We start from the raw sequence: 72,089 nt of genomic DNA on the forward strand, positions 1-72,089 counted from the left end.
AAATATTTTCTTAGGTCAGTCTTCCAAGGCAGCAGAAATAAAAGCAAAAATAAACCAATGGGACCTAATCAAACTGACAAGCTTTTGCAATGCAAAGATAACCATAAAAAACCAAAAAGACAATTTATAGAATGGGAGAAAATGGTTTTAAATGATGCAACCGACAAGGGCTTAATCTCTAAGATATATAAACAACTTACACATCTTAGCAGCAAAAAACCCAACAACCCAATGCAAAAACAGGCAAAAGACCTGAATAGACATTTCTCCAAAGGAGATATACAGGCAGCCAACAAGCACATGAAAAAATGCTCAACATCACTAATTATTAAAGAAATTCTAATCAAAACTACTATGAGATACCACCTCACTCCTTTCAGAATGGCCATCTAATATTCTTTAATTAATGATCCTCACCAACTGCACCAAGATAAACACTCATGATTTTTTTGAGTTAAAAATTTGAATGCTTCAAAGAAATTTGTATTCATGAAATCTGAGTCCTTGGATGCCTCTGGATACTAAGCAAGGAGTTCAACCTCTAGTCATTCAGGATAGATCTAGAAACTCTGGAGACGTGTTGTTTTATATCCAGCTGCTTTTCACAAGGATTCACCTATAGGAGTACTTGTGGAGTACATGAATAAAAAATGGTAAGTGAATTGCACAGTATATTTAAGTCAATAAATATTTTTTTCTTTTTTTTAGGCCCACACCTGTGACATATGAAAGTTCCCAGGCTAGGGGTTGAATTGGAGCTGTAGCTGCTGACCTAAACCACAGCTACAGCAATGCAGGATCTGAGCCACATCTGCAAACTACACCACAGTTCATGGCAACACCAGATCTTTAACCCACTGAGTGAGGCCAAGGATTGAACCCGTGACCTCATGGATACTAGTCAGGTTCATTTCCACAGATCCACACCAGGAACTCCTAAGTCAATAAAAATTGAATGCTCACTTCTTGCTTTTTTCAGTGACATAGACATAATTTTAAGTTTCTACCTATGTTGGGTATTGTTCTCCACTTTGAATCATGGACTTTGGGTTTTTTTTCCTTAATATTGGGTAAAACCAATGAATACTTTCTTTTTTGACTAATGGGCATGAGCTAACTAAACCTGGTGGGAAAGATGGCAGTTTCACCTAAACATATGTAATCCCCCTTGCAAGACTGACCCTGAGAAGGAAATTTAGCCTGTCGCAGAAAGAGCTACTGAAGGGGGTGATAACATGGAAACAACCCTCAAATAAAAATCAGGTGACTTGCATTTGGGTCATAAATCTGTCATTTCCTAGACTTATAGCCTTGGACAAGTGCCTTTTCATGCTAAACCTCTGTTTTAATCTGTAAATTGATAGTAATAATATTTAGTTCATAGAATTATTTTAATGATTATGCTAGGTAATGTATGTAAAAGGCCACTGAACTAGAGACCAGTCAGTGAATGGTAATTGATTCTGAACCTATTGGAGAAGGTCTAGGCAAATATATCGGCATATAAAATTTTCAAAAATTATAATGTCACAGCAAGTTTTATTTCTACATCTGTAGTTAATTTTGTGGTGTATGAGTGGGTGGACTTCTAGCTGCCTAAACGATATTAATTTCCCCTTTTCTTTTGACTAATAAAATCTTTATATTATAGATATTGGTGATGCACCCAGAAAATTTTGTGTTTTACACCCTCACTTGAAGATAAGGGTGACAAATAAAATAAAAAATGGTAGCTGGTGGTAGGGATTCTTAAAAAATAGCTGAGTGAGACAACTGACTCTGGATGAAGGAGCAACAGTACATGAAATAGACAAGAGCTGGAAGAGAAGATTTTAAAACTTCCTCAAAGATCTAAGAAAACCTAATTTTTTAATATAGGCTGCTATAATGTAATTCAGGTGTGATGCAAATACAATTCCAATGTATTCAAAATCTCAGAACTTTTAGTACTGTCGGGTCACTTTAAGAATATTTTTAACATAAAGATCAAATATATTTCATGTAACTAAATAAAATCACCCACTTACAGTGTTTTTAATGTTGTGATATTTATTTTACCATTTAGTGTTTTGTTTTTCTTATAGTTTCTAAATTACATTATTACTTTTTTGAAAAGAATATGTCTTTATAATATCTTCAAGTAAATGTTAGCTTTTAATCATACAGGATATCCAAATATTAGAGACTCTTTCTCTCTCTCTCTCTCCTTTTGTCTTTCAATCTCCCTTCTTTTCTTCATTTTCTTTTTCTTTCTTCTTTAAAAAATTATTTTTAGATCTGCTCAGAGATTTCATCATGTTACCTCCTTTCTCACCAGGATTGTTTAAAATATCCTTGTTCTGATCTCACATTCAATTGACAATAAGGTTGGCTGTAGAATTACAGGTAAGAGTGGATTTGCTTGGGGCTTGAAGGCATTACTTCACTCTTTTTTATTACTCAGGATGTTTATTTCTGTTATGGGTGATCTGGGTATTTTTTTCCTACTAGGAAGTTTTAGGGTCTTCTTTTTTTCATTGATGTGCTAAAATTTCTTGAAGAAAGACCTCAGGGCTTGTTGTGTGGGGTTTTGCTCATTTATTTTTTTTTTGTGGGGGTGGGGGGTGCTCAGTGGAATCTCTTAATCTTCCAATATTTTCAACCCAGGAGGTTTTCCTTTTGCTTATTTGAAATTTCCTTTTACCATTTTCTCTGTTCTATCCCTGTGGAACTCCATAGTTGACCATTGGACTACTACATTTCATTTCTTTTCACTCATAACTTACATTTTTCTTTTGCTCTTCATTCTTTGAAATTTTCTCAACCTTATCTTCAACTTCTTCTGTTCTTCCTATTATTTATTTATTTATTTTGTCTTTTTAGGGCTGCACCCATGGCATAGGGAAGTTCACAGGCTAGGGTTGAATTGGAGCCACCAGCCTACACCACAGCCACAGCAATGCCAGGTCCAAGCCACATCTGTGTACTACATTGCAGCTCATGGCAACACTGGATCCTTAACCCAATGAATGAGGCCAGGGGTAGAACCTGCATCCTCATGGATAATAGTCGGGTTCTTTACCACTACGCCACCATGGGAACTCCATGTAGTTCCTATTTTTTAGGGTCGCAGTTTTATTCCCAAGTCTTCTTTGCTCTTTGATGGTTCCTTCTTCATAGAGTTTTGATTTTATGTTTTGTCTGAACCATCTCTCTATAAACATCAAATGTTTTTGATAAATGGATTCTGTATTTGTGGTTTCTCTGGGATCCCTTGACAAAGGGGCTTCCATTTCCATGTAACCCCTTCATAACTGTATGTGCCACTTTAATTATAGTAAAATAGCCATGACATAAAATGCACCATCTTAATCATCTTTAAATATACAACTCAGTAGTGTCAAGTGAATTCACATTATTGTGAATTCCAGAATTTCTACATGAATTCCATATGAATTTTGGAGTGAATTTTCTGCTTCTGGAACCAATTTCCAGAACTTCTTCATCTTGCAAAACTGAAACTGTAAGCTCATTAAACAACTCCCCATTTCGCCTCCCCCAAATCCCTGGAAACCACTATTCTACTTTCTGTTTCTATGAATTTGATTACTACCACATATACATGAACTCACAGAATATTTGTCTTTTTGTGTCTGATTTATTGCACTTAATATAATGTCATCAAATTTCATCTATATTGAAATCAGGAAGTATATCAGGAAGTAGGATCTCCTTCTTTTTAAAGACTGAATAATATTTCATTGTATGTGTTGATGAAGACTTGAGTTGTTTTGGCTGTTGTGAATAATTCTGGTATAAATATGAATATGCAAATATCTCTTTGAGACTTTCTTTGAATTCTTTTGAATATATACCCAGAGGTGGACTTGCTGAATCATATGTTAATTCCATTTTTATTTTCTTGTGGAAATGTCACACTTTTCTATAGCTCTTGTACCATTTAATATTCCCACCAATAGCGTATGAGGCTTCCAATTTTTCCACATCCTTGTCAACATTTTTACCCTTCTCTTCCTTCTCCTCCCTTTTCCTTGCCCTCTACTTTCATCCTTCCTTCTTTCCTTCCCCTGCTTTGCTCTCTCTCTTTTTGCTATCTTAATATATGTGAAGTAATATCCCATTGAGGTTTTGATTTACATTTGAAATTTACATTTACATCAAATTTACATTTGAAATTCACATTTACATTTCATGATTAGTGATGTCGAGCATTTTTTTGTTTGCTTGTTAGCCCTATGCACATCATCTTTTAAGAAATGTCTATTCAATGCGATGCATTAGGAGTTTGGGGTTAGTAGATGCAAACTACTAGGATGAATAAGTAATGAGGCTCTACTGTATAGCACAGGAAACTGTATCAGATATCTTGGAATAGGCCATGATGGAGGATAATACAATAAAAGCATGTATTTCCTGGGTCACTTAGCTGAACAGTAGAAATTGGCACACATTGTAAATCAATTATATTTGAATTTAAAAAAATTAAAAAAAAGTCTATTCAAGTCCTTTGCCCATTTAAAAAATAGCTATTTTATTTTTTGTTGTTCAGGTGTAGAGTTCTTTACATATTCTGTATACTACTTCCTTATCAGATATATGATTTGCAAATATTTTCCCCATTTTGTAGGTTGCTTTTCATTCTGTTGATCATGCCACTTTATGCACAGAAGTTTTAAATTTTAGTGTAATCCAATTTATCTATTTCTACTTTTGTTCCCTGTGCTTTTGGAGTCATGTCTAAGAAATTTTTGCAAAATCCAGTGTGATAAAGTATTTACCCTGTGTTTTCTTCTAAGATTTCGATAGTTTTATGCTTTACCTATAGGTTCTTAATCTGAGTTAATTTTTGTATACGGTATAAAGTAAGGGTCCAACTTTATTCTTTTTTTCTGTGTATATCCAGTTTTCCCAATAATATTTGTTGAAGTGACTGTTCTTTCTTCATTGAAAAATCTTGGAGCCCTGGTCAAAAATCATATAACATATATATGATTGTTTATATCTGGGATTTCTTTTCTGTTTCACTGTCTATATTTGTCTTTTAGCCAATACCACACTGCTTTGTACTGTAAACTCTTTTTAAAATTTTTTTTTTGTCTTTTTGCCATTTCTAGGGCCACTCCCACGGCTTATGGAGGTTCACAGGCTAGGGGTCTAATTGGAGCTGTAGCCGCTGGCCTATACCACAGCCACAGCAACGTGGGATCCAAGCTGCATCTGCAACCTACACCACAGCTCACGGCAATGCTGGATCCTTAACCCACTGAGCAAGGCCAGGGATTGAACACGCAACCTCATGGTTTCTAGTTGGATTCATTAACCACTGAGCCACGACGGGAACTCCTCTTTTTTTTTTTAATTTTTAGATCAAATTACTGTTGATTTACAGTGTTGTGCCAATGTCTGCTGTACAGCACAGTGACCCTCAGAAAACTAAATATAGAACTACTCTAGATTCTTAATAAGTTTTGAAATCAGGAAAAGTGATACCTGTATTTTGTTACCTTTTTTCAAGACTATTGTGGCTATTTAGTGTCTCTTGAGATTCCACATGCATTTTGGGGCAAATTTTCTGTTTCTGTAAAAATGCCATCAGAAGTTTGAAAAGAATTGCATTAAATCTGTAGTTCACTTTGGGTAGTATTGATGTCTTCACAATATTAAACCTTTCAATTCATGAACACAGGAGGCCTTTTCATTTAGCTGTGTCTTCTTTCAGCAGTGTTTTGTAGATTTTAGGGTATAAATTTTTTAACTTCCTTTGTTAAGTTTCCCCCATTCTAATTTGTCTTAAACTTGTTTTCATCTGCTTTTCTTCCAAAAATTTGATGAAATCTATCCTTCAGTAACTGCTCCCCTGACATTTTCTCCATTTATCCTTATTGTTTTAGATTTGTTCTACATTACATGTCTACATTGCTGTTTCCCTGGAGAATTGGGAGTGATGAGAGGTAAATATGTATACCCAGTCTGTCATCACAGCAGAATATGGTATGGCAGGGTAAATAGCTGTGCAGTTGACCTTTGAACAACATGGGTTTGAGTTGCATGAGTCCACTTACACACATGGATTGTTTCCCACTAAATAGGTATTACAATACTACATGATCTGCAGCTGGTTGCAGATCTGTGGATACAAAACCACAGATATGGAGGGCTGACTGTAAAGTCATAACCAGATTTTTGACGGTGTGGAGGGTCAACACCTCTAACTTTTGAGTTGTTCAAGAGTCAACTGTATTTACAGATTTACATACAGAATACATTCTATCAATTAAGTGAGATATGTACATATATACCTATATCTGTAGCATGCATTTACACCCATCATATATATATGTGAGATATATATATATAAATTCATCATTTTATGTGCCGCATATGTATCATATGTCATCACATATTTGATGTACATATAAAAACATACATGAATCATCATAAAGTATGCATATACATGCATCAACAAAGAGTGAGATATATGAATTCATATATACAACATGGATAAATCTTGAAAACATCATGTTAAAAGAAAGAAGCCAGTCACAAAATACCACATATTGCATGAGTCCATGTATATTGAAAGTCCAGAATAGACAAATCAATAGAGACAGAAATTTGATTGGTGTTATGTTGCCAGAGGCTTGGGAAGGGGGTTTGGGGAGTTACTGCCAATGAGTATGGGGTTTCTTTTTCGGAATGAAGAAGTATTCTAAAATTAGATTGTGCTAATATTTGCACAACTGTATGCATATACTAAAAATATTTAATTATATAATTTAAAAGGCTGATTTTTATGGTATGTGAATTATATCTCAAAGCTGTTAAGAGGAAAAATATAGACTAGAGGAAAAATGTAGGGGGATGAGATGTGATCCAGAGGACGGAGGGTTTATTCTTGGTCAAGAACAGACACATTTCTTTCTCTATAATCAGATAAAAGATGTCTCTCAGGCTTTGCATTACTCCTTTTTTTCCTATAAAGACCATCACTGCTGTTGATTTGAACTGGATTTTATTTGTATAAAAATATCCTGTGAATCCCACACCATATAATTTGCCCTTCTGCCCTATTCCCCTGAGTGATAACTTATGATGGTTGTCATCAGCATTTTGGACATGAAGTTTTTAGACCCAATCTCCTAGATGACCATACTGTTTCCCAGTCTACAGACATATCCTACCATCTGCTGCATTATCTTTTCCATCCTTTCTTTCTGCCTGAAATAATTTTGAGTCATTCCTGCCCACGGTCTACAGTGTCCAGCTGCATGGACTCTTAGATAAACCTGTCTTATTTTCTTGGAGCTGCACGCACGCTGTTTCCATTATCCAGCAGCTGGAGGTTAAGATGAGCTGGACCTGGGTCTATAGGAACAGCCATGACATCTTCCTGAGTTATAAATGTGCTATACAATTATTTTCTCATCAGTAAGAACATACGAAAACTTGGAGAAATGCTAGGTCACTCATTGCATAGTCCTCTCTTATTTAAAGAAGGTAGATGCGAACTATTACCTTTGGAATAAATAAGCAGTGGGGTCCTACTGTACAGCCCAGGGAACTATGTCCAATTTCTTGAGACATGCCTTTCAGAGAGACATCAAAATCTACACAAAGGAATGAAGAGCATCACAAATGGTACCTGCATAGGTAAATACATAAGAATTTCTTTATTACTAGTGGCTCCCTATTTGCTTTACTCTTGTTACCATACCAATGGACTACTGATGAAATCAACTATTAATGTGAAAGAAACACAAAGGAGGAAAAACCTCCTTAACTATTGCCATGAATAGAAGTCACTTTTTGAAATGAACCTAGGTTCATTGCAACAAAATATCAAATATTTACCTTAAATATTCATTTTAAAGTAATCCTTTCTATTGAAATACTACAAAAATGCAAAAATAATAGTAATGATAAACACAGCTCAATGAATTTTTTTTTTCTTTTTTTCTTTTTTTTTTTTTGTCTTTTTGCCATTTCTTGGGCTGCTCCCTCGGCATATGGGAGGTTCCCAGGCTAGGAGTCTAATCAGAGCTGTAGCCGCCACCCTACACCAGAGCCACAGCAACACGGGATCCGAGCTGCATCTGCGACCTACACCACAGCTCATGGCAATGCTGGATCATTAACCCACTGAGCAAAGGCAGGGATAGAACCCGCAACCTCATGGTTCCTAGTCGGATTCGTTAACCACTGCGCCATGACGGGAACTCCCCAGCTCAATGAATTTTTACAAAGAGAGTACACTAGTGTAACCAGCACCCAGATCAAGAAACAGAATATTATTAATATTCCAGAAGTTCCTCTTGAACTTTCTTTCAGGAACTACCTCCTCCCAAAGGGCACCCTGACTTTTATCACTATAAATTAGTTTTGCCTGTTTGGGCATTTTATATAATTGGAGTCATATAGTATGTACTTAAAAAAACATGACCTTCAGTCTTATGCATATAAGATTCATCCATGCTGTCCTGTGTAGCAATTGTTTGTTCATTTTCATTTCTCTATGTATTCCATGGTATATAATTTGTATATCTATTCTACTATGACAGGTATTTGGCTATTTTCATATTTTGGCTATTGTGAATGGTATGTCTTATATTTATTTATTTATTTATTTATTTATTTATTTATTTGCTTTTTAGGACTGCACTTGCAGCATATGGAGATTCCCAGGCTAGGAGTCAAATCACAGCTACAGGTGGCCTACACCACAGCCACAGCAATGCAGAATCCGTGCTACATCTGCAACTATCACGGCTCAACAGCAGCAACACAAAATCCTTGACTCACTGAGCAAGGCCAGGGATCAAACCCACATCCTCATGAATCCTAGTCGGATTCATTACTGCTGAGCCACAATGGGAACTGCTATAAATATTCTTATATGTGTCCTTTGATGAACATTTGTATGCATTTTTTTTTTCTGCAATTCCCACAGCATGCAGAAATTCCTGGGCCAGGGACCAAAGCTAAAGTGGTGACAATGCCAGATCCTTAGCTGCTAGGTCACCAGGGAACTCCATTTATGTGCATTATTGTTGAATATATACCTTGCAGTGGAGTTGCTAGATAATATACATATATTTTTTTGAGTTTTTCAAATGATTGTACTATGACCCATATCAACAATATATAAAATTTACATATATATGGTATACATATAATTTTATATATACATTATATATATATGTATGTACACACACATAATTTATATTTTGCCCCATTCTGTTATTTGCTTTTTCATTTTCTTAATAAGGTCTTTTGACAAGCAGATGTTTTAAATTTTAAAGCAGTCTCACTTTATTAATTTTTCTTTTACTCAAATTTCATGAGCCAAATATGAGTAAATATTTTGCTGTGGTTGCTAAAATAGCTAATGCTATTCAGAACATCCATACAAAAAGTATCATTACAAAGTGAGTACAGGCCCACTCCTCTCTATGATGTATGTTTATACCTTACAGAGAGAAATAATGTCTTTTTGAGCAGCACATCATATCGGAGGTTTAGAATGACTAGAGTGTGTTCTGGAAAGGACATCCAGGATGCTAAAAAATTTTCAAAGTTTGTCCTCTGAGGAAGAGTTAAATGGTGTGGAAAGATTTAGATTGAAAACCCTACATAATAGGTGTGAGGAAGTCTAGTTTTGGAAGCAAAATTTGACTTGTTCTTTATCACTGTGAGAAGAAAAGGTCTAGAAAAGGTCTATAACGGCTGTAAATGTCAGGGATGTCAATTTCAACTTGCCCGGCAGCATGCTGTCTCATCACTGCGGTCCAAACATGGAAGGTAAATGGAGATATTCCACCTAAGAGTGGTGTTAAAAGGGAACCTGGTGTTGGTTGGAAAATGACCTAAAGGAAATGCTCTTTCCCTGAGTGCTATATCTTCTTAGGTTCTGCCATAGGTTGGGTTTCTCAAGAAGCAGACAATGTGATTGGAAAGGAAGGAAGCAGGAGTGGGCAGAGGGAAGAGTTAAGAGTAGGGCAGACCCAAAACAGCCTTGGCCAACACTTCAAGGAACTCTGGAACTAGAGAGGCCACTCAGAGCTGCACCAAATTAAACTGAAGATGGCCAGGCCTTTATTCTCTCATGTTGATTATTCACTGAATGTGAGCTGCACTGAGTAGGGCTATGACCTTAGACAGGGAAGTTCTTTGTAACTGAGGCAATTCCTGAAGGTCTTGACAGCTAAAGACCCTCCGACAATCACATTCCCAGGAGCTGCACAAGTCCTTCCTTGAAGGGAGATCACATTGTTATCTAGAGCAGCAGGTTAAAGATCTTATAAGTTCTCTTTTTAGCACATCTTTTAAAATTTACAATATTCATTTGCCTTGTCATATACATTCTCTTTTTTTTTTTCTTTTTGCCATTTCTTGGGCCGCTCCCGCGGCATATGGAGGTTCCCAGGCTAGGGTCTAATTGGAGCTATAGCTGCCAGCCTACGCCAGAGCCACAGCAGCGCAGGATCCAAGCCGCATCTGCGACCTACACCACAGCTCACGGCAATGCCAGGTTGTTAACCCACTGAGCAAGGGCAGGGATCGAACTGCAACCTCATGGTTCCTAGTCGGATTCGTTAACCACTGCGCCACCACGGGAACTCCACACATTCTTTTTTTATATGCTATACACTTCCAAAAATAAATGGATGTGGCTTATGATTTGACCGTAATACATGGCAAAGACAATTTTTTCTAAAGGAAAAAATGCAAAAGACAAATATCATATGATATCACTAAAATGTTGAATCTAATAAAAATGGTGCAAAAGAACTTATTTATGGAACAGAAACGAACTCAGATTTTAAAACTAAGCTTGTGGTTCCCATAGGGGAAACCATTGGGGTCGGGGGGAAACCTGGGAGTGTGGGAGTACACATTACTGTATAGAATGATAATTAACAAGAACCTACTGTAATGAGTTTGTAATTACCTATATGGGAAAGAAGAATGTGTATGTGTATGTATATATACATGACTGATTAACTTTGCTGTACACTTGAAACTAACACAACATTGTAAGTCAACTACACACAGATAAAATTAACCAAAAATAAAGGAAACAAAATTTCAAGAGGCAAAAGCACAGTTTAGTTATTTCAGGTACCTGAAATGAAAACTCACTTTCTCTCATCTGATTAGTAAAGTATACAATTCTCTGGAAAAATTAATTTTTTTCCTCAGATTTAATCTGAGGAAAAATTCATCATGTGTGTTATTTCATATCTTTAAGATGTTACAAAATACCTACAGCAGGAATATTGTTTGGCTGGATGTTTCTATTTACTCTCCACTAAACCTGAGGATATAAAATTGTGTATTTATTCTCTAAGGGCATTTTTATGTGAATCTTAGGAAATATGGTCCATTTACATAGCTTAAGCTTACACTGCTAACATAACTAAGGGATAATGTTTAGAGAATATAGAGCAGTGATTCTCAACCCTGGCTGTACATTAGAATCATTGGGGAGCTTTAAAATTCCTGATGCCCACACCACATCCTGAACCAATTAAATCAGGATTTCTGCCGGGAGACATTTTCTTAAAGCTCCCTGGGTGATTCCAGCGAGAAGTCAAGGTGGAAAACTACTGATATAAGGACCAAGTAGTTACTGTGTTCATTTGTTTGCCCTCTTTCAATATCATTTCTTTTCTCAGTGAACTTCTGATATGTGCAGAGTTGCAATCAAATAATATGCGAATAAATATTTAAAGTGATAGTATTATGGGAAATTGACTAAATAACTGAAGTTAGTAAAGGTGGCCTATGAGTGACAGAAACCATTGGGCTGTTTGATAAATTAGTAGGGGATTTAATTATTATCTCTAGGTTTACAAAGAAGTCAATCAATTGCTCTTATTTCAGGGGTCAAAGACTGTGACCAAGTTACTTTCCTCAGTAGTTGCCTCAGAACTGCAGGTTGGCGAAGGGTGAAAAAATGTCCACGGGGTTGATGGCCTTAAATATCTGGGAACACTAGGCTGATTCAGGAGATGTTCTGGTATACAATACTGCAGTTCCCTCAGATGACTGGAGACTTGCTTGAAGTTCCCAGAAATTAACATGAAATGTGACTTCATGAATTGAAATGTGTTTGTAAATGATTTGTCAATAATAGCTTCATTCTTCACTAGTGCAAGGTGGTGGCCTTACTTCTTATCATAAGATCTAAGACCCAGATGGAATTGCAAGTCTTTCCAAGGGCTTTCATTCTTTTTCCCTTTGGACAAGAGTCCTGAAAGGCTTAGAGCTCTGCCCCTTTATTTCCAGGCCTTTCTGAATCATTGTAGGTCCCATAATTCACCTTGGCTATAAGCCACTACTCCTTTGACTCCTGTGCTATTTGGGGTGATGCACAGGAAAACTTAGCTGAGAAAAAGACAAAGGTTTTGACTCTCAAGCAACTTTCTGGCTCTGAGACCCTAAGCAAGTTGCCACATTTTTCTGAACCCATTTATCGGTGTTTAATGTGTGGATAATATATTGTTAAAATGTTTAATAAAGTGCTATATATTCAAGATGTTATATGTGAAATAATGGATAAAATGTTCAGCAAACACAGTTTAGGGAAAGAGAAAGAGAATCCACAGTACCAAATAGGATAGTGAGAGTTTTTCTAATCTGTGTTCAACTAAAAATGTAATACTGTTTAGTAAAATATGCACAGAGAGAAGGCTCTGAACAGATCCAGCGACCACAGAATAAAAGGGTACTTATTTTCCAGTTCTGTGCAGTATGGAATTCCCTCTCTCCTTGATACATACACTGGTTTTCAAAGAGTGTGGAAACGAGAATGTGAAATATTTTGTTAATAATTTTATGTTGATTACATAATTTATTTTGAACATATAAGATTAAATGAAATATATTGCTGAAACTAATTTTACCTCTTTATACTTTTTAAAAATAAAATGTGACTCATAGAAAACTTAAAATTGTGTATATATCTCATATTTGTGCAATGTGTTACTTCTGTTTCACAGTTCTGTTCCGTAGCTTCATCTTCCTCTTGGATGAATACAATAAGAAAAATTAAACCCCCAAATGATTACATTTTCTGGAAACCACCTTATCTTTTGCTTTTTCATACATTTGTCATGGTGACACGGTGACATGACATCCTGCTCTTGGACTTCTTCCATCTTATAACCATGTTGGTTTGGAGCTTTAGAAATTAACTATCATTGAATAAAGACCATCATGGGTCTTTTATCAAGTAAAACTCCTCTATATTGTGAACATATAATTGCAATATTTTACAAAGGAGATTCTTCTTTTTTAGCTTCTTTCACTGAAGACACTTTTTAAAGACCCTTGATTGCTCTCTGGATCACTTGAGATATTACGTATAATTTAATGAATGTTTGAGGGAGAGTGAATGGGTCTATGTCAGTGTGGGGGTCAGAAGACTGCATCCAGGATGGCAACAACCTAATTTTACAAGGAAAAAATGACACTGAGTACAAAGAGCTTCCTGGAAATGGAAGTCTGAAGTGCATCTGGATTTTTGCTAACATTGTGTTTTTTGTTTTTTGCTCCATACCTGCCACATATGGTGGTTCCCAGGCTCAGGGTCAAATTGGAGCTGTAGCTGCCAGCCACAGCATCACAGGATCCAAGTGGTGACTGCAAACTATACCACTGCTCATGACAACATTGGACCTTTAACCACTGAGTGAAGCCAGGGATTGAACCCACATCCTCATGGATACTAGTTGGGTTTGTAACCATTGAGCCACAATGGGAACTTCCTGACGTTGAGTTTTTTTGATGATAGCTTTACACCCAAGAGTGCTTCAAGGCTACAGAATGATAAAGGCAGATGTCATAGAAGGCCATGGATACACAGCCAACTTACAAATAACTGTTGGAACTGCTGCGAAATAATTAGCATACACTAGTTGGGCTAACGGTTTGAATCATGCTAACTAATATGTGTGGATAAAAAAAAAAAAAAATCCATGTGTCAGCTATGCCCAAATCTATAAAATCCATCAGCTGAAACAATTTGTCTCCATCTGTGATCTTCCATGATATATTTATAAAATAACCATGCTACATGGTCATTTGTCCAGAGAGGAAATCGTAAGACCTATAAGGATATTTAGAGTTTTGTATCCCACATTTCATGTTCTCATGTAGAACAGCATTGTCCGATAGAAATATAATGTAAGCCATGTGTAATTAAAAGTTTTCTCATAACCACATTGAGAAAGAAAAATGATATTGATTTTATAATATCTTTTAATTAATTGATCCAAAATGTTGTCATTTTAACATGTGTATTTTCCACTTACAGCATATGTCAATTTAATCTTGAACATTTTAAGTGTGCAATAGCACATGTAGTGTTGATCTAGAAGCATCCTTGTGTCCATGGGTGATCTGTCTACACTGTATCACAGGAGGGTCTAGCCTGGCTGCTTTTGATGTGGAGCAGGTTGTACCAGTGAGAGGTTCTGAACCTTGATAAGGGGCTTATTGGCTCAGAAACTCAAGAATGGTAATTCTTGGGACAGGGCTTAGGATGACTCTAGGAGCATAGGTTGGTGGCTTTTGCAGAGACTTATGGGCTTCTGGAGAACTGTATGCATTAATGGGCTCTAGAATAAGGAGGATGCCATGGAATTGGGAGAAGATGTGGCATCCTGTGCAATAAAGGGTTAATTCAGCAAGCTTGAATTACCCAAACCCTACATCTTCCAAGGGTCTTCATTATTGGACCTTGACAAGCTCCTGGGGAATGACCTCTGAGCCCCTGGAATGTCCTGCTTGATAAGAATGTCTGTGAATATCTGAGGCTTTGGGCCATGCCAGAGAGTTTATGCTAATGATATGATTTACTGTGAATGGTTTTCATATGCCTGGAGATTTGATCATACTGTATCAGTTTGACCTCTTGGGGGATGTAGTTTGGAGGAGCTAAGTTTAACTCCATGCCTATATGCAATTGACTCCCCTGCCCCAAAACCTAGCTCACCAAGGTCTGGGTGAGCTTCCCTGGCTTGCAATATCTCACACCCTGTTGCCATGCGTCTCTGCTGGGAGAATTAAGTGCTGTCTATATGACTCCACTAGGAGAGGATGACTGGAAGCTTGTGGCTGGTTTCTTTTCTTTTCTTTTTCTTTTTAGGGCTGCACCTGTGGCATATGGAGGTTCCCAGCTAGGGAATCAGAGCTGTAGACTCTGGCCTATGCTACAGCCACAGCAACGTCAGATATGAGCCCCATCTGTGACCTACACCACAGCTCAGGGCAACACCAGATCCTTAATGCACTGAGTGAGGCCAGGGATCAAATCTGTGTCCTCATGGATGCTAGTCAGATTCATTTCCACTGTGCCATTACAGGAACTCCAAGGTTTCTTCTGGACTCTGCCCTGTTTTGCTTCTTCCTGTGCCCGTCTTAATCCACATTCTTTGTCCACAATAAACCACAACCATGAGTATAATAGATTTTCTGAGTTCTGTGAATCATTCTAGTGAATTTATCAAACTTGGAAGTGGTTGGGGGCCTAAGACACACATCCATAATTCCCAAATAGATTCATTGTCTATAATGCATCAACAATGCTGCTGATAAAGGAAAGGGGACACAGAAATAGGAGTGGGGGGGATGGAACAGGGCCCTAAAATCTGTGGTGTGTCGATTATAAGCCAGGCATTTTCTAGACGCTTTTCAGTCAGCCATTATTTGATTTAATTCTGTAATTAATCTCTCACATCTCTCTTACAGAAGAGAAAATGGATATCCAGGCTCCAGTCCCCAAGAAGTCAAACCGGCCCAAAGCTCCAGGCATATTAAAATCATTTACCATTAATGAATGCTAGAATGAAGTCCCAAACTCTAGTTCCAGCATATGACGGCAAAGATATAGGCTGTCATGGGGCCACATTGGTCTGTGGGTTCCCTGCCCATGTCTCCTCAAGCCATACTGGATTTACTGCTATGAGTTCCTAGACAGTCCTGTGTCTTTGTGCATTTCTCAGCTGACTGACAAAAGCTTGGCTGTGTTTGGATTACATGTGGGGAGGTGAGGCCCTGGGACCAGCCCTCAACCAATGAGGGAAAATGATTGGTGACTAAATCCCTCCCTTTCCTTATATCTCTTTGAAGACTTTGGAGGCACAGAGACTTTCACATGATCCCTAGTGAACTTGAGCCCCAGTTGCCCCCAGCTGTGTCCATCTACTCCATCACACACCTTTACTGGCATTCTTACCCATGTATGTTCCTACTCCTTCCACTATGTGACCTGTGATCCCCTCCCACATCAACTACCTGAACCGAATTCCTACACTGAGCGTCTGTTTTGGTGGGGACTCAGACTAAGAAAAGAAGTAGGATCACACCCAAATGAGAAGATACAAAGCACAAGGTTTGAAGGACAGTGGCACTATAGTTACACCCTGTATTCTGTATTGGTAAGTGTAACTTTCACAGCACACATATAGTCCTTTGTACCATATTTCAATTAAGTTGAATCACTGTATACAATTCGAGCATGAAATATGTACGTGCTGCAAGTTGCCATGTGTGGTTCTGCATTATAACATGTTCTTTGTACTTTAGTTACCTGGCTAATTCTTCTTGTTTTCCACCCTTAATACCATTAAAGTATGTGACTAAATGAACCATCATTTGTAAAGCTGAAAGCCGATATGTACTTAATCAAAACTAGACTTCCTAATTCCTATTAAAGGGCAAACCCACTGGGGGAAAAATAGAAGATAATGCTCATATTATTTTTCAGAGAGTAAACAACGTTGTATAATCCTATTATGAACATTAGCATACATTTCACAGCCCCATCTGGCAAACAATAGAGGTTGTGACTCTGTGCATTTGAAATGCTATCCAGGGCACTGTAGTGAGGAAAATGGCAAAAGCTACAGCTGTGTCAATGGGTCAAAGAAAGGTCATAGGACATTTCTCAGACACTGCGGATTACTCAAATAGACTTTTGTGAAGACAAGCTGTGTGTTGGGAAACATGTTTTTTTTCACAGCTAAACAGGTCTGAAGGAATAGTTGAATAGTTTATGTGACAGGCAGGGTGGAAGCCGAGGAGAACATTAGCCTGTTTTTAGTGATTCATGGTTAAGTTAAACTGTGACAAAACTCCAGTGTCTTATGAAATGCAAATTACCATTATAAAAACATTCCTTCACAGGATGCAGAAAATACAGTATCTGCTTCCAGTTAAAGAACTCTTTTTTAGAACTTCAAAAGAAATCACTCTAATTAGTTTTACCGAGAATTTCTGACTTGGAAGACTGAAAGAGTTTAGACTTTTTTCCTAACTCATATTTGGTGATACTGTTGACCCTTGAGCATCATGAGTTTGAATGGCATAGGTCCCCTTATATGTAGATTTTTTTCGGGAATAAATACTATGGTGCTATACAATTCTTGTGTGGTTATCTGTGGATGCATAAACCGAATTATGGAGGGAGTTTCCACTGTAAAATTGTGTGGATTTTGACTGGATGAAAAATTAGAGTCCCAATCCCTGCATTTCAAAGATCAACTGTAGTAATTTATTTTACTGATAAATTTTAGAACCCAATAAAAATATTAAAAATAATGTAGGTATTGGAAATTCATTGGGTTGAGGATCTCTAATTTTTCGTGTGCATATTTCATACTTCAGCTGTATGGATTGGCCTGCTTTAATTTATTTCTTTTCTCTGTACATGTTTCTTTCTGGATGAAATATTAAATTTGCATGAGAACTGAATATAAAATATAAAATTATATCTCCAAGAATTATGTGTTACATAGTGTTAGTTTTTACTACATTTCTGTCTGAGCTAAAAAGAATACCAGCTCCATTAAATGTTGTTTTATTAGAATGAGCATATATGAAAAGTATAGTCTATCCTTGAAAATTAGTATTTATGGATTTGTTTACATTATCGTTTAATTAAAAACTTCATAAATATGAAAGATTTTGTCATTCTAAGCTATTTAAGTTATTTTTCATACATGCAGTTTACATAACTGGTACCTGAGCTTAAAGGCAATTTTATTTGTCACATTCCTTTCTCTGACAATAGCGATGAATTGTTGTGAATTTGAAAGGAACTTTAAAAAACTCTGTATCAAGTCTGACAGATTGATAGTATCCACTACTTGTCAACATGGTCAATGCAACTTTGAGTGTGAAATTGATAAACTGTCAAATCCCTAAGCTACTTCTTTCTCAGCAACTGTCATGGACCTAATGCATCTCTCTAAGTGGGCATGCATTTTTAGTAGGATCCACAAATAGGAAGTGACACTTCTTACCAAAGCGCTAGAGGATAACACTCTCCCTCCCTTTAACAGTCTCCAAATACCCTCCCCTTACTTGAGAACTTGCAGTCAGAATGTAAAAGCCACTATCTTTATATCACAAAGCCCTACAAGTCTACACAAAGAGAGTGATGCATACCTGGCTAAACACAATGCAAGCAATAAGAATTTGTAGGTTATTAGAGAAAGTGAAGACTTCTTAACGTGCCGTAGATGTAGCCATCATTTTTATCATAAAGTGTGTACAATGGTACATGAAATAGAATTTTCTGCAACTTAAAATATGTCCTGATACAAGGAAGTGACCAGTCCATGGAAAAACTATGCTTGCACAGAAGAAAGTGAGCAAAATCCAATATCCTACTTGAAAAGAAATGCTTATTGCATCAAAAAGAGAAACTTTTCTAGTCTCATCTGGCAAAAGGATTTTCATTAATTTCATAGTAATGAGGAATATTAGTTAAGACTATTGGTGTGACAAATAAAGGCTTTAATTCAGTAGAAGTACAATGGCTCACGTCTAAGGTTCTGATAGCAGATGATTCTCCTCAACACAGAGAATGAAGAACCAGGCTGCCTCTACTCTGTTGGGCTGAATTTCCATAGGGCAGTTTATGGAAACGGCAATTTAGAGACAAAGGTGGAAGAGGCACATTTGTTTCTAACTGCTTTTGCCTGGAATGTCCCTCATCCCTACCATTTATTCTCATTGATGAGAATTCATCACGTATCCCATACCCAGTGGCAAGAAGGATGAAGGATGTGGGCTCTGGCTGGGCAGCATCCTCCAGCTACATAGAACAACTGTGTTCTATGGAAAAGGAGAAAAGTTGGAAGTGGGCAATTACCTAGTGCCACAGGAGGAATTGCAAATACCAGAATTTCATGTGTCATGTCTGTAGGATTCACCATGTAACCTCAAAAGAACAAGGAAGAAACTTTCCAAAGAGATCTCTGCCTATTGAAGTTTTACTTATTCTTCAAGACTCAGGTTTAAGTGGTCCTTTTCCCAGGGAGCCTTCCCTAGCCTCCATCAAGTACTTCCTATCTTGCCCACTGGGGAACAGTGAATGTGTGGTTGCTATGTATTCCTCACTCAAATAATCCTCACTGGGCCATGCCCATCCCCCAGCGGCTGAGAATATCAGTGGCCAAAAGCTCACTGCTGCTCCCTTCTACGGAACTGCCCTTCGCCATGTTGAGACACATTGGCTTGAAGGTTACAGGAACTTCCTCCGAACCTGGGGACAGCTGACAGCCAATGACTGACAGACATGCACATAAAGAGGCCCTTCTCAAGGTGGCACCAACTCTGTGATTCCGTTCATACTCCAGAGCTCCCCATTGGCTTAGGCTGAAGCTAAACTCCAGCTCATCTCCGTCCTTGCCCAGCCCTGCTTCTCTCATTCCTCTTCTCTTAGTACATTCTCCCAGCCCTGAAAGAAGCCCTGTGCACTGGCATCCGTGGTTTAGGTTCTGCTTCTCAAGCACCAAGCTTAAGAGCCTGAGTTATCCTACTTCCTCAAGATGAGAGATGGTCTGTAATCTGCAAGCCTTTAGAAAATAGGGCTGCTATTGCAATTTCATCAAAAAAAATTTTTTTTCAAATTCCAGAGTTTTTCCCACATAGTAAATATTCTCTTTAATTTACTAACTCTTCCACATTTCAGGGCTTTACACTGAGAATGACTTGGGGGCCTTTCATGATCTTCCATTTTTCAGCGAAAGGTTCTTTTCTTTCCATATACCAAGCAGGAATGAGGTGGACAAATATTTTTATGCTTTTTAACCATCAAGGAAGCTTCCTTAACTAAAAAATACAAATGAACCATAGTGTCCCATTCACGAGCAGTTAGTACAAGAACTGAGCATTAAATACAACATGAATTGATGCAGCAGCTTAGCAGTGTCTGGGACATAGCAAAGGGATCAGAACCGTGTCCTTGTTCTCATTCCTTTCATTCTAAAGTATTCCCACTATGATGTTGTTGTTTCCTTATAACTCCTGAGACAGGACGGGAGAGCCATAATTGGCCCCATTTCTCGGAAGTAAGATTTAAAACATCAGAGTCAGTATCCAATCATGACTCCCTACAGCAGCAATTTAGGGTGCTATTGATTTGGTTTGAATGTCCTCCCAAATTTGTTGTAGGAACCTCTAGATTGCAGTCAGCAAGAGAACCTCTATTTGTTTTGTTAAATTTTTTATTGAAGTATAGTTGATTTACAATGTTGTATTAATTTCTGCTACACAGCACAGTGATTCGGTTGTACCTGTATACACATTTAAAAAAAATATCCTTTTCCATTATGGTTTATCAGAAGATGTTGAATACAGTTCCCTGTATTATAGTAGGAACTTCTTGTTTATCTCTTCCATATAAAATAACATACATCTAACATTGTTCTTTACAATGTACATTCTTTGCTGATTGTGAGAACACCTTATGTTCTGGAATGAATTGCTGCTTCATTAATATATTTAATAAGAATCAGACACGACCTCATTGGTGTGTTCTAATTAATTCCTGTGAATGTATCCACATGGAAATATTTCTTGAGGTGAAACGTTTGGAAACATATTTTAGAACTACCCTGATGGTGAAGGATAATGAGTCCTTTGCTTCAACTGCAGAGTAAATTCTCATAATTTTCTAGATTAATGTGTAAATGTGGGAGCTTAGTTTCTCATGGAGACATTTAAATGCCCCTACAATCTCTCCATCAGCATGCAAATAGATTTCTCTGTCTTTATCAGATTATACTAATTTTTGCATATCTAACTTTACTTCAGCTATTTTTTCTCTTCAAATGACTCCTCCATTTTGCAAATCCACATATTTTTCTGTCTTTCCAGCCAAACTTTCACCATAAAGACTTTCCCAAAAACCATAAGCTGTGATTCCATTAGCATTTCTGACAACCCAAATTGTATCTTGATTGTGTAGTTTGTTACTGGATTATTCCCAAGTTATCACTTAATTTCTGTCTATTAGAAGTTGACAAATTAACAGCAAACTGTATGAGGATACAGGTCATGTTTCAAATACTACAGTGTAACCCTCTTTGTGCCTGGCACACAGCAGAACATACAGTTGGTGCTCCATGTATGCAGGAATGTGTGAATAAATGCATATCTCATGTTCTCATTACTGGGTCTCTGAGATGAAAGGGGGTCAGAAAAGTCACACGCTTCCTCAGTTCACTTCCTTGACCCCATATGACCCAAGGGTGTTGTACAGCCAAGTGTGGAAAGGAATTCTCTCTCTTGCCCCCCTCTCCCAGCACATCCTGCCTGGAGCCAGCTTTAGACATTGTCAGCAAGAGAATATCTATAATCATGTCAGATGAAAAGGTCATTCCTACCTTAGAAAGGGTATGTGATGTCTTTTGCTCAGCAAGGAGCAAGACCCCATTGAGTGTCAATTTAAGCACAGATAGTGTGTGGGTGTGGAAGAAGTTACACACAAAGAGGGTTGCATGGTTTTACAGGTGGAAAATGTGAATATTTGATATATTTCTCCTGTGGTTAGTTTCTATAACTATAATGTGTATACATAACACATACTGTAAGGTGGTAAACAAATACGTATGTGACTGTAGAGATCTGACTATAAATCACTGTAGATATTTGGAGTTTGTGCAGCATGGCAGTGAGAACCAGTGAGAGACATCTGCTTCCTTTATGCTAAGTGTGGAGGGCTGTGATTCACGTTCCTTAGGCTCACATACTTCTCTAAAAATGTGTTTCATTTGGCCATGATTCATGTGTCACCCTGTTTGTGAGGACAGACTTGACCTTCAGCCTTTCAGTGCAAAGAAGGGTGAAGAGACTTGAAGAATGTAGGCCATGGTGTCGTCTCTGGCTTTTGTTGGCTGAGTGATTTGGGAATGCTATTTGATTTCTCCGTTCTTCAGTTTCCCCTTCTATACAATGAAGATGACAGAATTATTTTTAGCATTAAATAAAATGTGTATAGGCCACCTAGCAATATTTGGAAAAAAAGATCCAGTCATTTATTCATTCATTTAACAAATATTTACTGTGTACCTACTATGTATCCACTTATATTATAGTAGAAAGAGACAATTTAAATAAAGTATATAGTATGTCCTATGGTAAAGACTAAAGCTAGGGAAGGAATGGGAAATTCTGGAATGAGATTTTTTTTTTTGTTCAGGACTCACTAATAGTGTAAATGTGATTTAAAAAACCCTTCCCAATTCTTTCCTTGCCCTAATGGAGTGTATGAATAACAAATACACAAAACTATATAAAATATATGATTAATAAGAACCTACTGTACAGCACAGGTAAATCTACTCAATGTTTTGTAATAACCTAAATTAAAAAAAATAAAAACTTTATGGGGACAAGAGAGTTATCCATTTGTAAAGAAAAAGAAAGAGAACAGAGGAAACAGCAAATGCAAAGGCCCTGGGGTTAGAGTTTAATGAGTTTGATGAACACTCTCAAGGTCAGCTGGCAAGGAGAAGAGGGAGAAGAGAAGATTAGATGTGCAAGGTGATGGGGAACTTGATCAAGTAGAGTCATTTGCTGCCAATTCAAAAGGTGTCAGCACACTGAAATAGGGGGAATCCCCCAGGTCCACATTCTACCACCTGCAAGATTGTGAAGTAGGGCAGAAAGGTGTCTTGACAACCATGGGCTTTCTCTCAGTAGGTACATTGAGCAAAGTGGTCCATATATTTTGAAATTCATTATCACTGTTCCTTTGCTCAGAGAACACACAGCTGCCCAGTGTGGCAATATTCAGAATCATTTTATGATTTACTTTTGCTTTTAGTTTTGGAGAAAAAAGGAAATAAGGAGCATTTATGATCCTTAAATGATGTACAGAAGATAAATGATGATAAAGGATAATGGAGTAACATTCAATATGCAAAGAAAATTAACTATTAATCTTGGATTCTACTTGGACCGCAACTCTAGATGGGAATGAAACAATGGCTAACATTTACAAAAATCCACTGATCTTGCTGAACAGACTGAAAGGATACATTTTGACTAAAAAGTTGGTTGAACATGATTGCCTAGTACAGCTTAAAATGTGTTTCTGGATGAAACTAACATTTGAATCAACAGACTGAGGAAAGCAGTTTGCCCTTCCCAATGTGGGTGGCTCTCATCTAACCCGTTGAAGGCATTTATCAAACAATAAGGCAGAGGAAATGGGAGTCTACTCTCTCTGCTTGACTATCTTCAAACATGGGGCATTGGTCTTCTCCTGCTTTTGAGCTCATGCTTAGATTGGGACTATACCATCAGCTTTCCTGTATCTCCAGCTTACCAATTGCAGACCTTGGGTAGGATTTTTTGGCATCTGTAACCATGTGAGAGCCAATTCCTTGTTGTCTGTCTGTCTATCTGTCTATCTGTCTATCTATCTATCTATCTATCATCTGTCTTATTTGTTCTGCTTTTATGGAGAACCTAGACTAACAGAAGGCTCAATTTAAATGGCACCTCTTCTAAGAACCTTTCTTTTTTATTCTCTGGCTCAATCATTTGTTTCTTAAGACAAACGGAAATTAACTCATTTGTCTGTTTTCTTACGTTTTAATGTGTCTCCTCAACTGTGATATGCTTCTGGAGGCAGAGACAAAATGAGACATAATTATTTCCTAAGCCTTGCCCAAAGCCTCATGCAAAGTAGGTTCTCTATAGAATACATTTGGAATAAATGAGTGGATCAGTAAATGAATTCTTGAGTGATGGGCATTTTGTCTGGGTAATTATACTTTTTTTTTCTAGTGGATTGAAATATTTTCTCTATATTTCTGACTTCCAAACCATAGTCTTTAGCCTTGAATTTTCATCCCTGAAACTCAAGCTTCCAATTTTTAAGTGTATTTCAAAGATCTAAAACAAAATTCAATTTCTTTAACCTCCAAATTTCCCTATTACTACCCACCTTTTTTTTTTTTTTTGGTTATAATGGTCCAAACAGTCTCCAAAGTCATTCAAGCCCAAGACCTAGAAGCTATCATTCGTGTATTCATGTATTCATTCATTTATTTATAGAGAACTTCCATATTGTATCATAGCACTCATAACAGTGAACAAAACAGAAAAAGTCTGTGCCCTTATGGAGTTTATTCCATCATCTTTCTCCCAAATCTAATTACGTTGACTGCCAAGTCTTGTCTATTTCATTATATTATAAAAATGTCCCTTGGCAACCACAAGTCTAAACTATTACATTTGGAATGGATAAGCAATGAGGTCCTACTCTACAGCACAGGGAACTATATACAGTCTCTTGGAATAGGACACAATGGAAGATGGTATGAAATAAAGAATATATATATATATATGTATGACTGGGTCACTATGCTGTGCAACAGAAATTGACACAACACTGTAAATCAACTGTACTGTATAAAGAGAAAAAGAATGTCTCTTGAACCAGCACCTCTCTCTCTTTCTTTTCTACTCCTACTCTATGTCAAGCTGATATTATCTCTTATCTGAATTTTTGTAAGAGTTTCTAATTGGTTTCCTTGCCTCTAGTCCCATCTCATTCAAATGTACTTGTCACACTATAAGGTATTTTTCCTAAAACACAAATTTAACTACCTGATGGCCCTACCATGTCTCCCATTACTTGTAAGAGAAAGTTCAAACTCTTTTTTTTTTTCTTTTTAGGGTGGCACCTGTGGCATATGGAAGTTCTCAGGCTAGGGGTCAAATCAGAGCTGCAGCTGCAGGCCTATGCCATAGCACTGCCAGATTCAAGCCACATCTGTGACCTATACCACATTCATGGCAACGCTGAATCCTTAACCCACTGAGCAGGGCCAGGGATCAAACCCACATCCTCATGGATACTAGACTCGTTAGTAATCTGCAGAGACAGAACAGGAACTCCAGAATGTTCAAACTCTTAAGCATGGCATGCCATGTCCTTTTTTTTTTTTTTAAGATCATTTTTTCTTATTAAAGTATAGTCGATTTACAATGTTGTACCAGTCTCTGATATACAGCAAAGTGACTCAGTCATACATAAATACATTCTTTTTAATATTCTCTTTCATCATGGTCTATCCCAGGAGATTAGATATGGTTCCCTGTGCTACACAGCAGGACCTCATTGCTTATCCATTCTAAATGGAATAGTTTGCAGCTACTAACGCCCAATTCTGTGTCCTTTATGATTCAACTCTGTCAAGACATTCAAGTCTATGAACAAGACTTCATGTCTTTGCATATATTGTTCTCTCATCCTGGAATTTCCCTTCTGCTTCTACATATCAACCTGGCAAACTTCAATCCTCTCGTTGCTTGGTGAAGCTTTCCTGACTTCTATGACCATCCAGGTAGATGCAAGAGCTTTTGGAACTAAACCCTTATAGGAATTTTGTCATCATTATGAATGTCAAGCATGTTTATATATCTGGGTTCATCACTAGACCGTGGGTAACATATGAGTGGAGAGCATGGTTTATAAATACTTCCATCTGTAAGAAGCCTACAACATTGCAATTATTACTGAGTTTTGGCTTAATAAATGAATATTTATTGAGTGAAGGACATATGTTTAGTCCTTTGCCTAAAAATGACTGTTATTAGTAGCAGAGCAGACCCAACTTTCCAAATTCACACTCCAGTGTTTTTTCACTGGACTAAAGCACCTTTGTCATTTATTGGGTGGTTTTTTTGTTGGTCAAGGGGAGAAAAAAAAAAACCAACCAAACAATTGGGCATGTTCTGGATTAGGAGTTGGTTCAGAATCACTGTGGGTCTTTTTGAATCTATATATGCTTGGCTTAGAAATTCTGAAATCTACTTTCTGAAAAATATCAACCGTACTGGTGGAGGGAGAATGGGGGTTTGGAGTCAGGCAACTGTGGGTGTGAACATCTATTTCTTCATTGATCAGCCTTGTTTACAGATGAGGAAACAAAGGCAAAGACTTCATGACTCTGTGCCTCGGTTTCCTCATCTGAAAACAAGGCACCATGTTTTGGAGGTTATTATGGGGATTATATCAGATGAATGACCCTGGACAAAGAATTGGAATATCTCCTGGCACATACAGGTGCTCTAAAATTTAGTTTCTCTTCTCCATTTTTTTTCCCTCAGGGTTTATTCACAATCCAAAGACACCAAAATGGCTTTTCCCTTCATGTGGGGAGAAGAAGATTGCTCTGCTGATGAATGGTCTGCATTTCACACACACTTTAACAGCTACAGAGTGGCTTCCCTGAGACTCTGGATCACTCATTAACACCATCACAGGAAAGCTGATAAACTTCTCCTCTTACTCAGCCACTATTACAACTGGGGAAACTTCCATTTTCTTTTATCATCTGAATTCTGACCTTAAAGTTTTCACTCTAAGCCGAGGGCTTAATTTATCTCCTGTTAAAAGCAGTTGTTTTCCCTTACATGGGAACTGCCGTGCCCTGAGTATGCATAGTGAGACCAAGAAAAAGCCCTGCCTGGTTCATCTCAGACACAAGGGAAAATCCCTCCACCCTGGTCCCCTTCCATTGCATGTAGAAGGGGCTTTGATTACAGGGAGGCATATGAAAACCTCTGGCCGCTATTGTACACTGCAGACTGTGAAAATTTCAAAGTTGACAAAGTGCCATGAATGCCATTGTATGAAGTCAGTCTCATGTTTGTTTTACCTACTGTACATCACGGTACACTTCCTGATAGCTGAGAGTTTGTGTTGTTTTGACTAAATCTGGACAAATATGCATAAAATGTGTATTCAACAGATATTTCACTTAAAAACAAAGAAAGGTTTGTGTCTTTAGATTGCCCCAGAACCTGAGGGCTACTGAGAATTATAAATAAATTTGGCTTCACAGGCATGCAGTCATAAATGACATTTTTTTAAATGATGGAAAGGGGGAGAATTGAGTCGTACAGGAACCTTCCGTTTAACTCCCTTCCTCCCAAATATGTCCAAAATTCAGAGAAAGCTCCTCTAAATATAACCCACAGTTGAAAAGGTGCTTTTGATTCCTAGTTATTGGGGAAAGACCTGTTTAACTATTTATACCATGACTTTGTTTTCTTAAAATTTATGCAAAAGGATCAGGGGTCCAGCTCTTTTAAAAACCTATGTTTTATCACTCTCCACTTGATGGGCACAATCCAGTATGAGGAAATTAGAAACAGCTGGAGTAGACACAATAACATCTTTTGAAATGACAGGTCACAATTACTTGAGAAAAGCAGAGATGGCACTGGAAAGGCATACATCAAAATGTGGTTTCTGGATCTGCAGCATCAGCATCACTTGGGAACTTGTTCGAAATGCAAATTGGGGGGCCTCACTTGACCTATTGAATTAGAAGTTCTGGGGTAGGGCCCAGTGATATGTGCTTGTGAGAGCCCCTCCAGGGTTGCTGCTACACTAGAAGGATATAAACGTGAGACCAAGACCATAGGAAAGAGTAGCAAGAGAGAAGGGATCTTGAAAAGTTAGAAGGGAGTGATTGGGGGAGAGTTCATAACCAAAAGTGACTATGAAAAGTGCTAATCAGGTGTTTAACACCTAATTCTTCAACATGCATCTGCTGCTAAATCTGAAATAAAAAACAGACTATAAACAGCTTGTAAGGGCAGTGGAAAATACAAGCCAAGTGAAACAAACCAGAGTTAGGTAAGACAACGGTCACAGAGTAACAATATCAATGGTACTCAGATATTTTTCCTTATGAGAGTCTATCTAGTTATTTTCGCATTAATGAACAGGATACAAAAGTAAATAAATGTATAAAGCAGATTATAAAAATATACTAAGAGTACAATTTTGCTTCATGTATGAGAATAACTTGTAGCAGAAAATTTCTCCTGCTGAGAAAAAACAGAAAGTCTGTATAAAATGCAAAAAAATGGGTTTGACAGTCTCCAAGTGCTGTCTAAGAAGTCAGATCCTAGAAAGAAGGGAGCTTGTTGAGGGAAGCCTAGCTTTTGAATCCAAGTTTCCTCTGAAAGTGAACATACCCATGACCCAACAACTTCACTCTTGCATTCGTACCCAACGGCAGTGCAGACACAAGTGCACCAAGACATGTACAAGAAATTTCATAAGTTTACTCTTTGCAAGAGCCCTAAACTGAAAACTACCCAAATATCCCTACATCACAGAGTGGATGAGTAAACTGTGGAGTTTCACATTTGAGATCGTGAGAATGAATTAATGACAGTCACGCACAGCAACATGGATGGACCTCACAAATAGAGTGTGACATATCCCATTTATATAAAGTCTGAAATCATGCAGAGATAATCCATGGTGTTAGAAGTCAAGATGGTGGTTACCTTTGAGGGTCATGGAAAATAGGAGTGGGGAGGGGCCTTACTGGTTGTGGTCATGTCCTTACTGCCAAAGCCTGTGTGTTTGCTTTGTGGCAATTAAGCTCCCTGGACACTTGTGATTTGGGCAGTTTTCCTTACGTACTTTACAGTTTTATGAAAGCTCTTACTTAAGGGATATTTAGAAGAATATTTCTTTGATTATTTCTATGTCATCTTTGTTTGGAGTAATTCCATCAAATGTGTCTATGCCGTCTGCCGAGAATTGTCTGCGAATAACTGGAAGCAGCAGAATGTGGTCGCTAAAACCTCAGCCCAGGGAGTGGATAGGCCTGAAGGAGAACTTCTGGGTGGCTCTTTCCTCATCTCTGAAGTGAGGGTGATCCTCACAGGAGCAGATAACTTGCAGAATTGAGTGACGATTAAATGAGGATCTCCATCTGAAGTACTCAGCCCATATCCGTGAGTTCTAGTAGAGGTGGGGGTGACCTAATGGCCAAGAATGAAGGCTGTGTCTTAAGAAAAATTAAAAATAGCCTAAGACCCCTGCCTCTGTGATTACACCCCTTTAAGTAACAGAAATATTGTGGTTACTCACTTGTCAGTGTGTATATCCCTAAGAAATCAAATTAAATATCTGTTTGTGGGGGGGAGAAAGAGAGAGGGAGAGAAAAAGTTGGGTGAAGAGGGAGGCATGTGGCCATGACTGGGAACTCTGACGGATGGCCTGGAATCTTAGGAACTTGATAAAAATATCACCTGTGCAAAGCAGGACAAAAGTGCTAAGAAATTAAAACTCTCTAGGAGAAACTTTTAACCAAAAATTGAAAAGAGTTGGTGGATATTCCCTTGCCCCACAAGCAAGATAACACTAAGACAGTTTTTCTACACTGTCTCCCAGAGATGTCCAGTGGGACTGAGTTCCAGTTGCCCACAGTGGCATTTGGCTTGATAGTACACACAAATTGACAAATGTCCCTTCTGTATCACCTTCCTCTCTTTTACCAGTGTTTTCTCGAGGTCACCTTTCAAATAAATTACTTGTACTCAGAACCTTTCTCCTTACCAACATCTGAGGGCATCTAAAATCAGACAGTCTTTGCACTTGCACAATTCATAGTGCACACAGGTTGTTTTTTTTCTGGGAACTTCTGTCAGTCAGCACACCATGGCTTCTTCCTTTGAACACCATAATTACCACCATGCTGCTGAGAAGGCTACATTCCCCACTGCTCTGAAAAGATTTCTGCTGGCCACCTCTCAGGTCTGCTGTACAGTCTCTGCCCCTTCACTGTACCAGGTGTCAGGAGTGGGACAATTGTTCCTCTGCTATCTAGGCCTCATCTCTTTACTCCTTTCATTTGTACTGTGAAGATCTAGGGGAACCAGAAAGAAACAATCTTGCTATTATCTAGGAACTAAGGCCTCCTGCTGTTTCTCCCTGCAACTCTTTGCTTGGCCAAAAAACTTCTCATCCACTTTGGCCACTTTGCTTGGCCAAAGTACCTCCCACTACTACTCATCTATTCTGAGAAGTTTTGTTCCCCCTTCCACCCCTTAAAGTTGGACTCCCCCAGGATGGATCTGTATACTCTTATTGCTCCCTCTTCACCAGAGTATCTTGGCCCACAGAGTTAGCCCTTTCGCTTTAGCATCCTGGACCACATGTGGAACCAGAGAGGTCCAAGGAACTCTCCCATAAAGATATTTGAATATTTCATTACATGGCTTTATGCCAAATCTGTAACAATCTCTCCAAAAGAAAGAATCTTCTGTGTGCTGAATTTTCAGGATATAATGTATTTTTGCCTTGTGCACCATCTTAACACAAACTAGAATGAAAATGGCTTATAGTGAACCACCTTCATGAATAAAAAGAATGATCTAAAGGAACCGATTGGCCTGATTGGAACCCACAAAAATGCCCCAACCTTACTTTGTCAGCACTCCCCTCTGATCACAGAATGTATCAGGGTGCTTTCTCAGTAGCAGCACAATGACTCCTAGAGTCTGACTGTGTCTCTCTCAGCATGCTAAGCCAGCACAGAAACCCTGACACCGATGGTGAACAATGAATGAGCTAAGGAAGGCCAGGAGAACACTGTCCTAGCATCTCAGCCTTAGAAGGGACCTCAAGGACATGCCCTTCAACCAGTACTCCCTGGTGTAAGTCATTTCGTCTCCTAGAAGGCAGGGGAAATTTTGCCTGTGGTGGTGTGGGTTGCAATCCTCCAGGGATGTTTCAAAGAATCATATTATTAAAATAGCTCCTGAGCAAAAGGCTGCGATTCCCAAAGCCACTTTGAACCCAAGTAATAAGAGGCAGAGATGAAGTCATCTCCCTAAAGGTCAGCTGCATCCCCAGCTGTGTGCACTTACCTCAGCCCTCGCCCGCAGAGAACCAAAGAATGGAAAGTGCGGGAACCCGTGCCCACGTGTCTGTAGCAGACCCAGCACCTGGCCAGGACTGGCAGCCAGCAATGGCCCCACCCCTTGTTCTTTGCCAAACATTGTTCCTTGTACCTGGCTAGTGCCTGGGTTTACAGCCTCAGACACTTAACCACCTTTTCCGAAAGTACCTCACCCACTTTGCCTCAGCCCCACCCCATCCCATTCCTTGGCCAGACCTGTAATTATGGGACCTGAAAAGCAGCCTCGGAGATAACCACACAGGGCAGGGCAGCCCCCAGCAGGCAGCTAAGCTGTAAGATTTTCTGTCTATAACATCCCTTCACTGAAACCACTTTGCATCAGCCTCCACCAGGGGGCTGGACCAGCCAGGCCTGCCCCTCACACTTCTGAGTGCAGAGCAAGGGTAGAATGGAGCCCCCAGCCTGTGGCCTGGCTCTTGCCTTCCTCCTCCCTGGGTCGGTTGTCATGTGAGGGCCTACAAACCTGTATACCCACCCCACCCACTTTTCTATCTCCACCCACGACTAACAGCAGCCCCCTGCCACCTCCTAGGCCAGTATCTGAGGGTGTGGCCCTCAGCGGAACAGAAATGGGAAATAGACCCTGAAGGTCCTGCTTGCAGGCAGGTCTCTTGGGCAGGGAGTTCTCGGATCCCATGATGCCCCTCAGGGTGTGGGCCCTGGAGGGTACGTCCACTTAGCCCTGCAGATTCTTTGCCCTCTGGGGAGGGATGCTGCCAGGCAGAGACCAAAGTTGAAATCTCTAAAAGAGGGGCCCAAGGAGAAGCAGTCATCACCTGGTGACTTGGCACCGCTACCAACTTACTGAGGGGTCTCCCAGCTTCTTGTGTCTTCTTTCTTCCACTGGATTGTTTGTGCTGGATCCAATACAAGGTGTTCATGGCTCCCATTGTCCTCTGACAGAAACACAGTTTCTCCACCAGGCCACCAACAATCTGAACCCAACTGTCCTTCCAAAACCCTTTCCTTCCTGTGCCCTTACATTCTGTGACCCACCAAAGGAATCTTAAAAGAAAAAAGTCAGGCAGCCAAGGGACATGCAAGCAGTGGCTGCCTGTGTCTTCTAAGAATGAGGAGGACTCCTGCCATCCCAGGTTTTGGGAGTCTCCAGCTTCCCTGGTTTTGCTCCACGTTGTGAGTGGTATTTGTACAGAGGAGTTTGTGTGACAAGTCCAAGCCACCTGCCTTATCTGTCCCACTGGAGGTAAGAGTTCCTGTCTTTCCTGACTAGTATGGTGTTGATCTGTTTTCTGCCTTCCTCCTCTGGGCACATTAGGCATCTCAAAGTACAGACCTCCAAACCTAATGGGACATGTCCTCTCCTTGCAAATATTTCTGCTCTAAGACCTGCAGGCCCCTGGCTCTGAAGGCTTTGGCTGCGGGTAGAGATGACATCTCTGAGGACAACAGGCCAACCTATATTCCATTTCTACAGCCAGAGAAGCTGCCCTGTCTCACCCTTTTAGGTAATTTCAGTGGCTTCCTTCTCCTTCCAACCCTTGGCAAAGGAATTGTTGCTGCTCAGTTTCCTTCCCAGGTCAATCACGTCTCCTTAGCCACTCTCAGTCCATCCAGGCAACGGCCCCTCACTAATTACACATGCACTCAGCCCCTCTCTTTATACATCCAAAAAACACAACTCAGAATGATGAGACCCTACTCTTTTTCCTTTTCCTCACCCATCCACCTCTCAACTGAGGGCCTGGCTCCACGTAAGTCCCCGTAGTTCTCACCCAGGTTTCAGCGGTACTGGCCTCAATTTCCTTCTTCAGTAAAGATCTCTGGCCTCAGGGCTTCCCTCTCCCTTCTCTTACTTCTCTTTTAAACTCTCTCTGATTGTTGGGTTCCTAGCTGAATTCCAAGTGCTCTTCCACTCATGACCTCCTGGTTATCAAATCTAGACGTGCATAAAAATTCTAACTTCATTACGATTAGAAAATGAAGCCTCCTTTATCTGACCTAAGGAGAAGGGGCATGATCTAGAAGTGTTTCTGGAGCTTTCCCTCTAAAGTGTACCAGCAGAGTTGAGGCCGGCACCTCTGGGAGTGGCAGCCCACACTTGAATGCCAGCCCCACCACTCCATATCCAGGTGAATAACCTCTGTACGCCTTAGTCTTCCCTTCTGTGGAATGGGGATAATAAGTATAATATATACATGATAAATCTAATACATAATATATAAAATTATCAATTTATAACATATAATATATAATGTAATAAATATATCACAGACCATGAGATAATGTAATACTCTTAGTCAAGGGTCTGTTATGTAGTAAGCGTTCCATACATGCTTGAGAATTACTGCCTTTTTATTACTCAAATTATTATTATTGGAAGAGAAAATTGCCCTTCATGAAGGAGAATCATGAATCCTTATATGGGCTTGCTTCTCCTTATGGAGAATAATGGGTAGAAGTCTTCATTAAAATATAATTGTGCTAACAATGCAGGAAATCAGTAATTTAGAAGAATCAAACAAAGGATTTGAGAACCAGTGCTGAAATGGGCTGCCATTTCTTAATGCTAGTTATAATAATGGCTATATTTGTTGAGAATTTAGCAGTGACCAGTTGCTCATAAAAGAACTTGATATGTATTAGTTCATTGAATCTACCCAACAACTCTATGGGGTGATGTTATCGTTATCATCTTTTAAGAATGAAGATATTAAAGCATAGAGGAATTAAATATCTTTCTCAAGGTCACACAGATGTAAGACTGAAGGACAGGGCTTAACCCAAGCAGTCTGACTCTATTCTAGACTACAGATCACAGCTCAGAAGCCAGAGGCTAGATGAATGGAGCTACTTATCTTCACATGGAGGCTTCTTTCTACTGTAGGCAGCATTTGGACCAATTACATTATATTTAGGGGATAATGTAGAGCTAGCATAAGTATCCCAGAGGTATTGGTTTGGGAATTATTTGGCCTTATACCTGAATGACTAGAAGGAATTCTTTTTTTTTTTTTCATTTTTAGGGCTGCATCTGTGGCATGTAGAAGTTCCCAGCCTAGGGGAGAAATCAGAGCTGCAGCTGAGGCCTATGCAACACCAAATCTGAGGCTCATCTGTGACCTACACAGCAGCCTACAGCAACACTGGATCCTTAATCCACTAAGCAAGGTCAGGGATTAAACTGGCATCCTCAAAGAGACAACATTGAGTCCTTAACCTACTGAGCCACAATGGGAGATCCTACAAGGAATTTTTTTTTTCTTTAGATAATAAGGTTATATTTTAGTGTGATTAGATGAGAAATACTGACTCTTTCAGCCCAATACCCCCAGATTTTTTTTAATTATTATTTTTTAATAGTTACTTACCCAATACGATTTTTTTTGTACTGTACAGCATGGTGACCCAGTTACACATACATGTACACATTCTATTTTCTCACGTTATCATGCTCCATCATAAGTGACTAGACATAGTTCTCAGTGCTACACAGCAGGATCTCATTGCTAATCCATTCCAAAGGCAATAGTTTGTATCTATTAACCCTAAGCTCCCCAATTACCCCACTCCCTCCCCTTTGGCAACCACAAGTCTATTCCTCTTTGGCAACCACAAGTTTATTCTCTAAGTCCATGATTTTCTTTTCTGTGGAAAGGTCCATTTGTGCCTTATATTAGATTCCAGATATAAATGATATCTTATATTTGTCTTTCTCTGTCTGACTTACTTCACTCAGGATGAGCATCTCTAGTTCCATCCATGCTGCTTCAAATGGCATTATTTTGTCCTTTTTTATGGCTGAGTAGTATTCCATTGTGTATATATACCACATCTTCCTAATCCAGTAACCTATCGATGAACGTTTGGGTTGTTTCCATGTCTTGGCTATCATAAATAGAGCTGAAATGAACATGTGGGTGCATGTGTCTTTTTTAAGGAAAGTTTTGTCTGTATATATGCCCACGAGTGGGATTGCTGGGTCATATGGTAGTTCTATGTATAGATTTCTAAGGTATCTCCATACTGATCTCCATAGTGGGTGTACCAGCTTATATTCCCACCAACAGTGCAAGAGGGTTCCCTTTTCTCCACACCGCCTCCAGCATTTGTATTCGTGGACCTATTAATGATGGCCATTCTGACTGGTGTGAGGCAGTATCTCATGGTAGTTTTGATTTACATTTCTCTAATAATCAGGGATTTTGAGCATTTTTCCATGTGCTTGTTGGCCATCTGCACATCTTCCTTGGAAAAAATGTCTATTCAGGTCTTTTGCCCATTTTTCAATTGGGTTGTTGGCTTTTTTGCTGTTGAGTTGTATAAGTTGCTCTACTAGGAATTCTTATTTGACTTCGCTGATTGGTGGAAAGATCTCGAAAGTAACCAGACATGGAATCCTAAGGCCCACCCTAGACCATCAATCTCCAGCCTTGCCACCTCCTCCACCTTGCCCATGACTGAGTAACTCAGACCTTGGGGACTGTCCTGTTGAAGATTGCAGTAAACCCCAGATAGTCTGACATGGGGAGAACAATGAACTCTAAGGCCAGAGCAACCCTGTGAGTTTGGGTTGGAGTTTGAATTATTTCGGTTTGAAGAAGGAAGCACTTCCTCTGAGGGGAAAACAAGTGTGTTGAGGATCAATATTAAGAACTCTGCTGGTTGGAGTTCCCATCGTGTCTCAGCAGAAATGAATCTGACTGGTATCCATGAAGATGAAGCTTCGATCCCTGGTCTCGCTCAGTGGGTTAAGGATCTGGCACTGCTGTGAGCTGTGGTGTAGGTCGCAGATGTGGCTGGAATCTGGCATTGCTGTGGCTGTGGTGTAGGCTGGCAGCTGCAGCTCTGATTTGACCCCTAGCCTGGGAACCTCCATATGCTGTGGTTGCAGCCCTAAAAAGACAAAAAAAAAAAAAAAAGGCTTTTGCTGGTGTGTTTCCCTTGGACTATGGGAATATTATTACATAAAGCGGTTTAAACTTTTCTGAGTATCCACCAAACCAAAAGTTGTTAGTGATCAAGTTACTGAATGTGGCATATACTGTGGAGGACCAAAAGCACAATGGTTATCTCTGTTCTCACGAGTTGATAATATCATTGGAAAGATGAGGAAAATGGATGGAAAACATATGGTTTTAAGCCAGAAGACATATCACCAAATCCTAGTCATTTTGTCTTCCTGAGCCTCTGTCTTCTTCTCTACAAAATAAAAGGACTTGATTAAATAGCTTCTTGGGTAGTTTAACTTTGAGGAGAAAGGTATAGATGAGAAGCGTTTGCAAGTCTTGATGCAAGTACCATTATGATATTTCATGTATTCATTCAACAAAAATGTATTGAGAGCCTGATATGTGCCAGACACTCTCCTGCACACATAAGACACACTAGTCAAAAAAGAGATAAATAGTCCTTCTGTCAGCAATCCAGCAATATAGTTGAGGGAGACAGATAATGAGGCAGAAAGGTGAGTGTACTTGAACTAAAGTAAGCAATGAGGAGAGGATGGAGGCTGAGATGGTACCTGAAGTGTGGGGCTTTGCAGAACATCATAAGGGCTTTAACTTTATCTCACTGATGACTGGGTGGGAGGTGCCTTGGAAGGTCTTCAGCCCAGTAGCTGTAGTAGGATGATTCTGGCTGCCATTGTTGAGAACAACCAGGATTAGAAGCAGAGGACCTGTTAGGAGGCTGTTGCTGTGGTCCAGGCAAGGGGTGATGGTAACATGGGCTAGGGCTGTAACAGTGTGGGTGGAAAGAAGTAGCCAGACTCTGGATATATTCTGAATATAGAATCAATGGGATTCACTGGCTTTCTCCATCTTGGGATAATGCAGTCACTCGAGTTAGTCCAAGTCACTAGTATTCACCAAAGAACCAAAAACAAGCAGTGGAAGTTGCTTCCACCAGTGAACACTACTTAGTACAAGGTGAGAAGAGAGAAGGAGTCCCAGCTCTTCATCTCCTCCTCTACTTCCTCCCCTCTTGGGACCCATGCTCTCTGTATACCCAGTTCCTCTCCATACATCCATGAATGAGTTTGGTGTCTGTCACTACCTCCTTCTCATTTAGCTTCTGCCAATGCCTTCTGCCACAAACAGGAATGTGAGTAATTACATACATTCCTAGATAGATAGATAGATTCTCAAGTAACCAAAAATGTAGATACAATGATCTCTGCATTTGTTTGTGTGCTTGCTTAGTTGGAAGTCAAATATAAAATAGTGCACCAGGAATTGAGGTCTTGATAGCATCAAATTAGTAGGTGAATAACTGCTTCTACTTCTATTTTCTCCCCTGTAAAATGAAATAAGTTGGAAAGGTGCCTCCTAAGGACCATTTTAGTTTATCCATTGTCCTTTCTGCTTCCACCAGGCCACCCAGGCTTTTGTGTATTTCTTTTATTCTCTCCAGACTATTCCACCTGTAGCAGCTCAGCTTTAGTGGTATCTTTTGTCTCTGTTTTTTTCTCATTCTCACCTGCTTCACCAGCTTTCTTCTCTGTGTGCATTTTTCTCCCAGTAGATGGCACTGTTCAGTTTTGTTTCCCAGCGGTACTTTCCTGTGCTTGGAGGGACTGCTGCCCTTCCCGCAAAGCTTGCGTCGTTTTTTCCCCTAGAGGTGATCATGAAAGAGGAAATAAAGAAAGGAACTGGTGAGTGATGAGTAGGCCCCCTCTGAAACATTTGGGGAGGCCAAGTAGCCTCACCTTTCTTCTCGAGCATGTTGATTTTATTTAACTTTGGAGTTAAAGATATAACAACCGCCTTCCATATTTCGAAGAATTGCTCCAACGCATTTGACCCTTTGATCCTGTGAGGTCGAAAATACAGATCTCATTAATCTCAGGTCTTGTGCTCAGAAGTTATCATATGATGACTCCAGCTGCCATTGCTGAGAACAGTCAGGGTCGGAAACAGGAAGACCAGTCAGGAGATGATTGTAGTAGTCCAGGCAAGAGATGGTGGTGGCTACAGGCCAGTGGGAATGGAAGTGGGCAGATGTGGTGTGGAGATGGGAACAGGTAGGCACGCTCCAGGCTGGTTACCTGGAGAAACAGCCTCCTCTGGCACAGCTCTGCATTAACCCCTGGCAAGATTCTCAGTTTCTCTGGGCTTCTGAGGTCCCTCCTTGCTCTAGGATTCTATGGATCTGTATGAAAAATTGATCTATATATGGTGTAGCTTTCAAACCACTTGACAACTGATAGCTGGTGGTGGAGTGACAACTAGATGCCAGGCCTCTGGCAAGGACTTCCTCTTTCTACCGACTGTGGACGGCAGAATGGCTATTTTAGCACTCGAGTTTCTTTCCTTCCTAAAAGAAATCTCATGGGGAAAATCCAATATATTTAACAGATCAAAGCAAGTTGCTGTGGTTGAAGGAGGGTAGAATTAAGCCCTCTAGCCCCCCAAGAATGCAAGGAGCTGGGTAAAACCCTCAAGTCAGAGGACACCACAGTGCTGCTGATGGGCTCTCAAAGGTTCACATTTTTTGCTCTGACTCTGCTCTTGGAGGAATTCTAGGATCCCTGACACCAGATTTCCTCCAGCTGCCTTGGGAAGATTTTTCAAGGAGAATACATTTGGAGGTGAGGAGGAATTTTTATCTGGAGTAAGAGGAGCTATCTGTATTGGACCGGGTGATGTTACCCTCTGATTTAAAAAATCTTTGGAGTTCCCATCATGGCGCAGCAGAAGTGAATCTGATTAGGAACCATAAGGATGAAGGTTCAATCCCTGGCCTTGCTCAGTGGGTTAAGGATCTGGCGTTGCCGTGAGCTGTGGTGTAGTTTGCAGACGTGGCTTGGTTCTGACATTGCTGTGGCTGTGGCGTAGGCCAGCAGCTGTAGCTCCAATTATACTCCTATCCTGGGAACCTCCCTGCGCCGTGAATGTGGTCCTTAAAAAAAAAAAAAAAAAAGGAAAAGAGAAGAAAAAAACATTTTATGGTTCTTCATTGTCAATCAGATCAAGTTCAGACTTATTAGCATAGATGAAGGAGCTTCATAATTTGTCCCCTTTTGATCCCTCATGCCTGGAGAGCACACTGTCCTTGAATAAGCCATGTCCCTCAACCTTCCTCCTCATTCTGGGAATATGGCTCCAGAACTTTCCTTAAGAAATACTCCTGGAAAACATTCAGAGCATCGTGTGCATTATTCTGTTACAGGCCATATCACAGTGTTTGTCTTTTCACCAGCTTCCTTCCTCGCTGGTGACTTGCTTGAGAACAGAGACCATATCCCACCCATCCTTCACATCAAGCATAGTGCCTGACCAAGAGCAGGTCTTACTGTGCTGCATCCATGGATAGCAGATGCTTGCAGTTGAGTTGTTCTATTAGGAGGTGAGAGAATGCCATAAATGAAGAAGCGAAGGGATGATTAGGAAAGAAGTTGGTGAAATGGAGCCAGTGTTTCTTCCCAAAGAACTATATACATATATAGTTCACCTAAATGTTGAACGTGACTAGCTGAGTAACAAAGAAATTACATAGTTTGTTGTTATTTGAAGATGACCTTGTCAGGGTTCCTTTACAACCCAAAGGTACATAGGGCCTCAGTGTAATCAAGGATAGTAGAACCCATGAATTTCGCATACATGATAATTCAGCTGTGACTGTTTGATGTTTCCATCCTTTTCTGGGGAAAGATAATCAAAGTCAACCTAATTGTGGAAAAGGACTGTAATATAAACTCTCACCTCTGTAAAGAAAATGGAGTACTTTATTGCACACTAACAGTACCAGTTTATATGCAAATAATAAGAAATTTTTGTTTGCCTATCTGCATTCAATCACTCATTTGTCTATTTAAAGGCAATGCCTTCAATATTTTATACTGGAGCTTTTTCTTATTTATCCAGTTGAGTCAATAAATTTCTCCGTAGTTTACTCTTATATCAAGGATAAGGAAGCAACGACTTCTTGGCTAATGTTATTACAACTGCTATATTTTCCATCCTTCAGAATTTAGCTTTTTCGCTTAGATATTTAAAGCAACTGTGTCAAAATTTCAAATATCCCCTCCATTATTGGGGAAAATTATATTATTTTAATCCTAATTAGCATTTCTTTAGATAAGCAATTTTTAAAGTTTTCTTTTTTTGTGTATGTGCTATTTGGGGCTACACTTGTGGCTTATGGAGGTTCCCAGGCTAGAGGGTCTAATTGGAGCTGCAGCTGCCAGCCTGCCACAGCCCCAACAATGTGGGATCCAAGCCACGTCTGTGACCTACACCATAGCTCATGGCAATGCCAGATCCTTACCCCACTGAGCAAGGCCAGGGATTGAACCCGCATCCTCATGGATGCTAGTTGGTTTCATTAACCACCAAGTCATGATGGGAGCCCCAATTTTCGAAGCTTTCTATGGTTTTAAATTTGATGATATTTTATGATGAAAAGACGTGGCTATGGCGTTCAGAGCACAGACTCGAGGACCTTGACTGTCTGGATTCAAATGCCATCTCTGCCCTGTCCCTGCATGTCTCTGGACAGGTCACTTTGCCATTTTTGTGCTTCAGGTTTTCCTCATGTGTAAACCAGTGGAAATAATTGTACCAACCCTCCTGAGCTATTGGGAGCATCAAAGGAGTTGAGATGCATAAAGGTTACTAGCTAGAAAGGGCAAGGAAACAGAGTCTCCCTGGAGCCTCGAGAAGAAAACAACTTACCAACACCAGCTTCAGCTCTATGAAATTGTTTTTAGCATTTTGGCCCTGAGAACTATAAGAGAATAAACTTATATTGTTTCAAGTCACAAAATTCGTGGTAGTTTGTTATAGCAGCAATAGGAAACAAATACAGATTTTAATAAAGTTCAGGTAACAATGGACCCAATTATTCTGCAAGAACAGATCTCCAATATTACCAGAAAACCAGTAGAAAAAACTCCACTTACAAAAATTTAATTTGAAACACATTTAAAAAAAATCCTATCCATTTCTGGTAAACAGAAATCAAATTTTTAAAACCCCAGGAATGTGTAATTTTAAAGATGATTTTTTTATATTGAAGGCATAAATACAGGATTCCTAAATCTTTTGATTACAATAGAATATTCCATAAGGAAGATGATGTCTTCCCCGATTAATTAAAAATAAAATAAAATTTTTGAACCCTTTTTTTCCCATCATGTTTTGGTCTGACACCTCTGGAAAAATGAATGGTGCTTTACTTTTGTGCATTATTCCAGAATACTTTCTGGCCAGTTTTCTCTTCCATTGACTAAAATGCACCACCTTGGAAAATGAGACAAAAAAAGAAAAGGAAAGAAGGAAGAGAGAAGAAAGAAAGAGGAGAAGGAAAGGAAGGAAGAAAGAAGAAAGAAAGGAAGGAAGGAAGGAAGAGAGGGAATTGTGTTTACAGGTAAGAATAAACTTAACAACCATCATCAACAATTAAATCTCTACCCCAAAATACAGGCAGACTTATAATCTTTTTCCATTAAAACTATAGAAGCTTAAAACACTACAAAGGGTATGGAACATTAAAAAAAAAAAAAAAAAAAAAAGCCCTTCAAGAGCAGAAGGCATATGCATGCACATTCTCCAAGTACACACATGCCCATAACCACTGCTGCCATTAAATAATGCACATTCAAAAACTACCCCAGAGGGCATGTGGAATTTATCTCCTATCCCCTTTAAGTAATTTCCTTTTCTTCAGGCTTTCTGATGCTTATACATAACCTTGGTTCATGATTTCTGTGTAAAATAGGATTGACTTTCCCCCCCACCCAAGATACACAAAAATAAACCTTCTGGTCCCAAATACATGTCAAGGCCTCTCAAACTACCTGCAAATAGTTTTCAATAACGGTTTCAATAATATTGTTTAGTTGGCAACATTTGTTTCCAGTTCATTGACACTTTCTAATGATCACCTTTTTGTCTGTATAGATCACCCTCCTGGTATTTGACTGAAGTTGGCATCAGCAGTGTGCAGGCAGGCCTGCTTGGGGGAGGGGGTAACTCTGAGAACAGCTGATCCTTTCCTCAGTTCCCAGGCCTCATCAAAGTATTTCAGCAAAGGAAAGCACTTTTACAAGGATCAAGGGAAATACTGTATATAAATCAAAACGAAGGTTAAAAGTATAATTCTAGATTCGTATCTCAGCTCTTGGCAAGTTCCTAAACTCTTTTTTGAGCCTAATTTTAGCATGTCTAAAATTTGGGAAATAATAGCTCCTCCCCCAAAATTAACAGAGGACGCAGTCACAAGTGCACCTAGAATCAGTTTTCTACAAAGGGCATCTCTTCTACTGAGTAAACCCACCAGCAGCCCCAAATGACCATCCGCGAGACAAAATTGTCTGGGCGGCGTCATACATTTTATCAGTGAAAAGATAAGATGATTCAGATGGAGGCAGGGGGAACTATTGCCATCTTCACATAAGGGAACTTTCCACATAGACATAGGCCCCAAATGGGGTGAAAGTATTTCTCCTGAAGCCATTGCAAACTAGTAGATATCTAGAATCCGTGATGCTTTCGCATATAGATATATCATTGCAAAGTGCCTCAGTGAACGTTCCCATGCTCCTCCTAGAGAGGCTGACTGCTGCACGTGAGCTGTCTGTCCACTCAGACGCCCAGTTCACACCTCTTGGCTAATCAGGCAAGTCTGTTTCAAGAACACTCTGGCACCTCAGATGGTGCATTCACTTGGACTGCTTTCCATTTTAGCACATCCCCTTTCTCCCTGCACTCACAAAATGCCTGCCTATTCCTCATGAGCCCCTCTCCTGCCCTCATCTCCCTTCCTCAGCTCTCCTAGGAACCTCCCATCACTGCTCTTCATGTTGATAGTTCTTTTCTCTGAACTGCTGCCCAGGCTGGCATTGGATCAGAGTTTGAATAATGCAGATATGAACCTTTCAGAGAACCTCTGAGCTGGCAGGGGCATAACAGAGCATCTAGTTTAACCCCCTTGTTTTGTAGATAAAGAAGCCGTGCTCCAGACTGTGAGGTCACCTTGCCAAAGATCACTCAGAGAATGAGTGGCCAGGCTAGGACGAGCGTCCCAGCTTCTTGACACCTAGTCTACAACTTTTTCCACTTTGCCACTCAGATGTTATGTTATTGCCTGTGTTTCATATTTCTTGCTGATCTCTCCTCTTGGTTGTAAAATCCCCCTTTCTAATATTTTGATCCTGTCCCTTGCATCAGAAAGTATAGTGAAATATGGATGCTTCCTTTTTTTTTTTTTTTCTTTTCTTTCTTTTTTATGGCCACTTCTGTGGCATATGGAAGTTCCCAGGCCAGAGGTGGAATCTGAGCTGCAGCTTTAGCCTATGCCACAGCCATGGCAACACTGGATCCACATCTGATCCAAGCCACATTTCTGATCTACACTACCGTTTACAGCAATGCCAGATCCTTAACCCACTGAGAAAAGTCAGGGAGCTAATTTGCATACTCACAGAGGAAAGCATGGGATCCTTAACCCACTGAGACACAATGGGAACTCCAGAAATATAGCAGCCTCTTTATTATTTACATGTAAATATGTTACACTCATCCTAATATAGGAGTTAAATAATTACCGTTCTTCCTCAATTTTTTGGTATTTAGGGGAAGATGTAGGAAAGAGGCTGTAAAATTGCATTGTTTTCAAAATGGAAAATTCATTATTCTCTCTCTTCTTGACATATTTTACAAATGTATTCCTACTTTTACAAACTGTATAATCTACTGATAAGCAAAGTATATATACATGAAGACTTCCTAGATCTATAACTTGCATCCAGTATATGCAAATGAACTGAGTTCCATTAAACACATGCAGGTTTAAAATAATCCCTATCCCAAGTGCTGTTTGAGAAACATTCTAATCAAAACTGATTCTTTGAAAATATCAATGTCTCAAAAGACAACAAAAACAACAACAACAAAAAGAAACTTGCAGATTAAAGGAGTATAAAAGCAAATTAGAGCAAAGTGCAATGATCCTGGATCAGGAAAAATAAAGTGTCTCTGAAAAACATTATTTAGACAATTTGCAAAGTTTGATTACTAACTGTAAAATTAGATATTAATATTGTATTAATGTTAAATTGCCTGATCTTACTAATTGCATTGTAGTTATATAAGGGAATAAGATAATGTCCTTTTTCTCGGGAGATACCTGATGAAATATGTTAAGGTAAAGAAGCATCGTGACTGTGAAGTACTTTCAAATAGTATAAGTAAATAAATAGGTGGATAGATAGATAATAGATGGCAAGAGAAAACAAGATAGAGAGATGGAGAAAGAGTAAAAATAATAATGTAGATGGGCAAAAATAAAGGTTTTTAAAGTTAAGATTCCTACCAATATGTATTCTGCTCCTCCGTATGTTCCAGTATGGATTCTAGCAGCTCTTGAATTCTCATCATTCATGCCCAGCATGAAAGAGAAAGTCTTTTGCTCCAGAATCCCACATCTCTCTTCCCTCTGAAAAAGTCCTGTGTTTAACTCTGATTGGTGCATCGTAATCATGGGATTACCTCTGAACCAATCACTGTGACCAGGGAAGTACATGTACTGATTGGATTAGCTCTTAGCCTGAACCTTTGAATGAACAGTTGGAGTCTGCACAGCCCCTGTGTCCCCAAACCAGGAAAAAAAAAAAAAAAAAAAAAAAGAGGAAATAATGAGCTAGATTGGGTTTTAACTCCTTGCTAAGATACTAGTAAATAGTGCTAGTCTCCCAAAGTGGACAAAAAGAAAATAAAATCGGAAAAGAAAGGGAAATCGAATATTCATCATCCATAATTCAAAGCTACTTTAAGTGCTAATGCCTTTCATTCTGTTGTCAGTGATTGACATCTTAGTGTTAAAATTTCTGTTCCTTTCTCGAAAAAGTTCCTAAAGACCAAGAGATAGCATAGCAAAGGAAGGTCTCTGTAAAGAAATGGATATTTGGAGCCCCTACCCCAAAGACAGATTATACATCCCACAATGTTTCCTGAGATTTTTTCCTATAACTAACACTACAGAACTAATTGTGTAATCTGTTTTTAAGTATGATGCGTTCATTATCAGGATTCCAACCTTGCTTACTTTAACACATACATCAAATATAGAAATAAATATTTTCTTAAAGGCATTAGGAGTATTGCTCCAGATTTTGCAAACTGACTGAAATTATATCTTTTTGGCAGTGAGTGGTGGTGGTCTCCTTTACCTAACTCACCTACCTGTTGACCAAAGGGTCATTTAAAGGCAGAGCTATGGCCCCCCAATAAATAAAGTTATTATGAAGACTTTCTATATTCCTTGCCATCCAGTGAGGGAAGGGGAGACGAAAGGCAAAGGGGAGGGTAGAGGAAAGTCCCTAATGCTGGAGAGAATTCATCCCCTGGGGCCTTGAGAGATTTCTTCTGTCACCCATTTTGTGTTTGCATCATAATCTCCAGGACTGCTCCTATAAATTATCTTCGAGGAGGGAAAAAGCACATCTAACTTCACTGCTTATTAACTGTGGGATTTGAGACCATCTTTTTACTTTTCTGAGCTTAGAAGCAATAGAAATGGCCCTATTTTGATTACATAGATGTTCTGATAAAAAGAAAAAAAAAATCACTGTTGGGAAAATCAACCTGTATAAAGCTTTGCTTGGAGACCCAATCAAAAGAGCTGCTGCTACCCTGAAGGTCTAAGGCTAAGTTATGATTTTTGTTCCTTTATTGAGGAAAACTCTGATTCTGAGATCTGTCTTGCCCAGTCTAGCTCATTACTGACTGTGCAACAAAATATTCAGCAAGCCAGTTAAAACACAGATTTCTGACCCCTATTCTGAATTTCTACTAAATTAACAAATCTGAAGGCGTGGCCAGGAGGTCTATACCTCCAAATGATCTGTAGATATTCTGAACAGCCAGAATTGGTCTAACCTGGTGGAAGAACTGGCACGTGGCACAGAAATCAGAAACCCCCAATTCTACTCTTAATTCTACCATTTATGACATAATACTGGAAAATGGCCAAGGAATTTGGGTCCCTAATTCCTCATCTACAAAACAAAGGGATTAGACAAGATTATCTCCATTTCTTTCAGTAATAATATTTTTATGAGTGATCCTTTCAGTTATTCCTAAGAAAGTTGTGATATGAATTAGAGACGTTGACAATAATGTTTTCAATTAAGAACATGCTCCTGGGGCCACAAACTCTAACGTGAAATGTCTGAATTGCTCCATCCACATACATCAGCCAAGGTTCTGTGACCATAGCACGGTTGTTTCATCAGAGGCTGTGCCTGGTAACTTTAGTTACCAGTACCAAGAAAGAGCCATACCAAGAAAGATCATACAAATATTCTCAGCTTCTACCTCTGACCTGTGCTCAGGGAGTTTTCATGGGAAACTCCCAAGCTTACAAATTGGGTTAATGTGTGAAAACCCCACTGGATCTGTGGGAGACAGTCAGTAGAATGGAATGCTAGGAGAGATGAGCCAAACTGATTGACTGGCATGTGTGGGGTATATTCTGCTCCAAATCTAAGCACCTTGGCACCTTTTCCTCCCTTCTCTGCTTTATCTTCCATAGCAAGAACTGTTTAGGTGAGATGTATTTACCAGAGCTTATCAACTCATTGAAGCCAACTGAAGCTGACTGAGGTTGCATCTATCCTCAAGAAATGCCAGGTTTTGGAAAATTACCTTCAGCTCTATCATCTCAAACATCTTGTCTGCATCTTTATACCAGGTGATTGAATGCAAAGGGTAGGGGGTGTGAATGTATTTACCGCAGCTCTTGCCCTGGTCTGCACTACTGAGTCATCACCATAACATGCCAAATTACTCAAATAAGTCTGGTCATGTTCAAATTCAGAAGGAAGGAGGATACTCTCTATGACTCGCATGAGGACATGAAATGCCAGCGGGATCCGTATAATCAACGTTCTGCTTCTGCCAAGAAGGGTGGGTGGAGTCGTGTGCCACATGCAAGGGATTCCTAAATGTTTACTCTAATTTGCTGCCTGGTTATATTTGACTTCTGTGGGTTGGCACAGCAACCATTCTATTTCATTCTGGCTCTTCTAATTGTCAGAAGAACAGTCAGGGGCTTTAAGCTAATGTTTTAAAAAACAAACAAACAGTTGTTTAGGGTCATTGTCACTTTTCCTTTATAGTAATTGTTGGACATAGTATTTCAGTTAACAACACAGATTCCAGAGAAAGATGGGTTTGGGTTCCAGTTCTCGGTTATACTCCTAAGCTTTGCCTGACTTCTCTATGCCTCTGCTCCATTCATTTCCATAATGGTGATAATTAACACACCTGCTACATGGAGTTTTAGGGACGACGAAATAGTATGTGTTGAGCATGATGCCTGGTACATAGTATGATTGGTTTAGAAGCACCCATAATTCATTATTTTGAGTTGTGTTTGCGTGCATCCCGAATGGCCCAGTTTTTCAAACACTCTAATGTGCACATGCCCTTCTCTACCCAACAGGCAGCAAGAAAAGCCATGACTCATGAAGTCCACTCCATGCTATTAACTGATGAAGCTATTTGACACTGAGAGTTACATTTCAGCCCTGATTGGAAGTTTTTGTTTTGTTTTGTTTTTTAAGGCTGCATTCACAGCATATAGAAGTTCCTGGGCTGGGGTCCGATGGGAGCTGCAGTTGCTGGTCTATGCCACAGCCATAGCAACTGGGATCTGAACCTCATCTGCAACCCACACCACAGCCCACAGCAATGTTGGATCCCCAACCCATTCAGCAAGGCCAGGGATTGAACCCACATCCCCTTGGACACTAGTCCGGTTGAGCCATGATGGAAACTCCCTGATTAGAAGTTTTTATTGAAAGTCTGTGACGAAATATCTTTGACTCTGTACATCTGTGAACTTGAACTGTACAGACCTGCATAAAGGGATTTAAATTCTGTGCTCTTGAAACCATGCTCGATACCATCTCTCAGGCTGGTGCCTCTCAAATTTGAACATAGACGCAAATCACCTGGGATCTTGTTAAAATGCAGATTCTGATGCAGCAGTTCTGGGTGGAGCCAGGAATTCTATATTTCTAACAAGCTACCAAAGATTTAAACACTGTTCCATGGACCACACTTTGAATCCTGAGATTTGGGCTGCTTGTCTGGATCTGACATAGAAACCTACTGCCTTGTTTGGGGGAGGCCAGGGGCACTGGTGGAGTTATTGACCATTGCCTATTTTATAGATAATTTTATGCCCATGTATTGCTGTTGGGGAGAGCTTTAAAAAGGTACATAAGAATTGTCACTAACCTAAGGGAGGTAGGCGAGTTCAAGCATTTTTAAAGACATCCCAGGTGACTGTAATGTGCAGCCAGATGTGAGTACCACTGCCCTCAAACTCGGAATCACCCAGAGGGCTTGTTAAAATAAAGATAGCTGGATGCCATATCCCAAGTTTCTGAGGTACCAGATCTGCCTAGAGACCTGAGAATTTGCATTTTTTAGCCACACCCATGGCATGCGGAAGTTCCTGGGGCCAGGGATGTAATCAGAACCAAAGCAGTGACAACGCCAGATCCTTAGCCAGCTAGGTCACTGGGGAACTCCCAGAATTTGCATTTCTAACAAGTACCCATGTGGAACTGATGCTGCTGATCCGTGGCTCATACTTTGAGATTCACTACTCTACTGTATAGGAAGCACTCATTCCTGCATTCACTGCAGAGCTTTCTGTGTGGCGTACAACTTGCTAGATGCTGGGGATATAACGGTGAATAACATGTGACCCTTAGTAGCTCAGGAAGGGAGTGTGCAGCTGGCAAGTATGTACCACAGAACACATTTGAAAATCAACAGGAGAGGCATTGATCTCAAGAAATGATGTCCAGGAGTTCTTGTCGTGGCTCAGCAGAAATGAATCTGACTAGCATCCATGAGGATGCAGGTTCAATCCCTGGCCTTGCTCAGTGGGTTAAGGATCTGCCATTGCCGTGAGCTGTGGTGTAGGTGGCAGACTCAGCTTGGATCCCGTGTTGCTGTGGCTGTGGTGTAGGCCAGCAGATACAGCTCAGATTTGACCCCCTAGCCTGGGAACCTCCATCTACCACAGGTTTGGCCCTAAAAAGAAAGAAAAAGAGAAAAAAGGAAAAAGAAATGATGTCCAGCAGACATCATAAGCATAAGTCAGAAGTAACCACAGGGTAAGTCTGTGTTGGGCGAGAGGGCAGGACAGGAAAGATTATGTCAGGCAGGAGACCAGATGTGTGTTGAAAGTAGTTCAGAGTGCCTCTGGGCTTAGCAGTGGAGAAACAGGTGCTGAGCAGGGAAGGGGAAAGACTGGAGCGGGTCTGAGAGAACACAAAGAAGCCAGATCATGTAGAACTTTGTGTGCCATTCAGACTTGATTCCCAGCAGCCAATGAAGAGTTTTCAGTAGAAAGTGACACAATCAGCATTGCTTTTTGTTTGTTTGTTTGTTTTTGTTTTTTGTTTTTATTTAGGGCCGCACATGTGGCGTATGGAAGTTCCCAGGCTAGGAGTCAAATGTGAACTACAGATGCTGGCCTACACCACAGCCACAACAATGCAGGATCCAAGCTTCATCTGAGACCTACACCATAGCTTGTGGCAATGCCAGATCCTGACCCACTGAGTGAGACCAGGGTTCAAACCCACATCCTCATGGATACTAATCAGATTCATCTCTGCTGTGCCACATAGGAACTTCTGCTTCTTGAAAACATTATTCTGGCTATCGAGCGAAAGATGGAATGGAACGGAGGTAAGGAGACTGCTTCGATAGGAGAAGAGCAAGGCTACTGTCATTTTAGGATGTTTACTTGCAAATCATCTGATGTCCCCCTGGTCTTGAGTGGGCATAGGTAAATCGAGTGAACACACAGTGGATCTTTCTATAATAGTGGGTGAAAGGGATGGGGGCGGAGCGTCTACGCAAAGGATTTGTGTTTGGGCCAGAGTCAGACATGGACCAAAAAGAGAAAATTTACTTTCAGTGTAGGACTTACCTATAACTAATTCGAGGAGTGATTAGCCACTTCAACAAATATTTAGCAATAAGCTCTTCAGCCAATTTTGTAGTCTCTAAATCATCTGAGCTTGAAAACAACTGTTTGAGGTGGGTGTGTGTCAGCTACTTAGGGATGCAGCCAGGTAAATAAGGAAGGTGTCGTCTGGGTAGTGGGGCAGTGGGCCACCCTAGGGCCAACCTCAGCCCCCGGTCCTTTCAGAGCCTCTTCCCAGTATGATCAGAGGGACACAGGACCGAAGGGGTAAAGGAGATCAACTGTCTTCCTCATCTCACAAAGAAATGAGTAGTGTACACTTCCCCCAAAGGGTGGAAAACTACAACGGCACCTGGCCCTTCTGACGTTTGTGTGGATCCACCAACTCCCAAAGCACCACATTATTTTGAAATTAGAACTTTCTGAACAGATGGAGGATTCAGAGCTCTCACAGCTAAATGCTAAGGAAATATTTATTGATGTCAGGATACTTTAAATTATGGTCTTCTCTCTCCAAAAATATTTCCCAGCCGTCAAATTCGCCACTGAAGGAAATCCTTTAGCATTTCAAACGCTTGTTCTACTCCCGGTAGCAGTGAACTACAAACAGAATTTCATTCTGCTCTGGGGACAGAGATTTTCCATTTTTTTTTCCCCCAACAATAGGGGGACAGGTGCTTTTATTGCTTTATTAATTTATTCATGCCAGATGTATTCGATCTGTACATTAGTTTATTGAGGACTCATAGCAGTGTTAAGGTTGTTTTCCTTCCACTTTTACAGAAGAGAAAATGATACTTGTAGAAGTGTGACGTCCATGATGACATGGCTGGTTTGCAGGGTTCTGGGGCCAGGACTGCCCAACATCAAACCTTCTTATCGAGTTTCGAGCTGAAGGTAAGGAAGTCATTCTATGAGCTGGAAACTAAACCTTGATTCAGCAGTCACCTTGGGCCTTTGGTCGGGAAAGAAGTGAACCCTGGACTGGGGTGAGGAGCTACAACTCACCACAAGTTTGGATCTGTTAAGGCAGAACTTTGTTATGCTTTAAATCTCACCCTTGATCTTCATTTTAGTCACAGGGAATGGCACCAAAAAGGTTACGCCCCAGGTGGAGCTGTCCCCTTAAGTGGACCTATAATGCCTTTACAGTCACCCTGAAGCAGAGCTTAGCAGAGAGGAAATAATTATTATTCCTCTTTAAGCTTTGAATTTGAGTACAGCTCCTACAAAGGTTGTAGGTTGTCTTCTCGCCTTGGAAATAGGCACTTTCCTTGCCGGGATTCCGCCTCCTCATTTTCCTAGTGGGTTTAAAGCTGTAGAGTGTTGTTTCCCACAACACTGGAGCTGTAGGTGTTTGAATAACCATCCACTTTGTAGTTTCTTATGTATTAATTCCCACTGCATACGACCTGATGTCATCGGGCAAGCACATACAGTACAGTGTTGGATAACATTTGAAGCCAGAACTCGAGTGAAAATACAGCTATCTTGACTTCTGACCCTTCAGATTCTCAAAGTGTTTTTTAGCCCCTTGCTATTCAAACTCTAGTTCATGTATCAGAAGCATCAGCATCACCTGAAAGTTTATTAGAAGCACAAAGGTGCAGACTCCCAGACTCTACCACGGCATTGTCAGCATATATGTTTTAACAGGGTCTTAGGCACACAAAGTTTTGAGATGTCCAGAGAACTGTTAGGGAAGTGGGTCTCTCTCCAGGGTGCACAGGCAAAAAGAAGGAACCTTGGCGAGAAGCTCCAAAGACGCAATTCCTTCCAGAGCTTGTTTCCTGTTTGATAACTTACCAAGTCCTTATAACTGGAATGCAAAGTGAGGGTTCAGCCAAGGAACTGGGTGAGAGTTAATGGATCAATCTGCTCTCCCCCATCAGTGCTTTTACTGCTGACTTCTGGAATGTGTTTGATGAAAAGAAAGTGACTTCTTCAGACAGAAGATACTGATGTAGCCTGCTGAGGTTAGGACCTACAGGAACAATACACCAATGTTATCAGGACTTTGTTTGCCTCCAACTCCATTTCAAAACTGACAGCAGGGGAGAAAGTATTTTTTTAAAGCCCTCGCTGTCAGTTGTCAGTATTATAAATAGCCATGTGTCCTGCTTCCCCCTGGGGGGATGTAGGCATCATTGTTCAATTCTTGTTTGGATTGAGTTTCTTTTCAATAGCTTCTTAAGGGTAGATCTGAGAAATGGAACTAGTAGCAAAGTAACATTGCTTCCATTTATCTTTCCAAAAGCTTGGATACATTGGAAGTCAAAATCAGAGAAGGAAGTTCCTGCTTCTTTCCTGTCACCAGGTTTGATTGCCCTTTATCAATGAATAATGAACAAAGAAGTCAGCTCTATTTCATGTTCTGTGTTTTTCCCAGAATTTCAGTAAGATAAAAGTAAGGAGGATCAAAAGAATCCTAAATCACTGATGCCTCCATCAACTCAACATTGGTGACGTCAACACCAGCTGATTTTCCAAATAAGCAGTTTTCATTTTTCTCATTATGGCTAAACAAGATCATGGATACAAACTGATAAACCTGAGGCCAGGTTTCAAAATGGCTATAAGGGGACAAGACTGACCAATGGTTTGTAGGTATATGAGGGGAAAATAAAATCTGCCGGCTCCATCTTCAAGGGGCAACTTTAAGAGACAAGAAGTTTTGGCGTCTGGTAGATGCAAGCAAGACTTTATAGTACTGCCTTTTTGGTTATAAAGATGTACTCATAGCCCACTTACAATGTAGTATTTACCTTTCAAGTTGTATTTTTGGAGAGCAGAAAGGCATTTGAGTCAATTGCCTTCTCTACCAGGTTCTCCTCCTTTGTTAGTTTTGCAAGCATTACATGGTGACTGGAGTTAGTCAATTAGCAAACCTGGGAATTATAAAGATACCTTTTACTCCCTTAGCACTAAGAAACAAAGCCAGTCAACAGCTAAGACCAGTGAGTTTGGACACCTGGCTTGGAAGGGCAAGCTGATCAGAATTAGGCAAAACTCAAGTGTAAATGACTGTCCTGAAATGATGGAACATCTAGTGTGAAATTGGCATGTTGGGCCCCAAAGCAAAAACCACCTGAAAGACTTGAGCTCACCAAGGGACCCTGTTGGCTCTGAGAAGGAATTTCAAACTTTCCCACTAGCTAAGCTCATTAATGTCAAGAGCTTTATTAGATTAACTGGCCTCTGGTAGAATTTTTAAGGCTCGGGTTCCACAGCCCTCATTGTCAACAAAATTCCTGTTGTGAAAAAAAAGTGGTCTATTTCTGTACTCCTTCAACTCTGAAGGTCAACGTGGTTCTCAGAAGGGTGAGGTTGTTGCAACAAGGAAGTGATGGACAGCACCCTGGGGTAAGGTCCTCCACAGCGGACACTCCGAGTCACTTGGGAACACAGACATGCCTTTATGCAAAGGAAGGGTTCTACCAGAAGCACACCTGATCATACTCAACCTGGATTCAAAGACCCTGCACCATGTCAAAGGAAAATGTTCTATCATAAATCTCCAGAAATGGAAAAGGTCAAAGTCACCCCTGGTAATTAGCCTGTTGAAATACAGTGGCTCTGCTTTTTGTTTAACCTTTTAAGAAAAGGGCTCCACTCCCATGAGTCTCAACAAGCAGCCTTTTATTAACATATCCTCTATGTGCCTGGCCCTCTTCTTAACCCCTTTCCCCACCTGCAGCCCTAGAAGAACATGGTTTTGGTTTGCTGCTTGAATTCTTTAACTTTCGGTGGATTAGTGTTCCCTTCTGTATACTCTAAGCATTCTTAACTGTCTTAAGTTCATGCAACTGTATCACTTTTCAGAGGAAAAGTAAACTAAATTTTAACCATTCCGAAAACTCTTCAATCATGTACCAGCAGTTAAAAAAAAAAATCTCAGCCAAGCAGTTTAGCAGTAATTATGTTAATTTTGGTTATTGCACAGAACTGCTCTGTCCAACACGATAGCCATTAGTTGTGTGAGCAACTGAGGGCTAGTCTACACTGAGATCTTCTGTCAAGATAAAGGGCACCCTGGATTTTGAATGTTTAATATGAAGAAAATAATGTAAAATATCTTAGTAGTTTTATGTTTATTACATGTTGAAACAATAATACTTTTATACTGGGTTAAATAAAAGATATGATTAAATTTGATTTCATATGTTCTTTTTGCTTTTTGTAAAGTAGTTATTGGAGAATTTAAGATTAAAAATGTGAATCCTCCTACACTGTTGGTGAGAGTGTAAGTTGGTGCAGCTCCTATGGAAAACAGCATGGAGATTCATTTAAAAACTAAAAATAGAACTACCATATGACCCAGCAATCCCACACCTGGGCATACATCTGGGGAAAAACCGTAATTTGAAAAGATAACATGCACCCCAGTGTTCATAGCAGCACTACTTACAACAGCCAAAGCAGCTTAAATGTTCATGATCAGATGAATGGATAAAGAAGATATGGTACATATTTACAATGGAATATTACTCAGCCATAAAAAGAATAAAATAATGCCATTTCTAGCAACATGGATAGACCTAGAGATTCTCATACTAGGTGAAGTAAGCCAAAGTCAAATATCATGATCTCACTTATATATAGGATCTAAAATATGATGCAAATGAAACTATCTACAAACAGAAACAGATTCACAGACATAGAACACAAATTTATGGTTACAAAAGGGGAGGGAGAGAGATGAATTAGGAATTAGGAATTCAGGATTAATATATATACACTAATATATAAAAAACAGATAAACAGTGAGGACCTCCTCTTTAGCACAGGGAATATTTAAATATTCCTGAGGTAAAATCCAATATCTTATAATAGCCTATAACGGAAAAGAATCTGAAAAAGAATATGCATATTCTGAATCACTTTTCAGTACACCTGAATATCAACTATACTTCAATAAAAAATAAAACAGATAATATTAAATTTAAAATGAGGCTCACATTGTATTTCTGTTGGGCAGTGCTAACATAGCAGATCAAGTTTTCCACATATAGGTAGAGAAAAAGGCCAGTGTGAGCGGTTTGACTTGAGCATCACATAATTTGGCATATAATTTTGCCCTATTTTGTATGATTATGTATTTTTTCACTGTTTCTTGATTCATCTTCCAGTTACACTGAGTCCTTCTAAAAGGCAAATAAAGTGTTTTAAACATTTCTGTGACCCATATTTTAACTAGCACAATACTGTGTGCATGACAGGTAATTTAACCAATGCTTGTTAGTGGAATACAATGTAATGGCAGGAAATTTTCTAGATGGGTGGTCTTCTCTGGGGGCCAGTCTAAGAGTTAGAGTACAAGTTTGGTGTAGCCATTACCATTACCTCTCTGGACTGAATATGTCTAGCTGTCCTTGAGATCAGTTCTGGCCAATGAGTTTGAGTGAAAGTGACATGTGTCACTTCTGAGCTGAGTAATAGACTCACTGTAGTCTAAGGAATGATTGGCCTACAGGGCCCTGCTGTATAGCACAGGGAATTCTACCCAATTCCGCAATAATCTATGTGAGAAAAGAATCTGAAAAAGAATGTATGTGTGTATGCATATAACAGAATCACTTTGCTGTACAGCAGAAATTATCACAACTATACTTCAATAGAACTTCAAAAAATGAAAAAAATTCCAAAATGATCTTTTATTCTCTTAGCGATTATCTTCCATGTAGAGACAGCTCCTGTTAGCTTGGGTCCTGGACTGACCTGCAATGGACATATGGACTGAGCAATGAAGAATTCTGTGTTGTTTTCAGCCACTGAGGTTCAGGATTCTTTGTCATGGCAGCAAGATCGGCCAATGACTTGCCCCCCACTTGCCAATGCTTGCTCCCACTTACTCAAAGATCATGGCTCTTTGACCACAGATTGGATTTTAAGATGTAGCTCTAGGAGTCCACATTGTGGCTCAGTGGGATAAGAACCTGACATAGTATCCAAAAGGTTTGAGCCCTGGCCTCACTCAGCAGGTTAAGGATCTGGTATTGTCACAAGCTGCGGCATAGGTTGTAGATGCACCTGGGAACCCATGTTGCTGTAGCACAGGCCTCAGCTGCAGCTCTGATTCAACCCCTAGCCTGAGAACTTCCAAATACCACATAATCAGCCATGAAAAGAAAAGGAAAAAAAAAAAAAAAGATATGGCTCTAGCTTCGTAAAACTTATGTGTTACTAATATTTATTCTTGGTAACCGAAATATAAAACAAGTACCAGGATTACACTCATCTCTTAATTCAGTGGTGATCTTTGGTTGCAATGTCTGGAGTCAGAACATCTGCTATGAGAACACAAATTGAATCTTTGCTAGTCAGGAGTTAAGACTGCCAATCAATCCGCTCCAGGTAATTTACCTGTGAGCAAAGGAGAAAACTGAATATGAAGCAATATATTTTAAACGATACTGTGGAGTTCTCCACGACTGGCATCGATTGATGTTCGTGGGGTCATTTGATTCCCTTCAGCTATTGTTTGTGAGAATTGACAGTCCTTTCTGCCTCACCTCGACGAGCTGATTTAACAAGGATGTAGCACCACTGTGGGGATGTCCAGGGCGAAGAAGTGGAATGGAGGGATTCCTGAGGACGGCGATAATCCCAGGGAGGTGTCCCCTAGAAACACATGAAAAGCAGAGTTCCCTTGTGGCAATGAATCTGCTTAATATCCATGAGGATGCAGGTTTAATCCCTGGCTTCGCTCGGTGGGTTGGGTAACCGGCGTTGCCATGAGCTATGGTGTAGGTCACATATACGGCTAGGATCCCACGTTGCTGTGGCTGTGGTGTATGCAGGCAGCTGCAGCTCCGACTTGACCCCTAGCCTGGGAACTTCCATATGCTTCTAGTGTGGCCCTAAAAAGAAAAAAAGAAGAAACAGGGAAAAAAAGGTGAAAATCTTTAAGCTAATCTAGCCACTGGGGGGCACATATCCTGAGCTTTGAAATGATATCTCTTACTTAGACACACTCCCGTCTGTGGTCCCCAAACATGACTGACCCTGTTATTATTTTACTTTCAGATAAAATACTCATTGGGTCTAAATGTGTCAAATCCTGTATTTCTTCTTACCTTAAAGGAGAGTTTCCATTCAGGGCATTAAATGATAAAGCAGAAGATGAATGAATCATCTTACTCTACATTGGATGGAGCTGTGTGGCTTGTGGGTTGTATGTTTAGGCCTGGAAGGTCATGGGATGCTAGAAACATTCCCAGATTCTACTGTCCCAGAGACTCAGTGGATGTTCACTCTTTCACCAAACAAAAATGCAAACCCTCTTTTGGACCTAAGCACATACCTAGTATGACCGTGTATTAAGGGATGGATTTCAGACTCTGTCAGTCTTTTCCTGAAAGAAACATTGGAGGGAAGAAAAGAGAGAATAATCCTTGATTATTCTGGGAACAGAGCCTCATCCAGGACAACTGTTAAGTAAGCCAAGAATTTAGTCACTCCCCCACGTTGGTCAGTGTCCTATTTGTCTTAGATTGGCCTCCCTAGAGGCAGAGTCCAAGACAAAGATGCAGCGACATATGATTTATTGAGGGAGTGCTCCCAAGCAAAAGTAAAGGAAGCAGGATGCGCAGTGGTAGGAGATAAGCAGAGATGTGAACCAGCTTTGATCTAGCCTCAGCCTGATCCAGGGCAGCGCAGGACCATGAATCACACCGCAGAACTATTCCCACCTTGATCTTTTGTATTCCTGTCTCAGTCAGTTATTAGCTATGGGCTACTCTAGGAAGAGGGTGTCATGTCCTAGGAAAGGTGGCTTCTTGGAATTCATGGCACTTCTCTTGAGCAGGTGGAGTGAGGGGGTAGAGGGTGAGCCATTATGAGCCAAAATCCAGTGCAGGTGGGAAGTAAGTGTGCCTGCCCAGTGAAAGGGATCCTACCATCCACTCTGCTTATTTCTCTGTTCATGCTTGGATATTTTCAAGTACCTATGTCCCACGCCTCTATGTTCCTTGCTTTCTTCTTTCGGAGTTCATTAATCTAAAAATCAAGCACCAACTGCCTTGCCTCTAAAATGAGAAGGGATCTGCAACCTGAGTGCAGATCTCAGAGGCAGCTCAGATCTGGCATTGTCATGGCTGTGGTGTTGGCCTGCAGCTGTGGCTTGGGTTTGACCCCTAGCCTGGGAATTTCCATGTGTAGCAGGTATGGCCATAAAAAGGAAAAAAAAAATTAAAAATTAAATAAAATGAGAGGGGAGACTTGCTGTTTTCTAAAACCTCTTCCAACTTTGTGAATCCACTGTGTTCCCCTATTAGGTCAAGGGCTGGCAGAAGTTTATCCTTTCCTGGTCACAAACGGCCTTTCATAAAGAGAATGTAAAACCTAAATTCCTAAATGAGGGATTCTCAAGGTGGAAGTTTCAGGGCATCCAAATGGCTCAGGAAACAGTTAGGATGTGGAACCTGGTCAGCGTTGCTTGCCACACTGTGCAAAGTGCTAACGAGGTTGGTTTTCCAGAAGGCTGACCTTATCAGGTGCCTCTGCACCATCTGCTCTCTTCTCTGTGCTGCTGTACTGAGTCCAGAATTAAGAACGCCCAGAAGTGTTAGGGAAAGCTGAGATCAAGGGAAGGGATGTCAGAGGATGAAGCTGGGTCTGCTCTGCTGCCCTTGGCATGTGTAGTAGCTGGGACCACATCTGCTTCCATCAGTTTGCATTAGCCCCCTCTGCTTATTTCTCTCTGCTTCCTTTTGATCTGTTATCCTTGTCTTCTCATTTCTCCCCTTTACCTCCTTTCTCTTCTTCCAAAAGAAAAAAGAAGTTAACAAATGTAATACAACAAACAGAGTTATAGATACAAAGAACAAGCAGGTTGTTGCCATAGGACAGGTGGGTGGGAGAAGAAACGAAATAGGTGAGGGAAATTAAGAGGTACAAACTTCCAATTGTGAAGTAAATGAGTCACTGGTATGAAATATAATAATTTTTAAAGAAGCCACATTCATAGAAATAGAAGAACGGTTGTTCCCAAAGATGGGGGTGGAAGAAAAGTAGGGGCGAGGTGGGGGAGAGAGAGAAAGCAGTACCACAATGATTGAAAATTACTGTGCCATCCTTTCTCTGGACACTGACTTCTGAATGGTGGGGTCCTGCCTAAATTGCCCAGTACTTGCCAAATGCAGATGTTCTTGGAGTAAATTGCTGACTAACTGGCTTAGAGAAGACATAACCAGAATACTTCATCAGGATAAACTGTACAGTTGTGGCTGGGGGATTGGGTTCTGGAATCAAACAGCCAGATTTAAATATAGACCCTATCATTTATTAGCTTATGTGATCTTAAGCAAATTACCTAACCTCTGTGTGTCTTCATTTTCCTGAAAATTTCCCATGAGACTTGAATCTTCATATGTAATGGGTACATACTGTCCAAAACAAAAATGATATAATAATCAACAGTAATATAAATCACTGTAAAGTTATTAAAACACAAATGTAAGGAAAGACTTTCAAGGTTATCTAGACAGAAAAAGCAAAAATAATTGGGGGGATGTCCGATTGTTCTCAAAAATATTCACAGAAAATACTCAATGCCAGAAGACAGTAGAACAAAGTCCACAGGATGCTGAGAAAAACAACAACCACAACAAAACAAAAACAAACAAAACACCCAAAACATGAGCCAAGAATTATAGGTCTAGGATGTTGTCCTTCAAGTATGAAGTCAACAGATAAATATTTTCAAATACGCAATATTTCATATAATAGAACATCCAAGAGCCCTTCTTGAATAAAAAAGACCAATTATGGGATTGTTTATTCCAGTCGATAAATCAAAGAATCAATACTCCAAAATTCAGAAATGGAGCAGCCAAAATCAAAGGTGGGTGGTGATGAGGACTGGTGCTATTTAAATATAAAAATAAAACTAAGCAACTATTGAAATTACTGTTATAGAACAGATTGTAACTGTCATGAAATTAAAATATAAAAAGAACTATATAATAATAACCTTTAGTTGTGCTAGTTTACAGATTTTCCACAAAGAGACAATAGATACTACTGACACAAAGTTTTTCACATTGTTTCTTTTAGAGAAATAATTTAGGAACTGATCTGATTTGTGAAGAAACATTCTTTTCTAAAGATAAAGAATCCCTTTTTCTTCATTTTTAAATTTAAGAAAATTTATAGTTAAAACTTTTATTTCAAAATGCGGCATAACATATCCCATTTTCCTATTTATTGTTTGATTTATCAGTCTGATGACATCCCTCCCTCATTTCTTTCCTCCGTCCCGTTTCTCCATTTATCTATGCTTCCATCCATCCATCCATCCATCCTTCAGCCTGTATACTACATGGAAAAATGCCTATGGTGAAGATCTTCAAATGTAAGTAACCATTGTTTCTGGGCAAAATAATGTTAAGTAATTTTAAATTTTATTTGTTATTCTTCTTTTTATTACTTGAACAATCACTTTCAAGGAGAATGATGAAGAAATGTGTGTGCTAATATTATAAAGTGAAAATGACCATAGTATAACACTATTTGTGTAAAACAATGAATATAAATGTATACAGATGTCTAGGCATTTTCCAGAAGGATTCATAATTAATGCATCACAGTGCTTGCATAAGAATATGGGGCAGGACAGTGGAACTGTCATGAGAGGGAGAGGACTTTCTTTTCTTTTCCCCAAACTCTATAATATACTTATATTGTAATAACGATGTAAAAGAAATACTAAAAGAAAAACAAACTGCTAATGGACATTTTTGGACTGGCATTCAGAGACTACTGACAAATCTCTTAGCGCATTTCCTTGCATAGTCTTCAAACCTTCATAATCAGTAAATTCTGCCAACCCCTACTCCAGAGGGAACAAAAAAGCCAACAACCAAGCAATAACACTATTTCCAGGACATTCCATTTCTTTGTTTGCCTTATTAAATCTCTTTTGTCTCAAAACCAGGTTCTTGTTTTTATTGACTCCTCATACAGGCATGACTTTGCCTTTTATTTCTTAAAAGGGTTCAGACCATTTGCATGTAAGAAAGACTAAAATTAAGAAAGTCTGGGAACGGGAACCTAGCAGAACAGAAGCCTTGATAAATAGCAATGGACACTTGGATACCAGGGAGCAGTGGGTACTATGACGGACTGAAGGGAATTCCTGTCTAGAGGGGGCAACCCAACTCAGCTATGACCACTTGTCATCATGTTAGTATGTGGCAGAGTGTGGCAGGATCTCTAGGGAAAGAAGAAATAGAGATTCAAAAATGGAATTTTGCAATTTTAAAATTTTGTTCAATGAATTAAGAAAAAAAAAAACCACTGTGAAGACCACCCAACATATCCCTGTGGCCTGGATTTAGATGGTAGTGGCCCTTTTTACTTCTATTGTAACCAAAGTGTGTGCTTGATCAAAGCTTTTGTGTTTGTTTTGAGCTTCAGTGGGACTTGCTCCTGGGGACTCTAGCTCATCATAGATAGATATGCCCCACGGCTGAGTAGGCATTAAATCATGTGGCCCTAGAAAAACATACTTCTACTCTTTTCCTTCTCCTAGCACATTGGAAGCCTTCGATAAATGGGTGGTAAATTCGTGTCCGCAGAAAAGTTGACATCCATTGTCAACTGTGGGTCAGGATCTCAGAATTTCTCAGGCTTCTTGGGTGAAAGCAGGGTTGAGCTTCAACTGCAGGAAACAACTTCCAATCAGGTCTGGGAATTGAGCCAAAAGAAACTCAGTCTAGTCTTCCTTTCTGGGGGATTGACACAGCCCCAGGAGAAATGTGGCTGGTGTAGATGGAATTTGGCTTTGAAATCTGGGCTACTAGAGTCAAAGCAGGAAAAGAATGATGAGATGATAAGGTAGGGTAGAGGTGGAGATGGAAAAGGAATGATCCCTTGAGCTACACAAAATGAAGAGGCCCATATCTGCTTGAGAACATGCAGGTAAATCTGGCACTAATACACAAACACAGTCCCAAGCTGCAGTGAAATCAAAGGCAGCCATCAGATAGTGCAGTGCTATACAAGAGCAGACTCATCTCCTGAATGTCCTTGGTTTCATGACTTCGTGTTTCTGTTCACTCCCTGATGCTATGGCTCTCCCATGAATGGATGTGAACAGGGGCTACTGTTTCTTTCCTTTCTTTTCCAATCCATTGCCAGTTACACCACCACCCCCTTTGCTTCCTGCTAGGCCAGCTCTAGATTGTGCAGTCAATTCTTCAGCCTCTCTTTTTGCTTCCTTTGAGAGAGATAAAAAAAAATCTTAGCATTAAAATATAGGTGGCATAGCTTTGAAGATTAGTTGGAATTTTAGCTTCTATGGGCCTACTTATACCACCTAAGATATAGCTTCTGCAGCCACTCTGATTTATTGCATTCTCTTTCATAAAAAATGTCTTGGACATAGCAAGCAAGGCCTCAGCAGAGAAGGCAACATGCCTGTTGCCAAGATCTTACAAACCTACAATCTTATTACAAGATAAAGCCTAGGATGCCTCCTGCTTAAGGATGTTCTTTAAGATGGCCCCAAAGGCCAACAGCAACTTGATTAATAATCCCATCTGTTTCACTCCTTGAATTTGTTTCCAGGGAAAATGTGCCTTTGATCAGTAGGTGCTGACGAGGGTATAACCTGGCCTGAGGTGTTTCCCTGGAGTGAAATAAGCAGTACTTCTCAACTCCCAATTCCATGTAATTTATTGTTTGTTTTTGCTCAAGAAGAGGCTGTTTTTACAGCTGAACAGATTTGGAAGCTGGTTTGGGGTGTTTCATTTCCTTACATGAAGAGTTATAACACAGGGGATGGTAACCAGCTGTTTTCACCTTCACTAAAGACAGAGCAAACGGGAACGAGCCTCCACTGCAGCAGAGGGGACTTGGGTTAGTTGTGAGAAGGAAGTTCCTTAGAGAGTTACCAAAAAGGGCTGGGACTCTGTTCTGGTGGACCCTTCAAGAATATTCTGTTGATCTCTCAGGGTTGGATTCTATGAGACCAGGATTAGGCCCACTAGGCAACTTGTGTCTGTTCCTTCCAGTACTGTGTCTCTATAAATGACAACCACTAATCAGGCTGTGCCTTTGTGGATAGCTGTGTCATTAAGGATAAGAAAAATTTGGTGGGTTTGTTTGTTTTTGAATCTTGGAAAAATTACTGATCCTTTGCATCTGAAATTGTCATCCAGCAGTGATGGGCTGGAGTGGAGTCAGGTTGCAGGAGCTCCCAAGACAACCAGTTGTTGAAAGTTTAATTTTTTTTTTTTTTTTTTTTTTTGGTAGCCGGGCCCATGGCATTCAGAAGTTCCCATGCCAGGGATCAAACCCAAGCCACCTTGCTGATAAAGCTGAATCCTTAACTACTAGGCCATCAGGGAACCCCTAATATTTTTTTAAATCAAGTTAATGTTAAACACAGCTGCTATTAAAAATTAAATTAGGTAAACTTACTATTAAATATGCTGTGTTAAACACAAAGTTATGAAATACATATAACTCATCACTTCATAATCATTTTACATTTAAATTATATATATGTGTGTGTGTGTGTATATATATATAATTGCAAATATTTGCAATTATTTCTACCTATTGTATCTGTATAGTAGAAATGGTATTTAATGGTGCAATACTGCACATCCCTTCCCATCTCCACATTTGGCAATATTGTGCTGGCAGTTTGAAATCTGTCATAGTGGGAGAATTTACACCACAGAAATTGACAGACTATAAATCAGGTTTTTTCCAGGGCCAAGTGTTAAATATTTATTAGCACACTTACATGGAAGAAAGAAAAAGACAGTGGATAGAGAAGGATGAGGGGAGGTAGAGAGAGAGGGAGAGAAGAAGAAAGAAAAGAAAAAGAAAAAGAAGAAGAGAAGGAGAAGGAGGAGAAGGAGAAGGAGAAATGGGGATGGGGGGAGAAGGAGGGCATGGGGGAGGAGAAGAGACCATTCATACTTTCTCAGTAGCAATATTGTCACAAATTTTAAAGGGTCAGTTCATTACAAATAAAGCTATTTTTGAAAAAGAAAATGCTCAGAATTTCTTAGTCCAGAAACTCCCTTTATTTTACCTTGAACTAAGTTAGCACAAGGGAGATCTAGACCTAGTGGTAACACACTTGAGACCCTCTTCCACTGTATCTCTTACCATCTAAGCCACTACTGCCCAATACAAAGATAATGTGGACCCCATACAATTTTAAATTTTCTAGTAACTAAGTTAAAAGTAAAATCAAAATGAACAGGATGTATTAATTTTAGTCATATTTTATTTAATTGCATTTTTCTAAAAATTATCATTTTGGGTATAAAATAAATACAAAATATCAGTGAGTTGTTTTATTTTTTTGGTAATGTATTTTTGAAATCTAGAGTGTATTTTACACTTATAGCATATCTCAATCAGACTAGCCACATTTTAAGTGCTCTATGGCACATGTGGCTCATGGCTACCATGTTGGATATTCAGGGATGCAGAGGCTGGGCAGTGGCTGTTGCAGGTGTAGATGCTCGTACTTCTAGTGTTCACAGATGGTCAACATAGAGCTTTGTCCTATGTTAGTGCTAAAGTGACCCTGAAGCTCAGCTCATCCTACTCTCAATTTGTAGATGCAGGATGAGTGAATTTCATAGAGGTTGTTAACTTGTCTAGTTGATACATCAGTATGCTCAGTACTGATCTCAGACCTTGGTTTCTGAATTGTGCAGTGCTTATATACCTGATGTGTAAACTTCCATCTATTATATTGCTAAGGCTCCATTGTCTACCAGCTTTTGGGGCTTGAGGATGGGGATGCTGGAGAATACAAAGATTAGTTATATGTATAAAGAGATTATAACCTTGGAAGAAAAGTATATTCACCCCTCATGTTCATAATTAATTATAGCAAATTTGGTGAAAAATAATGCCATTTGAGAATAGAGACTTTGGAATTAAGGTGTTTTAAAAGTTTGTCTACTGATTCAAGCCCCATACATCTGAACCAATAGGGGTAGATCCATGGTGAAATTCAGCCATTAAAAAGGTGGAAAATGAAGAGTGACCTTTTTAATGGCTTCGGGTTCTTTTCTGAGATGCAGCCTCCAAAAACATTCCGTAAAATCACTAGGAGGGGGAGTTCCCTGTGGCACAGTGGGCTAAGGATCTGGCATTATCACTGAAGCAACGTGAGTTGCTGCTGTGGTGCAGGTTCCATCCCTGACATGGGGATTTCTACAGGCCACAGGTGCAGCCAAAAAATAAAAAATAAAATAAAATCACTGGGAGGGGCACAAGCTAAAGTATGCCCTTATCCCCTCACCTAGGCACACACTGGATACTCCCCAGGGAAAAGATCAGAGAAGAGGGTATATATATATATATATATATATATATATATATATATATATATATATATATTTAAATATATGCACATGTATATAAGGAGATTATATGTATGAAGAAAAAAAAGCAGGAAAAGAAAACTCCTTAACAGCTTATAGAAAACAAAAGAGAATTAATGTATTTGACAGGAAAAGAATTTACAGTAAGTAAAATGAAAATAACAAATGCTGGAGAGGGTGTTTATGGGACTGTAAATTGGAACAGCCACTATGGAAAACAGTATGGATGTTCCTCAGAAAACTAAATATATAGTTACCATATGATCCAGCAATTCCACTCCTGGGCATATATCTAGAGAAAACAATAATTTAAGAAGAAACATGCTCTCCTATGTTCATTGCAGCACTATTCACAATAGCCAAGATGTGGAAAAAACCTAAATGTCCATTGACACATGAATAAATTAAGAAGATATGGTGCATATACACAATGGAATACTACTCAGCCATAAAGAGAATGAAACAGTGCCATTTGCAGCAACATGCCTGCAACTAGGTATTATCATACTAAATGAAGTAAGTCAGAAAGATAAAGACATATCATATGGTATCACGTATATATGGAATCTAAAATATGGCACAAATGAATTTATCTACAGAACAAAGAATCACAGACATGGAGAACAGACTTGTGACTGCCAAGGGGGAAGGGGGTGGGAGGGGGATAGACTGGGAATTTGGGGTTAGTAGGTGCAAATGGTAGAGGTCACAGACGCAGCTGAGATCCCATGTTGCTGTGGCTGTGGCCTGAAGCTACCCCTACATTTAGAGTGGATAAGCAATGAGAGCCTACTGTATAGCACAAGGAACTATATCCAACCTCTTGGGATAGACCTTGATTGAAGATAATACAAAAAGGATATACATATATATATATATACACATATATATATATACATATATATACACACACATATATATATACATATATATATACACATATATATATACATATATATATACACATATATATATACACATATATATATATGAATAAAACTGTGTCACTTTGCTGTACAGAAGAAATTGGCACTATATTGTACATCAATTATACTTTAATAAACATGTTTTAGAAAAAAACAAAGTAAGATGAGGAGGGTGGGGAAAGGGGATTTGGATGAAGGTAGTCAAAAGGTACAAACTTCAATTTATAAGATAAATGATTATGAGGGATAAAATGTACAACAAAATAAACATAATTAATATATATGTTATTTATGGAAGGTATTAAGACAGTAAATCCTATGGGTTCCCATCATAAGAGAATAGTTTTTCTATTCTTTAATTTCATATCTATATGAGATGGAAGATATTCACTAAACTTACTGTGGTAATCATTTTATGATACATGTAAGTCAAATCATTAATACTGTCTATCTTAAATGTGAACAGTGCTGTACGTTTATTACATCTCTCTAAAACTGGAAGAAATAAAGTGAAATAATTAAAATGAACACATTCAAATCAGCATGGTAGGGTTTAGTAACTGGAAGAGAAACAAGCAGTTATAAGGAACATCAAAATATAAATGGGAGGTATAAAAGATTGAAGAGTTGTCATACAGCTGTAGCTCCTAAAGTGTGATCCTCAGAACAACAGCATCAACATCACTTGGACTCTTATTAGAAATATACATTCTTGTATCCATCCGAGATCTATGGGATCAGAAACTCTTGTTGTGGGGCCCACACATCTGTGTTTTAGGATACACCTCTAGGTGGATTTGAGCCATTCAATTGTGAGAACCCCTGCTTTTGAGAACCAAACCGATTGATTGAATTGAGAGCCAAAGGATGAGTAATTGAGCCAGAAGATAAAGTAGAAAAACTCTATCAAAATCCACCAGGAATGGGGATTTCCTTTGCAGCTCATCAGGGTACGAACCCAACTAGTATCCATGAGGATGTGAGTTAGATCCCTGGCTCTGCTCGGCGAGTTAAGGATCCGGTGTTGCCATGAGCTGTGGTATAGGTCACAGACGTGGCTCAGATCCTGTGTTGCCGTGGTTGTGGTGTAGGCCTGAAGCTGCCCCTCCAATTCAACCCCTAACCTGGGAACTCTCATATGCTACAGATGCAGTCCTAAAAAGAAAAAACAAAACAAAACAAAACAAAACAAAAAGGTATCAGGAATGAATAAAGAGGCAGTAATATGCATGTAAATGTTAACAGCCATGGTGGATAGAAGTAGAAGATTCAACTTCCATGTAATAGGCTATCCAAAGTAGAGAAAGAAATAATGGAGGATATTAATCAGTCTCCACTGACCAAAATTTTCCACAGTTTCATCTTTTTCTTGATAAATTCAAAGATCTGGCAACACTGGTCTTCATGTTTATAGAACGATGCACCCAAGCTGACTAGCAGCTTCTCCTTTTGTATGAGACCTTCATTGAGGACTAGAGTGTGGGCTCTGGTGACAGATCAGAAGAACAATTCCAGCTCCACCAATTAGTAACTGTGGGACTTTAGACAGCCTTCTGAATCTAAGAGGACAGTGGGGATACTAAGATATCCACCCCACAGTTGTTTTAAAGATTCAATGAGTTAATATACGCAAAGACCAAGGACCGTGCTTAGGACTTAGTACGTGGAAGAAAAATGGCAGCCGTTAATTTTTCTTGTTGTAGGTCTCACCTACTTCTGAATGCTCAGGTTCAGCTTTTTCTTACACCCAACCTGGCTCCCTTTGTTTGTTAAGTTACCTGCTTGTTTCCTTTTGGAAACTCAGTTTGTGATTCCTGCTCTATCCTTTCATGACCCTAACTTCAGCTGGTTTGTTAACATCTCTGGGCCTCTGGGTCCTCTTCAGTAAAACAGCAAATGACCTATCTCAACCTCACATGCACGTTACAAATGAAGTAAATGCACTTAGTAAATGCTTGAATATTTCTTGATTTCATCTTCATATCCTGTACAATAATTAGCACAGGATGGTTCCTCTTTAGTCCATAGTAGCTCAAGAGAACCAAGTGATAAATTTTTCAGGGATTTTGAGAACTGGTTGTTAAACACAGCCATTACTAAAAACTAAATGACATAAACTTATACTTAATTTACTTACATTAAAGAAAATAATGTAAAAAATTCTTGGGAGTTCCATTGTGATTCAGCAGAAACAAATCTGACTAGCATCCTTGAGGACACAGGTTGGGTCCCTGGTCTTGTTAAGTGGGTTAAAGATCTGGTGTTGCCATGAGATGTGGTGTAGTTCGCAGATGCGGCTCAGATCTCGTGTTACTGTGGCTGTGGTGTAGGCTGGCAGCTGCAGCTCTGATTTGACCCCTATCCTGGGAACTTCCATATGCCTCGAGTGTGGTCCTAAAAAGAGCCCCTACTCCCCCCCCCAAAAAAATTAAAAAACCTAGCTCTTGTTAATTTTTGCTACATTTTACCATAATCTAAATGATTGAGGTGAACTTAGTCTATCGTGTCTGTGTGATAGAAATGCTGTAGAATGATGTCCTACTGCACATTCTTTCCACTTCCCTGCTCAGTGACGCTATGTGGGCGGATTAAAATTGAGTATCCCATGGAATCTAGCAAACATTTCAAATCAGGGCTTTATTTCTCCTTGAAGATCCACTTGTAAAATGTTTACCAGAGCATCAGAAAGATCTTTAGAATCTCTTTGAAAAACAAAAGAAACATAAAATTATGTTTATTACCAGGGGACTTCAAAATATTGTGAAGTGCTCAGAGTGACCATTAAAAAAAAAGACAGCTCTATTATATTTTAAATTTTCTGGGAAATTCACAAGCTAGATATGGCATTAAGCATTATATACATATATATTTAAGGATATATATATATATATATCCTTAAAAAGTTAAAGTGTGCTACTCAATCACATTTCTTTTTTTCCTTCCTGTAATTTACTCACTGCAAACAGCAGTGGGTAAATTTATCCATTTTTCATGCTCAAATAAAGATTTGTTTTAACAGTAACAGTTATAGAGCAGAAATTACTAAGTTCTTTATGTACATCAACAAGTCTCACAACATCCTTCTGAGGGAAGCACTATTATTGCCCCTATTTAACAAATGAAAAAACTGCACCTCAGAGTGTGTTTAACATAACCAAAGCCTTAAAAGTAGCAGAGCTGGGAATAAACTGAGACCTTCAGAACCTGAAGTCTTCACTCTCCACTGCCCCTCTCACTACCTGCCTGGGCTCTGGCATTGATGTTGAAGGTCATGTGAAAAATGATTTTCTACAAAGAGAATTAAAAAAAAACAAGCAGATCCAGTTAATTTTCCTTTTTTTCCTCTATATTTCCCTCCCAAGTCATTCAAGTAAAGCTTTCCACATTTAAAGACATAAAGATTCCAGTAAGTTTTAAAATTCTGTGAAGTTTATTGAAAAATCATCCCTTTCTCTCTCTCTCTTTGCTCTTGGGTCTGTTAACCTTTTTGTCAACAAGTATCCAAACAACTTTATCCATTACTGTAGGATTATCAGGATAACGACGGCTCCATGCCCATCAACCTGGCTTAATCTCTTTCCAGAAAGGAAGGCTTTTTGTGTTATGGAAAATGGCCTATCTTAAATTTTTAAAAATATATAATAATGTTCTCAAAAGTGAAAAAGTAGGCGTTCCAATCATGGATCCGTGGGTAACGAAACCAACTGGCATGCATGAGGACACTGGTTTGATTCCAGGACTTGCTCGGTAGGTTAAGGATCTGGTGTTAAGTGACCTTAAGTGAGCTGTGGTGTAGGTCGCTCGGATCCAGCATTGCTTTGGCTGTGGCTGAGGCCAGCAGCTAAAGCTCCAATTTGACCCCTAGCCTGGGAACCTCCATATGGGGCAGGTGCGGCCCTAAAAAGACAAAAAAACAAAATAAAATAAAATAAAGTGAAAAAAATAGAGAAGATACACATAAAGGCATGTGTGCACAGTATTCCCCCCATCCTTATACAAACCATATTACACTTAGCTGAATTTTCCTCGTTTTATTTGTACTTGTATGTTCTAAAAATGATGCCTATGTATGTACCTTAGTATTTGTTCCTGAGATTTTTGTCACTTACTACCACATCATTATAATCTACTTCTTGCTATTCCAAATTCTTACACAGTGTTACTTTCTATGACATGATGGAATATGAAAGATTAATGAAGAAATTCTGCTGCCCCAGATAAATGGAACAGTGAAACTTGAACCTATGAAAAATATGCTCCACTTATAAGTGGTTGACCGAAGATGTTACTTTTCAACAAAATAGTTGATGTTTTTAGAGATTCCCTAGCACCCTTCATTGGGAGCTTATTAGCAAGATTCTTTATGGGCCCTATCTTAGACCTGCTGAATCAGAATCTGCTCTCTGACAAGAGCCCCAAAAGATTTGTATATACATTAAAGTCTGAGAGATGTGACTTTGGTTCCTATTGAATTACATACCCGTCAAATAGAACTATCTTTTGAAGCCAACATTCACAGTTGTAGAGAAATATGAGTGTCACACCCATGGACTTAGGGGTACACACTCTTCTTCAAGCATCACACTCATGCCTCAAATCAAGATAAACGAAATGGTCTTTCTGAATTACAGGGATTCGCTTAACCAATATAACTTAAGACTTTGACAATCACCATCCAATGTTATAATTTAGAGCGTCCTGATCTCAACTAGGAATAGGAAAAAGTGATTTAGTAACTAGTTAGTATTTCAGCTGAATATAGTATTGCCTACTATTAAAAGTAACCCCCACTCCTACTAGGAAAATGGGTACAATGAATTTTGTAATACGATTTTTTTAAATGCCATGGTTCTTGCCTTTGTGACGTGGGACCCAGGATGGCAAGAAGCAAACTATTCTAGGATTGCCCCTACCTCCCATTTTTTATTCTGTTTCTTGTACCTTTTTACCTTAAAGTCACTCACTGCTAAATTGAGCCTTATCACCTCTCTGGGAAGAGAAGTTTCAGAGAGATGGTAAATCACAGATTAATTTGGTGATTTCGAGAAGAGCTGTGTTTGTGGGTCATCTTTTGCATTTATTCCATTGTCTTTGACCTCTTTACAGATAGTGCAAGAAGATAGGGAGGGTTACTCATTTGTTTATGAAGTCCACAGAAGGATAAAATGGATTGAAATTATGGCATTAGAAATTTGGGTTTAATTTGTGTGAATCTGTGTATGTGTGTGCACTTGTGCATGCTCTATGTGCCTGGCTTTGCACTGGAGGTTTGGATAAATGGGGATGGAGCAGAATAAGATCTCCTCCCTCACTTCTTTTTGTTACATGGAGAACTGATGGCATCTCCTTCTTTGGAATTCTTTTTGTCCACATGATTTAGATTTTGAACTGCCTCATGATAAAGAGGATGGTATACTCAGGGTCTTTCCAGTCCTCTGGATTTGGAAACCAGGTCTATTTTGTCATCTTTCATTCTGCAAATTTCTGTAAAGTGAGGTAGAAACTTGAATAGCCTCTGAATTTGCATAAACTTATGTTTCTTAGCAAGGCTTATCCTAAATTTACAAGCCATTGGTGTTTATCCATTAGGAATCTACCAAACATCAAAATGCTTTTTTTAAAAAAAGTTTTGGTAACTATTAGAGTGCCCGAGGACAGCATGAGGATATCTATCACCTCAATGCCCCGAAGAGGTGAAATCGGAGAATGTCCTATGGTGATCTCAATTCAACTGGCATTTTTGGCATGAGCCAGTGCCTCCTGTGTTCAGGCATGTTCCTGATTGCTTTTGTCCAGGGCTGTGGATGACTCATATTCCTTTCCAAGGAACATAGCTG

Source organism: Sus scrofa, chromosome 17 (genome assembly GCF_054392235.1).
Source record: "Sus scrofa isolate SSC_HxYL_T2T_F1_AM1 chromosome 17, Sscrofa_HxYL_maternal_Yorkshire_Landrace_v2.0, whole genome shotgun sequence".
Taxonomy (NCBI): domain Eukaryota; kingdom Metazoa; phylum Chordata; class Mammalia; order Artiodactyla; family Suidae; genus Sus; species Sus scrofa.